At 40.9% G+C, this 72089-nt stretch overlaps 2 protein-coding genes across 2 annotated transcripts in view; one reads left to right on the forward strand and one right to left on the reverse strand.

The window, feature by feature from the left end:
• Positions 1 to 35635: 35635 nt before the first annotated feature.
• On the reverse strand, positions 35636 to 54529 carry LOC145348640 (putative G-protein coupled receptor 139). The gene is made up of 5 exons (XM_080196805.1): positions 54289 to 54529; positions 53701 to 53883; positions 44041 to 44171; positions 41877 to 41949; positions 35636 to 36546 (listed from the first exon to the last, which is right to left on the reverse strand). The coding sequence occupies exons 1-5, from the start codon at positions 54527 to 54529 to the stop codon at positions 35636 to 35638; spliced, it is 1539 nt and encodes a 512-aa protein (XP_080052931.1).
• Positions 54530 to 71310: 16781 nt separating this feature from the next.
• LOC145348641 (putative G-protein coupled receptor 139) overlaps positions 71311 to 72089 on the forward strand; it is a 1759-nt gene continuing 980 nt past the window's right edge. The window contains exon 1 of the mRNA XM_080196807.1: positions 71311 to 71377. Within this exon, the coding sequence (XP_080052933.1) occupies positions 71311 to 71377 (67 nt within the window). The remainder of the gene's footprint in view (positions 71378 to 72089) is intronic.

Genomic DNA, 72089 nt, shown 5'->3' on the forward strand with positions numbered 1-72089 from the left:
ATGGTTTCCTGAAATATTACTCCATCACAGGGTGCTTCATGTAGCAAAACTTAAAGCAGAACTGAATAACAGTTGTTTATTGCTGCATTGTCTGCCTCCAACTGTTTCTAGCACTCAGCTAAAAAAATCTGAGTAACAGAGAAAGTTGTTTGGCTAACGTTACGCGGGCCCTGGAAGCTGGACTTTAAGGGTCTGTGCCACGCTATCCGGTTAACCATTTTCACAGGTTGAAATGCAAAATAAATGGGAGTGTTTTCTAAAACGCACAACCCACCGGCAGTCGCTACAACGACACACGCCGTTTTTCGGTGCAATATTTGATCCTTGTCTTCTGAAAAAAAAATGACCACAAATCTGTCAAAAGTGAAGGCGACTGTCCACCAGGCAGAACAATCAACAACAGTAAAACCCAGTTTGTGTGTCCGGCTGCAAATAGTTGTGTGGTGCAGGAATTAAGTTAACGAGTGCATGTCATTAATTTCAAACAGTAATACTGTGAATATCAGGACCAGTAGGCCCGCTACTGTCATTACCAGCAGTTATCCAGCGATGCATTTGGAAAGGCCGCAGCTTCCACAGGAAATTATCAAAATCGTCAATATGCTGGCTGCAAGAGAAAAAATTGTTTTATAAAAATGTACAGGCCCAACAGTTCTAGAATGATTTCTTTTAGGAAAATTATTGCTGATACTTTCTCAGTTAACTGTGAACATATGCCTTTATTGGTCTCAATATTGTTTAATGGTGCCTACTTTGTCGTTGAAAACAAGGATGACAGTTATCTAATTCGAAAACTAGCATGGATTCTGGAGGATAGATTCATTAATTGGCATCTTGTTGCACACATATCTCAGGGATTGTCCATCAGCTGTACGTTACAATTTGTTACCAACGGAGAATCCCACTTACTTCATTTTTCTCAATGGCACAATTTACCCACTGAATTTATGAGGCAAGCATGCTGAGCGTGACCATAATGTTGTATTCCGACATTATCCATATGGAATTTGCTGTCATGTATTGTTGCGACTGAGCTTAAAATGAAAATGTCGCCAATTGCAAAGAATCATTGAAGATGGGGAAAACAATTGTCTGTTGCTGACATAATGTGCTTGCACATAATCTTATACCATGCGGGTAGTCATTCAGGCAATATTTGCCACGGTGTTCAAGAATGCAGATACCAAATTGCGGTATATCCTGATGGACTTTCCCTGTAATGTATGTGTAATGGATGAATCTACCCTCTAAATCCCATGCTAATTTGCCACTTATATAATTTTCATCCTTTCTTTCAAAGCTGAATACGCACCATTAACTAACAACAACGTTTTCGAAGGCAGCGGTATTTGCGAGAATTGCGAGTTGCGGGACATATGTAACAGGGAGTCAGCAATAAAATAAATCTACCTTCAATAGTGATAGAGCGCGGTACATACACCATGATAACCTATGAAATTACGTTTAAATTGAATGCCACCATGGTCACACAGCACGATTCCACGTTAAGATCTTGCTACATATATGCACAGTGATTCTGGCCTTGATTTCATTTGATTTGATTAGATTGATTTATTATTTTCACATGTATTGGTTTAAAGTGAAAAATATTGCTTTGTGCGTGCTTTACAGACAAAGCATTCCTTTCATAGAGCAGGAAAGGAGAAAGTGCCAAATGTACCGTTGCAATCATAGCTAGGGTGCAAAGAAAAATAAACTTAACGCAAAAAACGGAAGTGCCAAGTGAAGCTAAAAGCCTGACAGTGGAGAAGTCACCTGGACCAGATGCATTACACCAAAGAGCTCAATGGAAATATCCGAAGAGATTGTGGAGGCGTTAGTGGTGATATTTCAGGATCAGCTGGAACGACGGAAGGTCCCAGAGAACTGGAAATCGAAACATTTACTCCCCAATTTAAGAAGGGAGGGAGGCAAACGACGGTAAATTACAGGCCAGTTAGCCTGATCTCTGTCTTACACAGATATTGAAGGCCATTATCAAGGATGAGATTTCATCCCAACTTGGAAGTACCTCGTAAAATGGAACGATCTCAGAATGGTTGTGTCAAAGGGAGGTCATGCCTGGCAAATCTGCTAAAATTATTTAAGAAGGTAATGTGAAGGTTAGACAAAGGAGAAGCAGGGGACATTGTAAACTTTTATTTCCAGACGAAATTTGACAAGTTGCCGGACAGGAGGCTGCTCAGTAACAAAAATGTCCAAATTGTCAGAGCATAGATGACTGGCTGATTGGCAGAAGACTGAGAATGGAATAAAGGGACCCCTTTCAGGATTGCATCAGACGACTCGTCGAGTACTGCAGTCGTAAGGATTGGGACCACAACTTTCAATGAGACAGCAATTATCTAAATAAAGTATCTGAGGGCATTGTAGCTCAGTTTGAAGATGATATAAACGATAGGTAACGGATAGTAGTATTGAGGAAGTGTGCGGCTGCAGAAGGACTCACACAGGTTAGTAGAGTGGGCCAAGAAGTGGCAATTTGAATAAAACGTGAGAAACTGTCAGGTTATGCCGTTTGTTAGGAAGAATAAAGTCTACTCGAGAATAAAGTAGGAGACTATAGGAGTAGACTTCTAAAAATAGTCTACTTTCTAAATGGGGAGGGAATTCAGAAATCGGAAGTGCAAATGCACTTGGAAATTCTAGTTCAGGATTCTCTTAAGGCTAACTCGCAGGTTGAGTTGGTAGTGAGGAAAGCAAATGTAATGTTAACATTAGTTTCGAGATCACTAAAATACAGAAACATCGTATGCAGGGATGTGCTGCTCAGGCTTTAGTAAGGATCTAGACATGCCACTTTTGTAATATTGTGAGCAATTTTGTGCCCCATACCTAAACAAGGATGTGTTGACCTTGGAGATGGTTCAGAGGAGGTTCACGCGAATGATCCTGGGAGTGAAGGGCTTGACATTCTGTGTCTATACCCAACGGAATTACGTAGGGTGAGGGGATGGGGCGGAATCTATTCAAATTTACAAAATACTGCATGGCCTGGATATTCTGGACATCAAGCAGATGTTTCCATTAGTACAAGAGTCTAGGATCGAGAACACAGTTGCAAAATAAAGGGAGAGCCCTACAGAGCCGTCATGACGACGATGTTCTTCAGTCAGAGGGAATTGAATCTAAGGAATTTATTACCACAGAAGACTATGGAGTTCAGTTCTTTGAGGTTATTTAAGGCAAAGATAGAAATGTTCTTGATTGCTGAGGGGATTAAGGGTTTTAGGAAAGAGAACTTGGTGGAGAAATGTAGCCATGGCCAAATTGCGGAGTAAACTTGCTGGGCAGAACGGCTTAATTCTGCTCCTGTATCTTACGGTCTTATGGTCTTATCTATTCATTGGAATGTAAAAGATTAAGAGGGGATCTCATTGAAACTTACATAATTCTAACAGAGTTAGGCATAGTATGTTCAGAAGGAATGTTTTCGTTGGTGGTGGAAGGGTCAGAACAAGGGCTCATAGATTGTGGATAAGGAGTAAATCTTTTAGGACTGACGTGATGAGACAATTTTATCCCAGTCATTGGGGAATCTGTGGAATCCATTGCCATAGGAGACAGTTGAGGACAGAGCAGTGAGGGATTCGAAGAAGAGATTCGATATAGTCCTTGTGGTGAAAAGATCAGGGAGTAAATGGGAAAGCGGGATTAGGGTGTTGAATTTGATGATCAACCATGATCAACATTAATGGTGCAGTGGGATTGAATGGCTTGCTCCTGCTTCCATTTTCTTTCCTAGAAAAGATATCCGATTTGGATTTCAAAAGTAGATTCCATGATGTTTTGTACCTTTTAATCTCTACAAGTGTCTGGAGGGATTGAAAAATACTCTTAACATGAGGCGAAATACACATTTACTTCAGGCTAAAGGAATGGATAAGGGAGGGCAATCTAGTGAATCACTGGTAAACCAACTCCACAACCTATTCTTCCCTTTCTATGCATGGGTTCCAAAACTGTACATAATGTACCAGAGGTGGTCTCAACAAAAGTTGCTCGTTAAATTGTTCCATTCTTCTGCACCAGTTACACTGAGAAAAAGTTTTATATTCCTTTCCAGCCTCTTGTGCTATGTTCCAGCCTGCTTATTGATTACTTGCATATGGATTTCAAATCTTTTGAACATCATATTTACAATTTGCACCGCTGATAAAGCACATTCTTTTTATTCTTATTGCCATAATGAAAAACTTCACACATGGTTACATTATACCATATCTGCCATCATATTTCTCATTGACTGAACATCTCTGCATATCTTGCCTGTGTCCTCTGCAAAGCTTGTCGTTAAACTTCGCTTTGTAACATCTGAGAACTTTTCATATAAGCCATTAATGTAAGTTCTACCTGGCTGTATCCCCAAGATATCTCCTTCTGGCACTTCACTGGCCAGAACCTGTCAACTTGTGAACAGATCAACCAGAACGGACGTTTGCCAGGTTAAAAAAAACACTGCTCAAGAAAGGAGGATGAGCGAAAACAGGTAACTTCTGGTGATTTGGCATTTTATCAGAAGGTAGACTAATACGTGCTGTTATTGTAAGGATGTCTTAAAGTTTCCCTTTATGTGTAAAATTTTCCACTTTCCAACAACAAACGTTCTCCATGCTAATGTATCCCTCAACTTCAGGACACCTGATGTTGTCTATTAACCGATGTGTGTTACGGTAATTCAATGAATTGTGGAAATCGAGTGAAGCTGCATCTGCAAATTAGCAATTAGTTGATCTTGCGGTTAAAAATGCAAAACAATTTTTTTTTTATTTTTTAAAATGGGATTTACATTATGAAATCGATGTTGGTTCTGCTTGTTTCACTATCCGTCTCCAAGAGCATTGTTAAGACAATGTTTTATTGGCTTTTCTAGTCATTTGCACAACGTTCCTCTTTACTTATTGCATTCCTTGCATAATGGCACACAAGTCTTGAAAATCGTATTTTCAAATTGTACAACTTAAGAAAAAGAAATCTTTTAAACTAACAGCCATAATGAATAATTTCATATATCCCCTCATTATACCCCATCTGCCATTGTATTTCTCGAGGACAGAGAATCTCCGCAAATCTTGTCTGTGCCCTTCCCGCTCTTGTTGTTAAATTTAGCTTTGCGACATGTGCAAAATTTTCATGCAGCCATTAAAATATACTGCAAACTGTCTGTGTCCCCAAGGTTGCTCATTCTAGCAATTCACTCGCCACAGCCTGTCAACATGAAAATTCCCCTGTATGTCTAACCCAACCTCTTCCACTCACTAGTCACAAATACCCCCCACCCTAATATATAACTCAACTTCACGAAACCTAAATATTGTCTGTTTACCTAATGTGTATTAATAATTCAATGCCTGCTGGAATTCCAGAGAAGGATTCCAATGGTCCATTACGTATGCCTGACTATTCAGAAGAGCATCTTTCCCGGACACACCACCCCATACACTACACCTGTATCTCCGCGAATTTACCATGGCTAATGCATTTAAACTACAATAATTCAATGACTTTTGGAAAATCCAGGGAAGCTGCATCTGCAAATTTGCAATCACTTATCTTGCCAGTTAAAATTACAATTCTAATGATTTTTTTTAAAATAGTCGCTCCTTCAGGAAATCGGTGTTGGCCCATTCTTACCACACTATGCTTTCCAAGAGTATTGCTAAGCCTTCCTATTAAAAGCAGCATTTTTTCCAATGTTTGATGTTATGCCAATTCCCTTTTTTCACTCATTCTCTTTTGTTGTAAAATTGTTCTCACCTGGCAAACGTCCATTCTGATGGGTCTGTTGAAAAACTTAAGCAATTTTGCAGCAAGATTATATAGCTCGTGGGCTGAGACAACCCAGCTTACGGAGTTTGTGGCGCACAGTCACTGATTTTTTTTTGCCCATTTCATTTTCCCTGATGACAGTAATTGCCTTAATTTCCTCGCTCATTTTTGCTTACTTATTCCAGTCTCTGACAAGCAACTTACTTTTTCCACAATGATGAAAGAAGCCAAATATCTGTTCAATGCCTTTAGTGTTCCTTCAGTCCTCATGAACATTTTGCTTCTGTCAGATGCTAAGCGAACAGTGTGTCCTTTTGCCACTCCGCTTCCATTTTGTACACTGATAATGGTGATGTTGATTTTGTCTGTGTAGTCTTCGTGCGGGTCTTTTGGATTCCTCCCACAATCCAAAGAAGTGCAGCTCAGCCGATTGACCGTGATAAATTGCCGACTGGTATCCAAAGATGTGTAGGTTAAATGCATTGGCCATGGTAAATTTGCGGAAGTAAATGTGTAGGGCGTGGGGTGGTGTGTCTGGGTAAGATAATTTTCTGAAGATTCGGGCCTACTTACCGGGCCAATAGGAATCCATCTGCACCGTAAGGATTCTATGATTCACTGGAAAATCCGTCGATTCCAATCTTAATCTGCCCGAAAGTAAGTCTTTGTGTCATTACTGATAATGATGCTTCCAGAACCATTGAACCTGGTAGCTATTATTAATAGTGCTTTGTAGTTTCCTTCCTTCTAAGGACAGGGCGAGGAGGCACTTTCCAATGCTTACCTGGGCTGAAATTGCGACAGAACCAGTCTTTTCGGCATTAGTCTGACCATCAAATCTGAACGGCTCCTTACAACTGCCGGGCAATCTGCATTTAATATTTGTGGATACCTTACAGACATAATGTACGTTTGCACTTTTGATTATGATTTTCCCTGTCCTCGCCTTTTTGTACAACATTCCCAATGTCAGCTATGCTATTATTCTTAACAAAATGTTCAGCCGGCTCTTGTATTTTAATATCACGCTTGACTTCCTGAATGAATCGCGTATAGGCTTTGTTGTTCAGTTTTGACTTGATTGTGTGTGATGTGGTTGAGCATTTGAATTGTTTTTTTGACTGTTATACACTGTCATGAATGTTTATCTATTTTAAAAGTTTAAACTTTATTCATTTCTGCCACGTAGTCTTAAATTATCACTGCAATGAAGTTCTGGTGACAATCCCCTAGTAACCACACTTCGGATACACTGATGAAGAATTTAGCATGGTCAGTGTAACTAACCAGCACATCTGACCGAGCAGCCGGAGGAACCCAAGCAGACAATTGGAAACGTGAGGAGACCTAAGCAATGATTTGAACCAAGGTCACTGGCGCTTTGCGGAAATACTGCCACGGGGCAGCGCGCACATACTAATGCAATAATTCACAATTCATTATTGGTCTCCATTCAGTTGCTGTCAAGGTGAAATTTCAGTTTGTATTCAATGCGACGAAGTGATGATATTTATTTGAGTGAATGTATTAATACAGACAGGGGACGCTTAATGATGTGCATTAGCTCTTCTCTGAATTTACGCTGGGCAGCCACATAAATAAATGTGTTCACACAGCAACTCAAGGACCGGAGCATATAGCCAGATTTTTCGAGAATTGTAAATGGATCATTGTAATTCGAACCTAATAATCGAGTGTCTGTAAATTGTACATAAACGTAAGAAAGTGCATTTATAAACCATAAGACTACAAAACTGCCGGAAATGGCAAGCAATAGAACCATGGATTTTCTTCGGTTCTCAATCTCTGGATCTTTCTGATTCTGAACATTGTTGTTTCCTCGGAGTGCCTTTCTCATCCTATTGACTTGTACAATGTGCCTAATGGTTAGTAGATTTAACAATGATATCGAAATAAATGGAAGAAATGGTGTTAACAGAGTTTCCAGCCACAAATATGCTTTCCACATGGATGAACGATAGCAACTTTCTTTTACAGTACAGAACCAGGGCAGGTTCTCAATTATTTTACGAGGTCCATATACAAAATATAGTGGTAGACTCTGTAAAATGCACAAAAAACACACCACTGCTATGACCACAGCTGCAGTTCTGGCCGTGCAATATTTTGAACGCAGCTTCTGGCAACATATAGCCACAAATCGATCAAAGGTGAAGGCGACAGTGAACCAGACAGAGCAGTGAACGGAAGCAAAACTGAAGGTAAGAATAAGACGGCAAACTGGAAAAAAGCTGAGGAACGAATATGGAAAATAAGAATCGTTAACCTCATAGATTGTCATATCAATCAGGAAAAACAAATCCGCCGCTGCCATGGCCACCAGGTATCGAGTGATGCATTTGGAGAGTTCGCAACGCCCGTGGGAGAGAATCACAATTGTCACCAGGTTAGCTGCAATGAAGTGAAAAATCAAAATAGACAACGTCCTGTATAATTTGGAGAAAGAATACGGGGCATATACATGACTGAAATGATCGTGCACTGTTCACAGTGCTATCTCGGTGCTTTGAAACGCACGAGGAGCAAAGGTAGCGGGTGGAACGGTTGGCAGTATTATACCATGAATGTTAAAGGCAAGTCGACGAAGCATGGAACTTGTCCATTACAAATCCTTCAAAGAAATTGTTTGATGTCAACACTTTCCTAATGTTTGAGTGAGGCTCATTTACCAAAAGTTATTTATGTTTAAACAATGTAATCATGGAACAGTGTGATTTTTGTTTTGCTTCAATGGGTATGAGGCCAAATCGTTAAATTAGAGAATGATCTGCCTGACATAAATGATGTTTAGAGTATTCGTAAACAATCTCGACTCGAAGTCGGAATATAAAATCAAAGTTAGAAATCAACTCTGAGTAAGGGACATAATTCTTAAAGGAGGACATATCGAATTATAAGAAGGTTTTAATAAACTTGAATGCAGGACCTGCAAATGATAAAAGACTTAACGCAGTCATGTATGACTTACTAAACGTTGGTGACAGGAACAAAATCTCATGCCTCTTGGAGAATAGATATCCGGACAGTATTGGGGTACAGGAGAATCTTGGCATACAGATTTTCAGGGCACTATAGAATTGGTTCAAGTTAATAAAACGATATAACACAAAATCCAATCAAACTTGTGTTTCTACAAGAATCAATTTTATAAGGAAAACAATTTTTTCAATCTTGCTTAGAGATACTACTTGGCCATTCCAAGAACATTGAGATGCAGAGTTATCATTAAATTTTAGAGACACTCTGCTGAATGTGCTAACTATTCATAGATTGATAAAAATAACAATGTGAAGAAATACGGAAATATTGAATTGGTTGAAGTTCACGTAATTTCAGAATGAGACATATTTCTTTCCAGATATAGTTCAGAACATTGCTAAGTTTGATACATTGAGGAAGAATGCACGTGAGATTGAAACTAGTTGGCTGAAATTTAAGACCATGCTTAATAATTCTGTTACGGAATTTAGAAGTATCTTTGTTTGCCTGAATTTGTCAGAATTTGGAAATGATTGTTATGCCATTATCTGAACTTAATTTTAAAGATGAATTCACAGAAAACATGGGCCAGTATAAGAAGAGAAATAAGTACATGAGTTAGATCCATTATATTGCATTGCAAAATGCTTAAAACCAAGAACACATCAGACAGCATCTCTGCAGCATTTCCAGAATGAGTAGAGATATTGCTTCAGAAAAGTAAAATATTCTTCATAAAGGTGGTTGAATTAATTTATTTCAAACGTGGAAATAAATTGTTCTGCTGCATTCAGAATATAACAGAAAGATGAACATTCCTATTTCTTGGTTAATGATGTAACATATTCTTTATAGCAAAGAATATCAGACCAAATCATTTACACATTATGCAGTCCATCAGATAAAAAAGAATAATCGACAAAGAGTAACCAATTGTAAGCCACTTACCTGGAACACCAACAATGGCAAGAATAGAGTAGTAAATATTTTCAATCTGAATGATCACTGGCAACCCCATGGTCAGAGAGAATTGGTGCTCTCTCTTCGCATTCGGTAAGCGTTAACCTTCTGTTTTGAAAATTGTGTCTCATTTATACCTGAGAGGAACTGCAAGGTTAACATGAACATTGCACAACAATCTGCTTTATTTTCCGTGTTTTGAAGAAAAAATTCCCTTGAGCTCTGTTCATTCCACCTCAAATTGAGCAGGATCCTTCTCACCACACAACATATTTAAATTAAAATAATATATCTGCAACATTGTGATCATATTTTCAAATACCACATTTCAGTATCACCACGCCAAAAGCAGTGAGGCAGACACTAGTGACTAATTTAAATAGACTATTGATTATGTGAAAGTTTGCAATTGTGGCCGATTACAAGCATTTACAATTTGTAACAACGTTTCAAGTGTCATTGAAAGCTGTTAAGTATAGATTCAATGAGATGTGTAGTTCAGTTTTTGGTGAAGAGATTTAACAAGCAGGCAAAAAATGATATACAGCGAGTCACGTGCTTCAGCTGAGTGCACTGAAGTATTTCAGTATGAAAATTCTATTATACTATTGCAGTTACTCTCATGTTTTCTTCTACATTTTTTGATAGGAATTTCCCAATAATCCCTCTGTAATGTCCCTCTTAAATGGGTGCATTTTTGGGAAGCTCAAATATGTTTGGTTACCATAAGAAAAGAATGAGTTATAATTAATCTTGCACCCCATTACTTATGACGAGCGAATTCGACTTCGAAATTGGCAGCCCACGCTGCACAAGTAGAGATTTCCATTGATCAATTCCCAGTGATGTGGTTTCCTCTGAAGTTTCTCACTCCGTCCTAGTGGAAAGATAGAAATTGTCCAATACCTTTATGTTGTGTTTGTGTCATTGGCTGGAAATTAATCAAATGACAAATATTTATACTCAATGCAAAGAAACTCTTCCTCATGAGGAGATGGCATATCGTTTGTAAAAGAAACGCATTGAGTAGGATGGTTACTGCCTCGCTTTTGATCACTAGATATTACCGAGAGTGGAAAACGTGGGTGTGTACAGAGAGTAAATCCTCGTTACAGAGCTGTCAAGTCAATCAATGTGCAACTTATATGATATCACATTTAGGACAGTAGACCTGTAAGTTCCAGCTGTAACATTATTCCTCTGTTGTAGCTTGTGTCTTTTGTCTCCTGGAGCTCTGAACACTTTGGATTGCAGGCAATCATAGACGTTCATTGTAAAATGCTTGCAGAAATGTGTAATTAATTTCAAAGTCAATTTAATTACCACTCGAAGAGTTAGATTGATTCGCTTTGAGAATATAATTATGTATATTATTCAGCAACCTCCTTTAATTAATTACTTACATTCAATGTGATCCTTTCCCAACTGGGTGTTAGGCATTTATATCCGGGACCAGACACATGTCAATCACAGTGCACACGGTCAATGGCAATTTACTGTCATCAATCAACTGAACTTGCACCTCTTTGGACTAGGCGAAGAAGCCAGAGCACCTGGCAAAATACTCTCGTATGTGTGGGGATACGTCCAGACTCCACAGAGTCAGAAACCTGACCTAAATTTAAGGGGTCCATGGAGCTATGAGGCAGCAACACTAGCCACCAAACCAACGTTCTAAACAACTTTGATGAATTACTTCAATTGCAAATAATAATGAATTGAATCACTGAATATTCTGAATGTGTATTATATTTCCGATTAATTATAAGTCTATGAAAAAACTCCACAATTTTCTCGTTAGCCAGAGTTTCATCTGGGGATGGACACATGATGTACTGTGGAATTGCTCCAGGACATTCCTACATAAGAGCATACCACGCAATATTCCAACAGAGCTAACCTCCTCTGGACAACTGTGCCAGACTGGGAAAAATTGAAATAAACTATTAAAAGCTCAGAGTTGACCCAGTCCAATGGGCCAAGGAAGAGGATAGTCTTCTTCGATAGGCCAGCCTCATCTCTCCAGCAGCCCTGGTGAGAGCTTCGGTTTCTGAGATGGACACGCTGGACAATACCATGGCTGTTCCCCTGCGGCTCGAAGCTGTCATCCAGCGCCCACAATGGGAGAAATGGGAACCTATTAGATACATCCCTCCGATGTCGAGTGCAGAATTTGAGGAACATGACCCAACAACGAAACGGAGGAGGCGCTCAGAGCATGTGGAATCTTTTGATTTTGTAGGTATGGAGTGTATTGACTTCAATCAGGCCATTGAGTTTGGCATATTGGAGTGTGAACTCCCTGTTTATGGATCGAATTGTTGGGCCAATAAGGGAGCTATTTCCTTGTACTTAACCGGGAATATCAGCTCCCCTGACACCCCGAAGATAGTCTGCTCACGACTAACACTCTGTGTACTGCTGTTGGGGGTTTTTGTGCAGGGGTTTCTGCCTCCGAAGACTTGGTAAAGTGCCTGTCCTCGGACTAGGCGAATGGAACCATTACAAGTACCACAAGGATCTATTTAAGAAAAAAGAACAAATGAACCAAACAACCAAACAAATAATCATGGATTACGGCATTCTAAGTTTGATTCAAGGAGAGTTGAAAACCAAGCTGATCAGACAAACCTTTGCTGCTGTCGGTGTGCTGAACTGTCTGGGTGATTTTTCTGGCCCGAGTCTCAGTTAACTCTGTAGCCTGGTTCTGTTATTTAGAACATAAGAACTGGGAGCAAGGCTGAGTCATCCGGCCCCTCGAGCCTGCTCCGCCATTTAATCAGCGCTCATCTTTTCGTACACTCAGCTGGACTTGCACACCCGTTCGCCATAACCCTTAATTCCACTGACGTTCAAAAAGAAGTCTAGCTTTGTCTTAAAAACAGTCAAATAAGGAGACTCAACTGCTTCATTGGGCAGAGAATTCCACAGATTCACAACCTTTCGGGGGACGTAGTTCTCCCTCAACTCAGTCCTAATTTTTTCCCCCTTGTTTAAGACTGTGTCCCCAATTCTAGTTTCAACAGCCAGTGGAAACAAACTCCCTGCTTCTATTTTAACTGTTCCCTTCATAATAGTGTATGTTTTCATAAAACCTCCCTCATTCTTCTGAATTTCAGTGAGTATCGTCCCGGGCCATTCAATCTCTCCATATAAGCCAAGCCTCTCAGCTCCGAATTCATCATCATAAATTGTTTTTGCATGCCATCCAATGTCAGCATATCCTTTCTCAATTCAGCAGGCGAAAATTGTACACAATACTCCAGGTGTTGGCTTCGCCAGTACCTTACGTAGCTGCAACATAACCTCCCGATTTATAAAATCCGCCCCTCTAGCAATGAAGGACAAAATTCCTATTTGTATTACCTGCTGCACCTGTAAACCAACATTTTGCGATTTATGCACAAGGCCACCGAGTATCCCTCTCCAAAACAGCATTCTACATTTTATTTACAATTGAAACAATAGTACATTGCGGTTTTGTAATTGCCTTCCACTCTCAATGGGAGCATAAGGAGACATTTCCAAGTTGAACTTGACCTGGAACGGGTATTGAATCAAATCTTGTGGCCTTGTTATGAACATTTATGATGCTCCTCGTAAAATTTATTTGAATCTGCTTATGGCTTGTTTACACCCATATCATATGTTCTCACTCTTAATTAATAGTTGTGCTAGAATCTCTGGTTTCCAGAACAGTACTCATGATCAGACTTGTTGCTGCTCTTGGCAATATGAGAAGTTTATTATCGTTACATCCTGAGTGAAATACGCGTTATTATTTATTGCTGGGTTTTATTTCCATAATTTGCAATGTAAGCATTTGAATTGTTTTATTATACCCTTCACCCTGCCCTCTTTACTACCATTAATGCTTGTTTGGTTATCCAAGGACGTTAGTTATTTTCTCCAGCCTACTGATGTCTGCTTTGTTGAAATTCAACACACTTGAATCTGATTGCATGGTATCGCTTTCGAACTTAACATTTAGTTCAATTGTACTGTGATGGCTGATTTCCAGTGATGTGTCACTGTGATGTTGCTAAGTTACGCCAAGTCATTACGCAAATACAGATTTAAGACAGTTCCACAGTCGCTGCTGCAACCGAAGAAAGGGTAACAAAAACATGATCAAATTACTGTCCTGACCTTCTTTCCGAATTAATATATTCAGTCCATGCGAACATTAAAACTTCTGACATTTTCTATGGTGCGAGCTCCGATTTACTTTTGGTAAATGCGCTTGGTAAGTGCTTTTGGTAAATACTTCTGGTAAATCCGATTTACTTTTGGTAAATTCACCCGTTTGGCTCTTATAGACTGTTCCCGCCAAATACACACATTCTCTGCATTATCCCCCCACCCCCATCTTATCGGCCCTCACCCTGGCCCCGCGCCTACCGACCAACTTCTTCCAAAACAATTGTACTTCTTGATGCTCGGAGGAAAGATCCTTTCTAAGCATCGCTTAAATATCTTCCTTTCCATACAGGTAATCGCTCATTCTTTGCAGATGCTCCTTGCATTGATATAAATAAGTTTTACTTTCATTTTTCTAAGCACAACTCTCTACAATAAACTTATTAGGTAATGGAGAAATAATTTTGACACCTCTGTCACAATCTATCCTCTTATATTTTTTATGTAGTCACAAAACTACATTGCTCTATCACAGGAACTTTTTCATTGGATTGGAAATCTCAAATTTTAGCAACCCCTCTTCCCCGCATTCGCCGTCTCCAACATATTATGCCCCCACCGGCTTTCATTATCAATATTATAGTTTTGAATCTGACTCCTCAAAATGTCTTTGGATCATTCTTGTCTGTACGTATATGTGCGTGTTTGTCAGCAGGACAACGACACGTAATATTTTCCGCACTTCTCGCAGTTCTTTGACAGCTACGAAGTGATTCTGTTCACATTGGCACCCGAAAGGTAACACTCCCTTTGAAATTTCCATTCGAAATTGCACAGAACAACATCTATCCCTTTGATCTCATTGTCATCTATCACTAAAACATTTCTCGTCGCTTTCAGACCCAAATTTATCATATCCTGAGCGATGGTTCCATTATTATCAATTGTACAAAGCAATCCAAAGACACAGGGTGATGTTTCTGAGGTCAAATACTAACACGGTAACTCCAGTGAAAATAATCAGGGACTAAAGTCCAACCTTTTACCATCAAAACGTGTTATAAACATCTGTCTTGGATTTACGATATTATTTAGACCATGTATAATTCTTACATCGCAAGGGCAATGAGAGGTGCACGGCCAGAGCCGAACTCCTCAAATATTTTAGAAACGAAATATTACATTCCTAGTTTGGCCGATTTCGTTCAAATCATTTAATCGATTTTATGAAAAAAGTTAACGATCCTGGCGTCTGGAGAAAAGTGAAGCTATTCAATTTGTTTGCAATTGCTACGTGGAAATTGGCAGTCAATTTCACTGCGAAACTGTGAAGCAATTAAATTTTACTAGTTAAATCTGGAGTTGATCAGTCGGTGGCCAAGTGCTGTCAATTGTGTATATTGAAGGTTTTTGTATCAGTATTCAAACGATGACATAGAAATAAGCAGGCACCATGATTAACCATAAGCCTGTGCTTCGTCTCCGAGCAGATGGAAGGGATTTTTTTACGGGTCACATCATTCAAATTTGTTAGCAGTCCTATTGCACTCAACATCATGATTAATGTTTAACTGTTATTTCCGACGGTGGTGTAAAGAAGCACACTTAAATTAACGAGTTATGTGAGACAGGGAACATTTAATCAGATTGTTAACCTCATCTCTGAATTTACCCTGGGAAATTGCATAAATAAACGTGTTCACACAGCAGCTCAAAGTTATGAGCATAGAGCCACGGTGTTCGAGAATAGTAAAGGGATCGTTCAAATTTGTTTGTGAAAACTGAACATCTGTAAATTGCAAATAAACATGGATACGAAATTTACAAACCACAAGAGCATGAAACTACCAGAAATGTCAAGGAATGGAACCACTGATTTTATTCGAATGTTGATCTCCGGGTCTTTGTTACTTTGATCATTACTGTTTCCCCGGAGTCCCCTTCTCATTCTATTAACGTGTACAATGTGCTTGATGGGAAAGATGTTTAACAATGCTATCAAAATAAATTGATCAAATGGTGTTAAAACTGTTTCTTGCCGCAAAAATTGAATCCGTATGGGTAAATTGTAGTAATTCGCTTTTACAATATAGGACCATGTTGTTTTGTCAATTATTTCTCGATGCTCATATATGAAATACAACGGAAAACTCTGTAATGTGCAAAACAGCACACCACTGATACGACCACAGTTGCAGTTTTAGCCGTGCAATAATTTGCACGCAGCTTCTGACAGCAAACACCCACAAATCGATCGAAAATGAAACTGACAGTTACCCATGCAGAGCAATGAAAAGAAACAAAGTTTAGAACGAGAATCAGACTACAATTTGGCGTATAGTTGAGGAACGAATATGAAAAAATAAGAATCATTAATCTCATGGCATATTACAGTAAAAATCAGGAAAGACAAATCTACAACTATCATGGCCACCAGGTATCGAGAGATGCATTTGGACAGCTCACAACGTCAACGGGAGAGAATCAAAATCGTCACCTGGTATCTGCATAGAAACAAAGAATCGTGTTGGCAACTTCCTGTATATTTGGAGAAAGAACTTCCGACATTTGCATTGTTTGAATGAATATATATTGTTTGCACACTTTCTTCCACCTTCATCCGCCAGAAAAAAAAATACAAATGTTTGAGATCTAGTATCACTTGATACAAGAACAACTTCTTCTCTGTTGCTATCAGACTATTCAATGGGCCTATAATTTATTAACTGATCTCCCTTTACACCGTAGCTGTGACACCATTTTCTGCACGTTGTCTTTCCTTCACCGGTACGTATTCTATTAACGGTGTAGCACTTTTCACTGTATCGCAGTATCTATGCAAATAATAAATCAAATCAAGTCGAATCCAACATAGGTTCCCATGTGGTCTGAAAATCATCAGGAGTCATGACACCAGATGGTTTCACTATCTCCAGTATCATACTTTGAAAAGCATCAAAGCATAAAATTAGAGTTTAATTTCACTGTGATGTATCCAAAAGACTTCTGAGATCAACATTTCCGTGCAGCTTAAGAGTGTGAAACAGACGTGCCGAAAGAAATGTGTTTAAAAAGTTTGCTGAAGGGATTGTGGTTTCTGCTTCAATTGGCATTCTAAACAGGTTAAATTGTGGAGAGATCTATATTATAAAATACTGTTTAACACTTGCGTAAACCAACTGGACTCGAGAATCGAAAATGCATTCAAAATTTGAAAATAGCTCTGAATGGACAATATAATTCAACGTTAATTAGAGATTTTAATAAGAGCAGTGATGTCAATAATGTGCAAAGCGAAGAGAGGCACTTCAGGTTGTGTAAAATAGTATTGTTAGAATGATAAAAATGAAACAGAAATTGTTGAAATAAGGAAATATTTTACTGAATTGCCTGGGATTCATTTAACGGACAAAAGACGATGGCCCTGGTTTCTAACATCCTTCAAAAGAACGCTAAGGTAGATATGAAAATTCCGTCCTGTTATGGTTGACAGTATAAGGATACGACAATGGATAATAATTCCAATAGGAGACTTCAGAAAATATTCGTTAGCCATTTTTCAATCACATTATGCAACTGATTTCTACTTGAATTAGCTAAGGCAAATATCAAAACTAAATTCAAGGTAAATTAGGAAAGAAAGAAAAAAAAACTCTGCGAGCCTCTATATTACTTTGTAAAATGCTTGCAAGTTACAGCATGTTAGGCAAAATCTGAGCACAGTGAAACAGAATTAATGTTTCAGGCTAGTCATACTTCAATGATAAATAAAGAGACCCAATGCTAAAAAAATTGATTCTATCTATCAGAAGATACTTCCTGACCATTTAAGTGTTTCCAACATTTTAGTTCTTGATTCCATATTTCACAGTGAACAGACATATTGTTTCTATTAAGTAAATATATTTCCACAAAGGAAGTTAAATTGGGCTATTTTAAAACTCCAAAATAAATTATTCTGCTGCATTAAGAATATATCAGAAACGTAAAAATTATGAAAGTAACCAACTACTGAAAGAATAGGGTATAAATATTTTCGATCTCGATGATCACCGGCAATCCCACGACCGGAGCAAAACAAGTTCCCCCTCCAGATTCCCAGAAAGGTAATTTTTCTGATTTCAAAACAAGTCTCATTTATAGATGCGGAATCCATGAGAGACATAAACATTGCACAACAATCAGCATTAGCTTCATTAGAATCAGGATGATTTCGAACAGTACGCCATGTTAAAAAAGAGAGCCCAGAGTTGTTTATATGAAGATGTAACCGTGCATTTCAAATCATTCTTCCAAACACAGTGACACAGACGCTTGAATGTGGCATACTAAAATAACTGAAAATAGGAAAATTAAGTATATAAATATGCACATTTGCGGCAGAATAGTTGTACTTACAACTTGTTAGAACATGTATCATTTAAAGCAAACGCTACGAAATTTACATTTTAGAGGATGTGTGGTGTGTCTCTGACTGGAGATAAGAACATAAGAACATAAGAAATAGGAGCAGGAGTAGGCCATCTGGCCCTTCGAGCCTGCCCCGCCATTCAATAAGATCATGGCTGATCCGTCGTGGCTCAGTTCCACATTCCCGCCCTCTCCCCATAACCCTTAATCCCCTCTCTTATCAAAAACCCATCAACCCTCTTCGTAAAAATATTTAGCGAGGTAGCCTCCACCACTTCAACGGGCAGAGAATTCCAGAGATTCACCACCCTTTGAGTGAAGAAGTTCCTCCTCAACTCCGTTCTAAACCGCCCCCCTTTTATCTTGAGGCTGTGCCCCCTAGTCCTACTGTCCTTTCTGAGCGGGAAGAGTCTCTCCACCTCTATCCTATCCATCCCATTCATCATCTTATACGTCTCAATGAGATCTCCCCTCATTCTTCTAAACTCTAACGAGTACAAGCCTAGTTTATTCAGCCTCTCCTCATAGCTCAACCCCCTCAACTCCGGCATCAGCCTAGTAAACCTCCTCTGCACTCCCTCCAAGGCCAAAATATCCTTGCGTAAGTGCGGTGCCCAAAACTGCACACAGTACTCCAGCTGCGGCCTCACCAATGCCCTATACAGCCGCAGCAAGACCTCCCTACTTTTATATTCAATCCCCCTCGCTATGAAGGCCAGCATCCCATTCGCCTTCCTGACCACCTGCTGCACCTGCAAGCTGGGTTTTTCGACTCATGCACAAGGACCCCTAGGTCCCTCTGCACCGCCGCCTGCTGCAGTTTTTCTCCACGTAAGTAATAATCCTTCCTACCATTATTCCTACCAAAGTGGACCACCTCGCACTTGCCAACATTAAATTCCATTTGCCATTTCCTGGCCCATTCGCCCAGCCTATCTAGATCCTTCTGCAGACTCTCCACACCCTCTGCACAATTTGCCTTTCCACCAATCTTGGTGTCATCAGCAAATTTCGACACCATACACTTGGTTCCCTCCTCCAGATCATCTATATAAATGGTAAATAGCTGAGGCCCCAGCACCGACCCCTGAGGCACTCCACTAGTCACCAACCGCCAATTCGAATAGCACCCATTGACCCCCACTCTCTGCCTCCTATTTGACAACCGATCCTCTATCCACGCTAACACCCTACCCCCAACTCCATGTCCCCTGACCTTCTGCAATAACCTCTTGTGAGGTACCTTGTCAAACACCTTCTGAAAATCAAGAAAGACCACATCCACCGGTTCTCCTCTATCCACCGCCCTAGACACTTCCTCATAGAACTCAAGTAAATTTGTCAGACACGACTTCCCCTTAACGAAACCGTGCTGCGTCTGCTCTATCAAGCAATTCCCCTCAAGATGCCTCGCTATTTCCTCCTTGATGACGGATTCTAACATTTTACCTACAACAGACGTTAAACTAACCGGCCTATAATTCCCTGCCTTTTGCCTGGCACCCTTCTTAAACAACGGCGTAACATTAGCCGCTTTCCAATCTTCCGGCACTTCCCCGGAATCCAGCAACGTCTGGAAAATAACCACCAAGGCATCCACTATCACCTCCGCCATTTCTTTCAGAACCCTCAGATGCATTCCATCCGGTCCTGGGGACTTGTCCACAATCAGCCCCTCCAGTCTGTCGAGCACCACCTCTCTAGCAAGAGTAATGTCATCGAGACCCTCCAGTCCTACCACCTTTCCATCTCTAACACCCGGCAAATTATTCACGTCCTCCTCCGTGAAGACCGAAACAAAAAAGTTGTTCAAGAGCTCAGCCACTTCCCCATCCTACCACTAAGTCCCCCTTCTCATCCTCTAAGGGTCCAACGTTCACCCTAGCCAGCCTCTTCCTTTTTATATACTTATAAAAACTCTTGCCATCCTTTTTTATATTAAGCGCTAGCCCAGCTTCATAGTTTCTCCTACCCTTCTTTATCAATTTCTTTGTCAATCTTTGTTGACATTTAAACCTCTCCCAATCCTCTTCTCGCCCACTACTCTTAGCTACTCTAAATGCCTCCACTTTTGATTTAACACTTTCCTTCACCTCCTTCGTTATCCATGGCTGATTACCTCTCCTCCTACGGCTCTTTTTGACCATCGGAATAAATTTCTGCTGAGCACCAAGAAAGATCTCCTTAAAAATCCTCCACTGCTCCTCAGCAGACCTACCTTCCAACGTGCTCCCCCAGTCCACATTCGCCAATTCCTCTCTCATCCTACCGTACTCCCCTCTATTCAAACAAAGGACGCGTGTCCGGGAACCCACTTTGTCGTCCTCCATCTGCGCCAGAATCTCCACCATACAATGATCACTCTCCCCAAGAGGATCCTTCACTGCAAGGCCCCTGATTCTACCCGCCTCATTACATAACACCAGATCCAAAACAGCTCGCTCCGTCGTCGGCTCCAACACACACTGTTCAAGGAAACTATCCCGGCAGTATTCCAAGAACTCCTCCTCGAGCCCACTGTGTCCAACATGGGTTGACCAATCAATACGCAGATTGAAATCCCCCATAATTACGGCCATCCCATTCCTGCACGCCCCACTTATTTGCGCGTTAACAGCCCGCCCCACCTCCAGATCATTATTCGGGGGCCTATAGACGACACCCACCAGCGTCTTCCTCCCTTTGCTGTTCCTAATCTCTACCCACAACGATTCCACTTTCTGGCTCCAATATCATCCCTTGCTACCACCCTGATGCTATCCTTAATCAGCAGAGCTACGCACCCCCCCCCCCCCTTTTCCCTCCCGCCTATCCTTCCTAAACACTTGATACCCCTGGACATTCAGCTCCCAGTCCCTGTCACCTTGCAGCCACGTCTCTGTAATGGCCACCAGATCATATCCATTTGTGTCGATCTGCGCCACCAACTCATCCACTTTATTCCGAATGCTTCGTGCATTCAGATAAAGCGCTTTCATCCCAGCCTTCCCCTGGACCCTATTCATACTCACGCCCCCTACTCCCTTTATTATTGGGACATCCTCGGCCTCCACCCTTACCTGTACCCTCTCCTTGACTTTAGGCCTCGTAATGTCACCTACCCTCGCACCCTCCCCCCTCCTAATTAGTTTAAAGCCCTGTCTACAGTCCTCTTTAGACGATTCGCCACTATCACAACTGGACAAAAAATGATGTATATATCGTTACATGCTGCGACAAATAAGCTGAGATGTTGGATTGGGCATCAACCTGTGTTGTCAATACTCCAGATTGGCCGCTCAGAAGATAATTCTGAAAAGTTTCTAAACCGCTGTCTACAGTGTCCATGGCAATTCATGGTCGTAATATGCTAACCCTTTACTTAGTCTGATGCATGCTTGTTTCTTGGAATCATATCCAAAATGGGAAACTCGCGATTTGATTCAATGACAGTGTTGTCATGGGTCTCATTTCCCTTCGACTAAATTGGTGGGAAAAAACGTATTTTTGTCCCTGCGAATAATGTTAGCGAACCCTCAAATGTGTACATGTTTGGAAATTTATATTGGATTTGATCGAAATTGAAAACGCACCCTGGATAATTAGAATTCCGTTGTGGAGTTGAAGGACCATGAGAGGTCCACTGTGATGTGGGTGCCAAAGAATATGAAGCTGCAGATCTTTCCACATCTATCTCATTGATGAAAATGTTTGTGCTGCCTCTAGACTTCCTGAACTCCACAATGAAGACAGCTTAACACGATATTCTCAAGTCAATAAGGGATTGACAACAGATGTTAACATAGGCTGCGATGCCCACAACTCCGAAATGAATAATAAATCAAATGAGTTTTAAATTTCTTTCTGCATTTTTCGTTGGACAAACGTGCTCCTTCAGCAACAAAAGTTCCAAATTGTATATCCAGTTCCTTCACAATTCATGGCATGACTTGGCTCTAAATATTCACCCTTTCTCAGATGCATATTTATGTCATATAGGAAATGTAATACATATCTATCTGTGAAGCCACAATCTTTGAAGCTAGGACTGGCAAGTTTATAAGCACAGCGAGTTTATGTTGGAGATGTACAAAACTTTGCGTCAACCACAGGTGGAATGTTGTGTGCAGTTCTGGTCGCTTCACTAAAGGAAGTATTGGATTTCACCGGAGATGTTGCTGAGTAGATTCACCAGGATGTTGCCTGGGATGCAGCAATAGAGTAACGAAGGGAGGGTTGATAGGCTGGGGTTGATATATTTAAAGCAGAGAAGTCTGAGGGGAGAGGGACTGATTAACGTATATGAAATGATAAGGGGCATGGAGAGGCTAGGTAGCAGGTAACTGTTCACCTAAGTTGAATGGTTAATAACGGAGGGCGAGGGCGGAAATTCAGATGGGACAGGAAGTTTACAGGGGATTTGAGGAAAACGTGTTTCTCCAGAGTGTGATGCGAGTGCATTGTGCATTGTGTGCAAGGGTCGTCGAAGCGGGAAAAAGAGGCGGGAAAACTGAGGATCTCTCAAAAGGACGTGGATGCACACTTGAAATGTTATAAAGTTCAGGGTTATGGGCCAAACGTTGGAAAGTGGGACGAGTGTAATTTTACTGTAGTTTGGTCAGTGCAGACGTCGATGGGCTGAAGGGTTGTACTGCAGGACTCTCTATGAAGAGAGTGGATAAACAATGAGAAGATATACATTCCATTTGGCTTTCCGTAGTTGAATCACTTTGAGTCACATTCAGTTCGTACAGTCTCCCTTGCGATCTATATTTAGTAGCAAAGCAAAAAAAAGGAGGAAGCACCAACTTGCTCCTCTCAATGATCCATCGGAGCCGTACAACAAATCATGGGGAATACATACGCAGTTTATCAAACTTGGAACGCTTCGAAAGACTCCAATTCTGATCGCAGGCTTCTCCCCCATCCAACCTTACAACTACACATAGGAAGCATATTAAATTACCTGTTTGTTTGTTTGTTTGTTGCAGCCCATCAGTCCAACAGTGTTCAGCAATACCAAAACTAAGCAAACCATTGCATTGTTATTCATTCCGCAATCGTTGTCCGTTCAAGGAAGAATCCATTGTCATCTCAGGGAATGAGAATTTAATATATTCCAAAAAAAGGAGCACAAACAGGAAACGGCCAACTTGAGTTGTGTTGATTTCCGGGCAGGAACGAGCTAACACACGTTCCGTAAACGCCACGTATAGTTTGGAATGAAACGAAGTAATATAAAATGGGGGAGAGTAAGGGAAAGGAAGCGAATTGTCTGATGCATTCTTCTCACCCCTACCCCCACACCCGCCTTCCAAAGCTTAGGTCACCCTCATAAATGCGTTGTGGAAAGGGTGGGTCATAACTATGATGGGGCTCGTGCGTGCAGATATACTGAAATAATCACCCGTTGTGCAGCAGGCTCGACTTTCAATTTCTTTTCATTCAAAAACCTAATTAAATTACCCTGGAGGAATGAAGGTTAGACGTTGGGGATTGGAGTCAATTAACCCTTTAAGTTCCTCACCCTCGAGTTCTGAGGTGTGCACAAGTGCATGTATTCTGTTCAATGTAAACATACTTTGACAAAAGCTAAATTCTGACCAAGTATATCAAAACGCAATGAAATTCATGTCATGATCTGAGAGTTATATTGAGAGGGAATCCCCAGCACACCCCTACATCTGAACCTCCAGCCCAACAGCAAATTCGGTCTTCAACCAGCATAGCAAAGGATGGCATTTGAACAGCAATGTTAGGGTTGGAGCAGCCTTCAGAGTGATACGTCCAAATTCATAGGACAGAAGTCCCACATAGACTCCCAGCACTGCCAATATGGTGTGTTGGACATCACCAGAACTACAACCAGTCTGCAAGACGACGACACAATCAGTCTTGATCGGGAGGTGTTCAATATATTTAACGGGCCGGGTTGGGAGAGCACGGCAAATGGGAGTGAAGAGTGTCGCCAATCAGTTTAGAAAAATTAAGGGGAATGATTAAAGGGGTGCCTTTCATGGGAGCGGCGGGCGAGGACCGATGGGAAATTTCAGGATTGCTATGTCTCTCATGCGTCATGGAGTGACGGGAAATAGGGTATCCCTCCTCAGGCACAACAGCAGAGTATTCAGGACTTCAAATGCCCTAAGGCATTACTCGTCCGTTGGCATCTGGATGACAGACATGTGGGTGGGAAGGCATTGTACCTCCTCCAGCTTCACGTTACAAGAACCCTCTCTGCACATAAGCTGGCGTGTCGCTGAAAAATCTAATTCAATGAGCCTACTCCCTGCGGCCATATTTGAGGCATGGTGGTCCATCAATGCAGCTCGTGAAGTCAATGGACCTGATGTCAATACCTGTTGAATCATCTGGCTAGTAAGCTTTGGTAGAATGCCTATACCCATTGACATGGAAGCCGTTCACTTCACATTTTACGAAGAGATATTGGGCTTTGTTGGCGACACCAGCATTTATTGCCCATCCACAATTGCCCTTACTAAGGAGGCAGTGAGCTGTGTTCTTGAACAGCATCACCTATTTGGTGAAATACGTTCACAGTACAGTTAGTGAGGATATCCAACTTTTTTCACGCGGCTATAGTGAAGGAACGGCGTCGCATTTCCAAGTGAGTTTGGTATATATTTTGGAGGCGATACTCCAGAAAGTGGCATTGTCTAGGTATCCTCCCTACTACCTTCAATGTGGAAAACGGCACTGCCATCTTGTACATGGTACGCATTTCTGCAACACTTGATGGATAAGATTAATATTTCTGAATAAGCTGGCAATCGAGTGGGCTGATTTGTCATGGACGATGTCAAAATTCTCGAGAATTTTTGGACTTGAAATTATCTGGCAAGAGTAGAATATTCCACCAAACTCCTGATTTGTTCCAAGTACATGCTGAACAGTCTTTGGGGAATAAAGTAGTATGTCACTTGCCCCAGGAATCATTACCTCTGATTAGCCCTTTTGCACATTGTAATTGGTTTGCTTGTACAGTTAATGTCCGAGTCAGTGGAAATCTTCTCAATGTTGATAATGGTGGGGGCTGTGTTTCCTAAATGACAAAGCCAATGAATGTCAAGGCATTATTCTTGTTGGACTTGGTTATTATGTGACACTTGTGTGACATGAAAGTTACTTACCGCTTGTGAGCCCAAGCCTGAATATTGTCCAGAACGTACTGCGTTTGGACATTGACTGCATCAATATCTGTTGAGTCCCAAATTGTGCTGAACATTGTGCAATTATCCGTGAACACGCCCAGTTCTAACATTGTGGTGGAAGAAATGTCTTGATGAAGCAACTGAAAATGGCAGGACTAGAACCTTACATTTGATGTATTCGCCACACACCCCAAGCCTCGCCATCACAGATTTTCTAAGCTGTCCAATAGCAAAAGAAGGAATGTACCCAAATCAAAACACAACTCGTAGGATTCCGATTGTTGTCTAAATTGTTTTCTTTCCTTTATTTCTGCAATAGTCAGTCTGTAGAAGTCGAGGATGAGTTACTTCCGCAGTCAAACTGACTGCGCCAGGGTGAAATCTGCAGTCTCTGTCACAGATGATACAGAAGGTGGTTGGGGGCGTGGGAGTGGGTGTAGGGGGGGGGGAATAGGTGGAGTTTCCACGTTTCCACGCTGTCTCGCTGTTGACGCTTGGCTTCATCTTGCTCTCTCAGCAACTAAATTCGAACCGTTCAGCCCCGTCCCCTTCAGGCACCAGGGGTTCCTCGGTGTCGGTGGGGAGCTGGGTGGGGATGTGTGGCGGGGTGCATCACAATGTTTTCAAAGAGTGTTCGCAGGGTGAGCGTGAAGTGTTTCGTCCGGCCTCCCGGAGCTCAGTGCTATGTCTGAGCTCCAACTAGATCGCTTCATTCGGAACTCTTCTATCAAGTATGTGGGTGATGTAACCCACCCAACGGTGCTAAAGGGAAGTGATAAATGGTTTGATGTTAGTGATTTTGGCCGGAGAGCCTAACCTGCCAATGGATTTGTAGGATCTCTTGAAAGCAGCGCTGGTGGTATTTCTCCAATGTTTTCAGTTGCCTGCTGAGCATATTGCAGATTTCTGATTTATATAGCAGGCAAGTGCCACTGCTGTTTTGCTAAACATGCATTTGATGCTGGATCTAAATTACTGGACATTAATCGTGCGTTCCTGAGGCTGCAGACGGCTGTTCCATTACACAAAAGCCTTGTCGCTGAGTTTCCCTTTCTTGACAGAGGACTCCTTCGATACAGAGAATGGTCCACATTGTCTACTTTTAATAAGAGGGCAGGGGGTAGCAGGACTTTGGCAGGGTATTGGAGGATGTGACGGACGTTTTGTGTAAGGCCTATGTTGACGATGGCGTTGGAAGCATTTTCAGGTTGATATTTGAGGATTCTGGACGCAACTTCATTTGCTGTCAAAGCCCAAATTCTGCATCAGATGGTGAGATATTATCCATTGTGCCACTTGACCGCTACCAGTACTGAAAATCCCAAGTCAATGTTTCCCGCTGTTCATACGAACGCCAGCGTTATACGATCCATTTCATGCGCATGTCAAACCAAACTGTCCTTTGTGATGAGCCATAAATTGCTTCCTGTTCCCACTTTTCCGGATCGCAAATAAATTCAAAATAAACCATGTTCAAAACGCGATTACACCAATTATGCCTTTGCTCACCTTTTATGACCTTCAAAGGAAGCAATTTTATTTGTTTTACGCTAATCCGAACAATAAAGGACTGGACTGATTAGCTTACTGTCGTTTTAACCTTCAGTGTGCAATAAGCATCTTTGTGTTGAGGAAAACGTTGATCCATTAAACCTTGCCAGATCAAAATTCGTTCATTTCTCTGCATATTCAGTAAGTAGTCTCACAACACTAGGTTAAAAATCAACAGGTTTGTTTGGTAGCACAAGCTCCTGGACCGCTGCCCTTCATCGGCTGACTGCAGGGTTTGTTTCACAAACAGGGCATATAGAGACACAAACTATATAAATAATGGTTGGAATGCGAGTCTGAACAGGTAAGAAAATCTTTACAGGTGGAGACAATGTCAGTGAAGACAGACTTAAGCACACATTAAAGAGATGTGAACTGTCTCCAGCCAGGACAGTTAGTGAGATTTTGCAAGCCCTGGGAAGCCGTGGGGATTTAAAATGGTGTGACATGAACTCATGATCTTGGTTAAGCCGTCCTCATATATGCGGAACGTGGTTATCAGTTTCTGCTCGGCGATTCTGTGTTGTCGTGTCTTGACGGCTGCCCTGGAGAACGTTTACCCGAAGATCAGAAGTTGAATGCCCTTGACTGCTGAAGTGTTCCTCGACAGAAAGAGAACACTCTTCCCTGGTGATTGTCAAGCGGTGTTCATTCATCGTTGTCGTAGTGTCCGCATGGTCTTCCTAATGTACCATGCCTCGGGACAGCCTTTCCTGCAGCATATCAGGTAGCCAACATTGGCCGAGTTGCAAGAATATGTACCGTGAACCTGGTGGATGGTGTTCTCACGTGAGATGATGGCATCCGTGTTGGTGATACGGCACATGTTGCAGAGATTGCTGTGGCAGGGTTGTGTGATGCCGTGGTCACTGTTCTCCTGAAGGCAGGGTAGTTTGCTGCGGACAATGTTCTTTTGAGGTTGTGCGGTTGTTTGAAGGCAAGAAGTGGGAATTGGGGATGGCCTTGTAAAGCCTCTAGACCGTGTACTGTTCATTTTTGTCCAGCTTGTTATGTTTTGGTGAAGGGCATATATGCCGCTAAGTCTTTTTTTCCCCAGGAACTATGCAGCGTTGCGATGGAGGAAATGTCTGACAATGTTGCTGAGGCTGCATGAATAGTGGTATCTTAGAACTATTGGATTGCCGGCTATGATTATGAATCCTTTTTGTTGACATTTTCCCTAAAGGCATTGCAGTCAGCAATTTCTCATTGGTCCTCAGAAAGGCGAATAATCGTTTCAGACATTTTAAGTGGATTGCCGTTTTACAGATATTTAATCAATACTAAACAGTTCAATGTACAATTTTGAACCGCAGGGCCTCCTGTGAGACCACCAATGTTAACAGAATCTATCCTCCTCACCTACTTGCGCCCAAGCTCAAAACTACAGTGATACCACTATTTTGCCCTAAGTGTTAGACATAATCTTTCACTTACTTTTTTGCCTCAACGTGGCTGTTAACGCACAAATATAGAAAGTAGGAAGAGGGAGGCCATTTGGCCCTTCGAGCATGCTTTGCCATTCGTTATGATCACTGCTGATCATCCAACTCAACAGCCAGATTCTGCCCACCCTCTCCCATATCCTTTGATCGTCTTCTCCGCAGGTGCTATACCTAACAGTTCCTTGAAAACATTAAATGTTTTGACCTCAAGTGATCTATGTGTTACCAACTTCCATAGGATGACTACACTCTGGATGATGAAATTTCTCCTAATCGTTGTACTAAATGGCCTACACAGTGTCCTCAGGTTGAGACCCGTGGTCCTAGACAACACCACCTTCGGAAAGATCCTTCTATATAGATCTATCCTGTATATTTCTGTTGGAATGTTATTGTTTCTATGAGAGCACCATCATTATCCGAGATTCTAGTGAAAAAAAATTGAACCGACTCAATCTCTCCTCATTTGTCAGTCACTCTGTCCCCGTAATCACTATAGTAAACTTTTGCACTCCCACTAGGGCACTTCCTTAGATAACGAGGCCAGTTTGCACACAATGCATGAGCTTTACTTTTGTATGTGCTTTACTTTTTCACGCTAATCTCTAATCTGGGACTTCGTTGGAAGCCTACTGAAAGTTCAAGTCAACACATCCACTGCTCCCGCCACCTTCATCAACGCTATTGTTATATTGTCAAATAATTCCAGTAGATTTTTCAAGCATAACTTCCCTTTCATATATCCTTGGTGAGTCTGTCCAACCCTACCACTGTCTTCCAAGTGTTTTGCTACAAAATTAATGATAATGAAGTTTAGAATTTGCCCCAGTACAGATGTCAGGCTTATTGTTCTGCAATTCCCTATGTGCTGTCTCCCTTCATTTCCAGACGGGAAGGGGGCGTGGAGATTTAATTAGCTACCCTCCAATCTGCAGGAACAGTTCCGCAGTCTATAGAATCTTGGAAGTTGAGCACCAATGCATTTATTATTTCTCAAGGCATTTCCATAAGTACCCTGGAATGTAAATTATTAGGCGCTGGAGATTAATTGGCGATCAATCCAGTTGACTTTAATTGGCATTCAATTCAGTTTCCCCAGCACCATTTCTTTGCTAATATTGATTTCCTTCAGCTCCTCATTACAACTTGTGCCTCTCAGAACTTCTGCTACGTTATTCATGTTTTCCTTTGTGAAGATAAAATGAATGTAGTTCCTCAAACATTTCTGTGTACCCCGTTATGAATTCTCCCCTTTCTGACTGTAAGGGGCCTACATTCGTCTGTGTCTTTTATTTTCTCTTCACATGTTTGTGAAAAAAAAACTTCTGCACTCAGCTCTTACGTTCCTCGCTACTTGAATTTCATCTTCTGTTTATGTCTTTTTAATCATTCGTTTGGTCTCCTATGCTGAATTTTAAACTGCTCCCAATCCTCGGCTATACTGTGTTATTTTTCCCAACCTCTACACTTTTTTAAAGCTGAAACTATGTCTAATTTCCATGTATACACGGTTTGCCCACCAAGCTTTGTTTTGCACCAGACAGGAAAGAATAGTAGTTCACTCATGCATTTCATGAGTGATTGCCATTGCCTATTCATCGTAATCACTTTAAGTTACATTTCCCAAATAATCATTACCAGCTGGCAGCTCATATCATCGAAGTCTCCTTTAAGATTCAAGACACTACTCTGTGAATCAACTATGTCACTCTCTTTCTTGATTAAAAAGTCTATCATATCATTGTTGCTGATCCACAAGGAACGTCGCATAGTTAGATTACCAATTACTCCTTTCTGATTTCACAATTCCAAGTCTAGAACGCCCTGCTCTCTATTTTGTCCCTCAAGGTATTGGTCTATAATATCATCCCATAAGCACGCAAGGAATCGCTCCTCTACGCTATTGTGATTCATTTGATCTACCCAATCTATGTACAGATTCATAATTATAAACGATCCTTGATCGAATGTATGTCTAATTTCTTGTTTAATGTTATTCTCAAATTCACAATTGAAGTTTGAGGGATCCATATAATACCCTAACTGATATTTTTTCACCTTTATGTTCCTTAGCTCTACCCATATAGATTCCATATTGCCGGGGGGAGGGGGGTATATTATTCCCCAGTATCGTGTTAATTTCCTCATTAACCAGCAATGCAACTCCATGACATTTAACTTTTGTCTCTCCTTCCTAAATATTAAGTAGCCCTGAATTTCATTTGCAATATCCGCTTACCCTGCAGGCTTTTCTCTGTATTGTCCACTATATCATATTTAATTGCATTTATTGTGCGTTTAATTAATCCATTTTTTGTAAATGCTCCACGTGTTAAGACGCAAGGACTTATCTCTTTAACGCTATTTCTCTTGATCCTACTATTTTCTACTGATGCATTGCTTAAATCTGGCATTTTTTTCTGCTTTATTCCCCTTCACGCCAATAAATTAATGGAACGATGGGAGTCAATGAAGTTTAATAATCATTGTCAGTGGACCCCTCCATAAATAATTAAATAAGAGATAAGGCAGACTACTTAGAAATTCACAATATTGTGCACAAATAGATAATATCCAACCCTAAGTTTGTTAACATTCCTAGGTGACAACGTAGATGTTAAGCGACTTTCAAATATTTCTTTTTCTTTCTGAAAACGAAGAAAGGAAAGTAAATATTAGCTTAAAGTAAAGAAGTCGAAACATTTGAAAAAGAAAATAAATTCTTTGTGGTTGAAGTCCTTATTGTGCAGTGAGTAATTCGTCAAATTATGTTATCGGAATTTATATACGTTCTAACTTCATGTGCAGCATAAACATATCAAAGAAAACTCGAAACAAACATCCAATAGAAAACAAGCAGGGGCGATTGTTTGGTTGAAATTAATGGTTTTAGGGACTGGTTGCTGGTCAGACCAAAAGTTCCGATTAGTTCGATGATTAACTGGGCCATTATATTCAGTTTGCGTAAACCTGAGAAATGAAAACGGTGGGCTTTCTTGCTTATTGTTTAACTGTGGTTGCCTTACACTTATTCGGTTAATGAGGCGAATCATACATTTGTAAGATCTCTCTTGCTGTTGTAACTGAGTGGGAAGTTCTCAAAATGGATCTCTGGTTGAATATATTTTAACTTTTACTTTTGTTAAATTAAACTTGGAGGAGCAGAGTCATAGTTCTGCAAATTATTTTAAACAAACAGAAAATATGTCCCTTAAAACGAAAATCGAATTAAAATACAACACTCATTTACTGCTCCTTTAGTTTTATCAATGCGCAAATGTTTTAAGAGTAACAAGCATGGCAACCTCAACATCAGTAACCATGGTCTTACTTGCAAGCCAAGTTAGTGTTTGTTTGTCTCTCCTCAGAATACGCCCAGATGATTGTTAGATGTGGCTCCGAACTCCACTTTAAGATCGACTCTCGTGGAAATACATTCATTTAGCGAGACGCATTCCAAAATCCAGTTCACGTTTATCAAAATACTCGTTTGAACGGAGCTTCTGCTCCACTTTTAGCAGAGCGTCCATGTCAGGATTTCGGATTAAATCTTCCAAGTTTTCATTGTTACACCAATTCTGAAATCAGGTCAATACATGGAACGTCTTTATATGTGATAGTAAGATATTTGAAAATTTAGTACATGTAGAAATCCTTTCTCTAGTATCCTGATCAATCGATTGCTTCTCAGCGTTGTCTTTCTTTAAGAGAATCGCGTTCAGTTTTCCAGGCTCTTCTTTGTTCCCTTTAATTCCAGAACTTCTGAGTGTTTTTTTTATAAATTCCTCTAGTTTTTTAAAAAAATATTTGCTCGTTGCATATTTGTCAATGCATGGCTGACCCAGCGCTCTATTTTCGTTTTTTTTGTTGCAGCGATGCTAAAACATACATTTCCTCTTCAGCTCCCCAGCACTGTTGAGTGAGAGCTGTTTACTGCTGAATTGTCTGTCTCCAACTGACTTCAGCATTCGGTTAAAAACTACAGAACAAGGAACGTTGCTTGATTTATTTTAAGAGCCCCTAATTGTGAAGAAATTACCTGTATTCTTTATATCATAGCTCTTTCTGTCATAACGGAATCTTAGCTGGAACTGAAAATAACCCCACACATACAGACATCTCTGTCCAGCATGGAATTGAACTACACATTTCTTGAAGAATAGAAATATTAGTTCCCACCCACCTACATTTAACCTCATTTCTACCACTAAACATACAAATAAGATTTCCTTTAAACTCACTTTGGATTCCTAATGCTGCCCCTTTGAAAGAAATAAATCTTCAGAGTCCTGAATATTCATTTAGAATGGAATTACATCAACTATACATCCTTGGCAAGACAATTACGTAACCACATAATTTATTGCATCAGATAGTAGGACTAGGGGGCACAGCCTCAAGGTAAAAGGGGGGCGGTTTAGAACAGAGTTGAGGAGGAACTTCTTCACTCAAAGGGTGGTGAATCTCTGAAATTCTCTGCCCGTTGAAGTGGTGGAGGCTACCTCGCTAAATATTTTTAAGACGCGGGTTGATGGGTTTTTGATAAGAGAGGGGATTAAGGGTTATGGGGAGAGGGCGGGAATGTGGAACTGAGCCACGACAGATCAGCCATGATCTTATTGAATGGCGGGGCAGGCTCGAAGGGCTAGTTGGCCTACTCCTGCTCCTATTTCTTATGTTCTTATGTTCTTATTCAAGGACAGGTTTTCTATTTCACACGTCATTATCTATTTAGAAACATTTCACGGAAGGTAATAACTTTAAAAACAATTTCAAACTCTATACATGGTTGCAGTATCAGACTCAAATCTTCTGTGTTTCCTGATTATGCAATTTCCAGGTTTAATTCCGTAGCAAAATGTTTCATTTAAGTCTACAGTGCAATTGTCCTTCTCGACGTTAGTAGGCACGATTCCATTCTCAAGCACACATTCCAATTTCACATGTGATTAAATTTGCATTTCGATTTAACACAGTTAAAATATGTTAAACAGTCATTTTGGTGCATTAGCATTCTACTTTGTTCTGTTGTCAAAATCTCTTTTAACCGTTTAAAGAATGTTTTTAAGGTGTGTGTTTTTCTGTCCATTCAGAAGAGGACCGTGCTTTTGCTTTTGTTGTGATTTGAACCTATTTGCACACTCCTCTTTGTCTGTGCCAAGACTTTAGATTACTTCAGGTTTCCACTTGTTCCACCAGTTCTGATACCCAGTCAATTACTGCGAATTTATTTGTACATGATTGTAAGTCATTTCCAAATTTCGGTTTATGCTTCGAAAATATTGTTCTACTCTTCTCACCAATAGATTTCTCATCTTTGAATTATCCATTCATCCCGAAATCGGAGGATCGGCATAAATGAGCCCTTCTCTTGCAGGCGAACTGTAATGAGTGGGATGCCGCTGGGTCAGTCCATGCACCGCTAATGTTTGCAATCCATATAAATGGTGTGCAAATAGGGACAGGATAGCAAAATTTGCGGAAGATAATAAAATAGATTGGAAAATAGCAAGTGTAGAGGAGATAAAATAGTTTTAACGGATCTTGACTGGCTAGGAAATGGACACAAATTTGGCAAATGGATTTTAATGTGTATAAGTATGACGTTGTCCATTTTGGCAGAGAAAAAAATAAGGCAAACGATTACAGAAATAGAAAGAGTTTTCAAAATGTGCCTAGCCGAAGGAACTGTGTGCCCGTTGTCTAGGTGTTGTTGAAACCAAGTGCGTCCAGTTATGGGGACACGGGGAACAGGTATGGAGGTTGATTTGAGTTTGGAGAAATTAGCCATGATCTAACTGAATGGCATACTAAGCTCTAAGAGATGAATTTGCCTACTTCTGCTCCTAGTTTCTACGTTCTTATGTTGCTGAACCCAATATTGTTCTATTTCTAAGATTATTCTTTATTCCCTAAACATTCTGGAAACTTTTTTTATTCTCTAGCTTCATAACTAGTTCTTTATAGATGTCTGTCAATGGTTTCCTGAAGTATCACTCCATCGCAGGATATTTCTTGTAGCCAATTTAAAAGGCTGCTTCCCCTTCAGCGTTCCATAGCAGAGCTGAACAACAGTTGTTTACTCCTGCATTGTTTGCCTCCAATTGCCTTTAGCACTCAGCTAACAATCTAAGTAACAGAGAAAGTTGTTTGGCTTACCTTACTGGGCCCCTAGACGCTCGCAATGGCTTCGATTTATCACGCCATACCTCTCTCTTATCACAGTAGCATCTCACCTGGAACTGAAACTATCCCCCACACAAAAACACTTTTGTGCAGCATGAAATCTAACTGTTGGTTTCTTTCGGGCACAAAAACATTTTTAAAAATCTGAAACATAGCCTTATTTCTACAGTTTAGCCATAGACATGTAAATCCCATAAAACTAACTTTGATTTCCAAACTAAATCAATATAAGGTAAATATACAATTGTGAAACAACAATGCGGAGTTGCGAGAACTGTGTTGACAACTCAAATAAGGCAATCATTCTGAACTATTTATGTAGTAATGAATGAAAAACTAAATAAATGCCAATATTCTAACTTGACAGTGGGCCATTTCATCATCATTAAAAGGTGATATTCATCGGGCCGGACAGAAAAGGGATTGATGAGATGATTGGAAATTCTGGAAGAGATAAATCAGATAATTGAACAAGGCAATTGCAAATCAAAATTTTATACATGGCTGCTGGACTTGGAAAATAGACAGATGATTTCTGGTTTACGCCTTCTAATACCGACCAATAGAACTTGCACATCATCATGATGAGTGTATGCATCGCAAATCTTAGTTATGGTTTGATAAATATTGAGTTTAATTAAAACATCATTCAGGACTTCTGACATAAGATATTCACACCTCAGGCAATAAATATTAAATCAAGAACAGAGATGATTAAATGTTTTCAATTGTAACTTGATGAAGTTACATCATTAGAAACAGAGTTAGGACATTTCCAGACATGGAATGCTGTCAAATTTCTTTAGAGTTCATTATGTGTAATATAATGTAGTGTTGACATTCTGTAAAACAACATTGACCTTGACATCTATTGAATACCTGTGACCTTGTTTAGCAAAGGTCAACAATGCAACACAAATAGCATTAAACTTAGCGACATTTACTCCGAGTTGTAATGTTAGATATTTTGTATTCATTTTGCACATAAATTATAAAACTAAGCTAAGACCATAGCGACTTAATGAGATTAATAATTATAGCTATAGGATATTTAATGGCTTGATGCACTTCGGTTCTGAATTTGGTTTGTGCTACAGCATAAATAAAAGTGTTCGTACAGGGACTGAGAAGCTGCAACATATAGCCAGTTTGTTCCATGACGACGAGGGGGTGACTGTAGTCGCTGTGAAAATGTTTAGCATCTGTAACTTTCACATATATGAAATATATAGAGGCGATCATCCAAAGCAGTACAAAGCTGGCCGATATAGAAATTAGTAAAATAATGGATTTCCTTCGGTTCTGTACCTCTAGATCATTTTGATTCTCACGACTACTTCGAAGGCCCTTGCGGATTTTACTGGCCACTAAAATATGTTTTATGGTGAGAGCATTGAACAGAAAAATAAGAACAAATGGAGCATATGGGGTTAAAGTACTGTCAATCCAGGAATACACTAACCATGCTTTTGCAGTATAGAAGCTAGACTTTAAGGAACAGTGCCACGATATCTGGTTAACTCGTTTCACGGGTTGAAATACAAAATAAATGGGAGTGTTTTCGAAGACGCACAACCCACAGACAGTTGCTACAACGACAGACGCGGTTTTTTCAGTGCAGTATTTGATCCGTAATTTCGGACAACAAATGGCCACAAATCTGTCAAAAGTGAAGGTGACTGTTAGCCAGACGGAACAATCAACAACAATAAAACCCAGAATGTGCTTCAGGCTGCAGATAGTTGTGTAGTTCAGGAATGAATTTGGAAAGTACATGTCATTAATTTCAAACAGTATTACTGTGAATATCAGGACCAGTAGATCTGCTACAGCCATTGCCAACAGATATCTAGTGATGCATCTGGAGAGACCGCAGCTTCCACGGGAAAGTATCACAATCGTCAATATGTTGGCTGCAAGAAAGAGAAAAAGATAAATCGTTTTATAAAAATCTATAGGCCCAACAGTTCTAGAATTATTTATTTTAGGAAAGGTATTGCTGACATTTCCTCAGTCAACTGTGACTATATCAATTCATGGCCCTCGAAGGTGCCTACTTTGTCGTCGAAAACAAGGATGACAATTATCTAATTCGAAAACTAGAATGGATTCTAGACCGTAGATTTATTCATTGGCATTTGTTTCACGCACATCACAGGGAATGTCCATCAGCCATAAACTGCGATTTGACGTCAACAGAGAATCTACTTTATTTCCATTTGTGAGGCAAGGACGTTCAGCAGAGAGCAGTAATATTCTATTCCAAAATTACCCATATGCAATTCACTGTCATGAATTGCTGTGACTGAGCTTCAAATGAAAATACTACCAATTGCAAAAAAGTCATTGGAAGTGGGAAAAAACAATTGCAAGTTGCTGGTATAATTCGTTTGTCATAGAATCTTATACCCTGTGCATAGCAATTCAGGCAACCACATGCCACGGTGTTCTTGAATGCAGATACCAAACTGCAGTATATGGCTGATGGACTTCCCCTGTGATGGATGCGCAATGGATGGATTTAACCTCTTAATTCGATGCTAGTTTTCCAATTATATAATTGTCATCCTTGCTTTTAACGCTTGAACGTGCACCATTAACTAATACCAACAATTTCAAAAGCACCAGTAGAAATATTGTTGCAAGAGCGATATATACACCATGACAACCTGTGAAATAACATTTAGATTTGATTCCACCAGGGCCACGCAGCACCTTTCCACTTTAAGACCTTGGTACATATTTGATTTTATTTGATCTATTATTTTCACATGTTTTGGTTGCAGTGAAAAGTATTGCTCCTTGCATGCTATAGAGAAGGAAAGGAGAATGGGCAGAATGTGGGTTTGCAGCCATAGCTAGGGTGCAAAGAAGATCAACTTAATGCAGGTTAGGTTCATTCGAAAATCGGATGGCAGCAGAGACGAAGCTGTGCTTGAGTGGAATGATATGTGTTCTCAGAGTTTTGTGTCAGTTTTCCCGTGGAAGAGAGCGTAATCATTGTGTCTTTGATAATGCTGGATGCTTTATCTGAGACAGCGGGAAGTGCAACAATTCTCAAAGGGTGGGAGGCTGCTTTAAGCGATGGAACTCTTGCCCAAAGAAGTTGGAATTGAGACGAAGGCGACAGAAGAAGAGTTCAACATCACGTTGAGCCTGGAATTCATTGAGGTGGGGACGTAAGGGTACAAAGATGAGTCCTTTGCTGACAACAGCACGCTCAGCCTCAGAGAAGGGAACGTCGGAGGGTATGGTAAATACATCGCAAGGGATAGGGCGAGAAGAGTTGGAGTTCGAGGGATTGTGATTGGTGGAAGGCCTGGAATGGGCAATGGTGTTGATAAGTTGGTGAAGCTTGAGTTGCTTTATATCTGCAAGAAGCAGGCAAAGTTTTTTTGTTGTTCAGGCGTCGAATAATGCGAAGGATGAAATAAAACTGGGGCAAGGACAGCTTTGAGAGAGAGTAAGACGGTGTTGATGGAGAAAGATGTCGTGAGTCTTCATGTGGCGGCGCATGGAACTGACTGTGGCTTCAAGGATGCGCCAAGAACATCACTCGAAGAGTGTTATATGTCGTGGAGGTACCTGTAATCCTGAAGATTACATGCAGGGTGAAATTTGAGTTGAGTTCCACGTGGAGTAAGTCAGAGACGAAGACAGTGACTGAGGAAGGAAATATGGAATAGAAACGAGTCTTAATAAATACCTTGTACAACACTGAGAGTGAAATGAAAAGCAGTGAAGGTGGGATAGAGGGGCAGAGACATGCAGAAACCCTGTCGGACAGAAGAGCAGTACTTCTTCAGGCTAGGCATTCCTGGAAGAGAAGTGGCAGTGAGTTAAACACTGGATAAAAGCAAATTACTACAATGCTGCAATCTGAAATCAAAAGAAGAAACGCTGGAAAAACTTAGCAGGTGTGACAGAATCTGTAAGCAGAGAAAAGAGCTGACGTTTTGTGCCCAGGTGACCCTTTGTCAAAGCTAAAAGGCATATTTTATACTGCAAGGTGAGGGACTTTAAACTGTAATAGATGAGGATGTTGAGGGGGTTCAAATGTGGATATTGCAAATCAAAGGCATCCATCTCAGCCAGATATACGACACTGAGTAAATAATGTAATTAACATCTCCCATGAGGAATTCAAGCTTCACCAACTTATCAATAACATTGCCCATTCCTGGCCCAAAATTCTCTCACACTCTCTGAGGTGTTTCATGAAACAACAGAGCCGGGACGATCCTTCAGGGTGTCCAATAATGTTTGGTTCACGATGGCTTCCCCAAAGAGGATAGATCCACAAACTAGCAGTTAGGTCACTCAGTGGTCAAAAAGAATAGCATTGCCATTCAGGAATGTCACCAGAGTCTCATAGAACCCTACAGTGCAGAAAGAGACCCCTTGGCCCGCCGAGTTTGCACCGAACACAATCCCACCCAGGCCTTATCCCCATATGTTATATCCACTAGTCCCTCTAACCCACACATCCCTGGACACTAAGAGGCAATCCCTTAGCATGGCCAATCAACCTAACCCGCACATCTTTGGACTGTGGAAGGAAACCGGAGACACCAGGAGGAAACCTACCTAGAGACGAGGAGAATGTGCAAACTCAACACAGACAGTGACCTGAGCCGGGAATTGAACCCAGAACCCTAGAGCTGTGAAGCAGCAGTGTTAGCCACTGTGCTACCATGCTGCCCCAGGCTATCATCATGCCTCCAACAAAAAGGAAAACCTCCAAGTCTAACATATATGGGACACAAGTCTAATATATATGGGACAATTCGTTATTGCCTCCGCTTTACTATTGAAAAAGAAAAAAAACACAACTAACCTTCCATGGTCCACATATGCCATAAAACAATGTCACATTTCCCCTTTTTTTAAGTGGCTATTGTTGATTTCAATTAAATAAATGTCAAATACGATTTTTCATGCTGGCCGAAAGTAAATTTCATCAATTGTTTTCAATTAATCTACAATTTACTTTTGGCTTACAGGTTTGCAAGGACATACATTCGCTTCATGGTAGTGATTTATCGTCGGATTGACATTTTAGAGTTTTCCAAGAAACTTACAATGAGGGTGGTGAGAGGGAATCAACGGACGTGTTTATTTGGATTCCAAACTGCGCTCAACAAGGTAGATCAGAAAAGGTTAAGTTAAGAATTAAAATCCTACTGTGTTGTTGATAACACATTGGCATAGAGAATTGAATAATTGTAAGGGCAACAGCGGGTGGATATCAGGCATCCTTCTTCAAGTTGGCGACCTGCGACTAATGGGGTTTCATGGGAATAAGTTCAGGGAAGTTTATGAGGATGAACCCCAGTACAGAGGGATTCTCATACGAGGAAAGATTGAAAAGATTTGGACTTTGCTCATTGGAATTAAAAGAACGAGAGGTGATATCATTGAAATTTATAGGATTCTTAAGGGGCTTAAGAGGTTATTTCCCCGTGGGTACAAAGGGGTATTATCTCAGTTTAAAGGCGTGCCAATTTAAGAATGAGATGAGGAGGAATTTCTTCTTTTAGTGGATTGAGAGTCTTTGGAACAACATGCTATGCATTACTGTGGGAATTCTGTCTTTTTGTATATTTAAGTCTGAGAGAGATCTTTTTTTTCAATAAGGGAATCATGGGTTATGATGAAGAGAGAGAAACGTGGACCTGAGCTGGGGCTGAACGGCCTGTTCCTCATGGTCCTTTGGTCTTACATAGCCCCTTATAAATTGTATATGCTTGAACGACGTCTTCACATAGCATCCCAACTACAGAAATGATGCATTAATTGAGCTTGAGTGAAGTCAGCATAGGAAGATCCCTGTGCTCAACAGATATGCCCTCTTCCCTCTAATAACCTTATTTGTAATCTGTAGAAGAATAGAAAAATTAGTAAATGATTAATTCCTCAGTTAGGAGATCAAAACTGCACACAGTGTTCTAGGTGTTGTCTCATCAGGTCCTTGTATAATTGCAGCAAGACATCCCTATTCCTGCATTCGAATCCTGTCGCTATGAAGGCCAACATGCCTTTTGCCCTTTTTACTGCCTGCTACACCTGCATGCTTACCTTCAATGACTGTGTATGCAGACACCCAGGTCTCATTGCACACTGTCCTCGCTTAATGTATGGCCATTCAGGTAGTAACCAACCTTCCCGTTTTTTCCACCAGAGTAACCTCACATTTATCCAAATGATGCTGTATCTGGATTCAAATTGCCTTCAACACACCCTACTAAAATGCATTCTTGGTGCTAGGCACTCGCTACTTGAAGTAAGTTTTCTCATGACGCCATTCTTCTTGTCTATGTGTCCTTCCTTTTCGATCACCCACAACTGGGAACATTTTCCTCCACCTGCTCATCCAAAACCTTCACCATTTTAATACTGCTCTTAAGTGTCTCTCTTATCTCAGGTAACTATCCCAACCTCCCCAAGCTGGAAACATCATTGAAGTTAATCCTTCATGGAACATGTTGATGAGTCTCTTTGGCAATCTCTCTAATGTTTTGACACCTTCATCAAACATGGCACCAAGAAGTGTAAACCATAACCAAAGCAGTGCTATATATAAATAAAACATACTTGCATTCCTTTCAACTCACTGAATTCTTTAATAAATCCCTGGAATCAGTATGCTTTATGGTCCACTGTCTGAATGTTCTCTGTCACATTGATAATTCATATACATACCCACCAAGGTTCCTCTGATCCTGTGCTTACTTTGTAGTTATATGTTTTATGTTATAATGCTCGATCACATCATCTTGAAATTAGCCTTACTTCACATTTTTCTGCATTTTTTTCTCTTCCAGTCGTCTACTTTTGAACTAACCCATCAAGACCTTTTTGAATTCCTATACTGCCCTGCTCACTGTTCAAAATAATTCCAAAATTATTGTAAAGCTCTCACTCCCCACTTTACTTTAAGACCATTAACTGTAACATCAATGCCTTTGGAAAATTGAGCACAGTTGCCTAAACAAATAAAAAGATAAAATTCAAAATTACTGATTCATGGACCTCAGAAAAAATAGAGTTTTATTCAGATTAGTTCAATGAGGATCTCCTCATTGAAACTGGATACATTTGTAGTTACTGAGTTGATACAATTACTCGTTAATTTATAGCAAATAACAGCAAAAATATGACAATATTGGATTGGGAAAAAAAACCCTTTGCATTGTAGTTACATATTGAGAATGTTAAATGGTAACTGATCAGAGAGACTTACCTGGAACACCAACAACTGCGAGTGTTGGGTAGTAAATTTTTTCTACCTGTATAATTATTGACTGCCCCATTTTCTGCAGCACATAATCTTATCTGTTGATTACAAATATAAACAGGTTGAATGCAACTCTTCACTTATACTGAGCCAACATCTCCAGAGACGAACGTAGTTGCACAATTCTTGCAATCAGCCACAGCCATTTAACAAACAGATACACAGCTGTAACATTATGAATTAGACCAGGGAATAGAATCCATTATCAACATTCCCCCAGCCATTGTTTTGAAAGAAACAGAAGAAAGGTTTGAATCATTTGAGAAATGTTGTTTCGAAATCAGTTACTTTCCAGGTGGTCGAGGACAGGGCATTCACATTTCACTGTTGTGTGACAAATAGCATGTTCCCTGGATTTGAAGAAACACATGCCATTCTGACATTATAATGTAATGCATTAATTTTGTTTGCATACATGATATCATGTTCAGCAAACTATACTCTACTTTGCTGGAAGTGCAGCTATCATGAACTTGGCCAAGTGCAAAAGTGCATTCACGATTCGATCTATGGGGGCATTAAATTTCCTTCTCAATGCAAAAGTTGATTTGCCCTTCCTTTCCCTGGCTGTGTTATATATTTTCACTTGACTTTGTAGAAATTTCACATTCTGCGCTGAATTTACTATTCTGCTTTCACAAAATCTTTCATGTGGATTGTCAAAAAGGCATGGCAGCTGAAATGTTATTTACTGTAGCTAAGAAAATACTAATAATTACTGACAAATACTCAATGAGATACAGTCAGTTAAATATGTGTCCGCAATAAGGTTCTCTCCCAATGAGGGAGCACTGAAAAATATATATTTTTTTAAATTAGTTCCAGGGATGTGCTCTTCCCTGGCCAGGCCAACATTTAATACTTGTCCAGAAAAAAGGTATTAGTGATCCACCCTCCTGAACGAGCAAAAATAATATGGTGTGGCTATAACAAGATTACATAAAGTGAAGAACAACATAATTTGATCCAGGGGCATTGAAGGAACGACAGTTTAATTTCAAGTCAATTTAGTGTGTGATTTGGAGGGAGACTTGCGGGTGGTGATTTTCCCTTTGACCTGCTCCACGTGTGCTTCTCAATAGCAAAGGCCCTGCATTATCGCAAGTGATCTGAAAGAAATACCAAGCTTGATGGGGTAGACAAATCGTCTGCCAACACAGGACGTTCTTCCTTGAGGACATGAATAAAATATGCTTGGCTGGAGCCCGTTCATGCTGCGGGAACAGAATCAGCCTTCGATGCTCCACGTGGTTTTATCTTCTTTTTAAGTCACTAGGTTGATTGAGCAGTAATTAAAGCATCCAATTTGTCCAATTGCCCATGACCAAATGCCCACTTGCCAAATGTATTGGCAACATGCACAGAAGATTTGTTTATGTGTTATCACCGAGTAGAAAATAAATAGCAGCACATATTTTGCAGTTCATTCACAATGTGGATTTACAAAAAAAGCTAGTGATGATTTGCAATGAAGCGTTATTCTTCAAATGCTTAATGGTCAATCTTTTTTTCTGTATTTGTTTTCCTTTCCATTGGCCGTTTTGCAATCGAGTCTGACCCATTGCCTGTTTGGTTGCAAAGCTGATGATTCAACAAGTTGCCTTCCGAATGTTTCCATATACGTTATCTCAGAATATTGTATAATTGTTTGTTCTTCGTGATTGGCTTGGTAGTGAAAAACGTAAAACCAAATTTGCAATGAACTTAGATTAGTGACATCCACGCTAAAATTAAACAGTATATTTGGTCACGATACTGATATCACAATCTCCAACAAAACAACAATTCCAAACCAAATGGAGCCAACCAGTCAGCATTCAATATAAAGTTAGCAAATTACGCATGAACATTCACGTGATGCGTTTTTTTTCTTGCCTCTGTTTTTCACGTGTCCTCCTGGGGCTAGAGTGTTAGACCCTTGGTTACATTTCAGCTCAATAATGCTACTTATGTTTAGAGGGGAAGATACAGTTCCATGGCGCCCTCTATAAAATCTGTGCCCATTGGTTCGGATCACTGTCCATATTGTTTCTGTCTTGGGCAGCAGTTTGGACTCGTTTACTGACTGAATAAGTGGATATCACCAAAAAAACAATTTGTTGAATTTTACCTGTCGCCACAGAATGCAATAGTGATGGATAAGTGTCCATCGCCAATGCAGGGTTCGTAAAAACATACACAAAGCTGAATGGACGACTTCAATCTCAGCATAAAATGTTGCAATGATGTTTCTTTTCTTTTCTGAAGCAGAAGTTGTCATATTAGTCATCAGACGCTGCAACACTTTTGGTCCAGTATTGTCATTATTGACTTGGCCAATGATTCAACTCTGCAAGAGGATGGGCTCCGGGCTCTGCGCAAAATTGTGTGCAACGTGCACACAATTGACGTGCCTTGATACCCTTGATGTCACCACCCTCATGTTCATCACTGTAGGCCGAGGTGACCTTTTTAGCTCTTTTAACGCTTTGTGAAATACATCATTCCTGCCAGATAATTGTGTGGAAAGGACATTATACCACATTGCAACAAAATATTCTGGAGGATCAGTCCAGGCGTTCCTAAAATGTGGCTCAACTTCTGGGCCTGACAGCTCGTGTATTTATTTATGCAGAGCAAGAAGAGAAACAGCCTTCCGATAGGTGGACCAGGAGTGCATGCATTCTATGAGAGCTCGCTATTATTCGGAGAAATATGATCCGTAAACTGAGAGCTTTATCTCTGGTTGCCCACTATTATGATGCTTGCTCATTGGAACAAGGAAACAGGCAATTTTGGACCTGCTAAGTGAGACAGGGTGAATCGGAGTCTAAATGATCCTTTGGTCGGAGTTATCTTAAGAAGACATAATTCTGTTTCCAGTTTTACAGTCTAATGTGCATTCAAAACTAATGCCGAAGTGAAATTGTAAAGGTATAAAGTCAGAATTGACGAAACTAGGTTACATAAGTAGATAAAAATGAAATGCATCCAAGTAGTGGCAAACCTTTAAAAAGACAGCTCAAATTCTCTCAAAAAAATGTTATTCCAATGGGGTAAAAAGAGTGTACCAGTAATTTTGCAAATCTCGTGCAAATAAGGAAATTAAGGGTGACGTGAAATTGCAAAGGTAAGCTGATTGTACTCCGAAGATACATGTCAGGAAAAAATATTCGGGAAGTTTTAGAAAATAATAAAAGTTGAGCAATAATAGTAAAAAGGTAAAAGATAAAGTATGCAAGTATGAGAGTATAAAGTATGAAGTACTGTGTCTGGAGTTTGCACATTCTCCTCGTGTCTGCCTGGGTTTCCTCCAGGTACTCTGGTTTCCTCCCACAGTCCAAAAATGTGCGGGTTAGGTTGATTGGTCATGCTAAGAAATTGCCCCTTAGTGTCCAGGGATGCGTAGGTTAGACAGATTAGTGGGTCTAATATGTAGGGATATGAAGGTAGGGCCTGGGTGGGATTGTGTTAGGTGCAGACTTGATGGGCCAAAGAGCCTCTTTCTGCACTGTAGGGTTCTATGTTCTATAAGATTTTGACCCAGCGACAATGAAGGAACAGGGCATGTTTCTAAGTCAGGAAGGCGAGTGACTTGGAGCAGAATCTCTAAGCAGTGATATTCCCCATTATCTGCCGCTCTTATCCCTCTGTGTGGTAGATGTTGTGGTTTAGGATGTTACTGTAGAAGAAGGTTTGCGATTATTTGCAGTGCATCTTTTAGATAGAAAACAAGGCTCAATTGTTTGTTGGTAGTGGAGGGGTTGAATGATTGTGGAAGGGTTAACAATTAAGCTGGCTGCTTGTCCTGGATGGCGTTGCGCTCTTTGGGTGTTGTTGGAGCTGGATTCATTCAGACAAGTGGAGAGTATTTCATTAGAATCTAAGTTATGCCTTGTACATGGTGGACAGGCTTTGTGGAGACAAGAGGTGAACTCGTCATCTCAGGATTCCTAGCTTTTGACCGGTAGCCACAGTATTTATTTGGTTAGTCCCTTTCAGTTTCTGGTCAATGGAAACCCCCAGGATTTTGACAGTGAGGGATTCAGTAATGGTAATGCCATTGAATGTCATGGCGATGGTCGGATCCAGGGCAATTCGGCAAATTGGACCCAAAATTGGCATAGTGGCAGGACGTGGAGGCTGATGTTCAGAGTCTTTTTGTAGAAGCCTGTGGCAAATGGTGTACTGCAGGGATTAGATGTCGGCCCCTTGTTGTGTATGGTCTACATTAATCATTTAGACTTGAATGTAGGAGATACGATCAGAAAGTTCGCATACGAAGCAAAAATTGGTGGCATACTAAATAGCAAGGAGGAAAGTCTTAGATCACCGGACAGTGTGAATGGTCTGGGCAGATGGAGAGAAGAGTGGCAAAAGTAATCTGCAGCTGAGAGGCATTTTGGGAAGACTAACTAGGCAAGGAATAAAAAGCAGCATGCTAGGGAATACAAAAAACGAGAGGGGCCTTGGAGAGCATATCCAAATATCCCTAAAGTCAGCAGATCAGGAGATAAGGTGGTTAAGATGGCATATGGGTTACTTACTTTTATTAGCTGAGGCATAGAATTTAAGTTCAGGAATGTTGTGATGGAGCTTTATTATATCCTCCTTAGCCCACAGTTATGGTTTTGAGTGCAGTTCTGGTCGTCACACTGCAGGAATTACTCGATTGTGCTCGAAGTGTTGCAGGGGAAGTTCAGCAGGATGTTGCCTTGGATGGGGTGAAAAGAAAATGTTATTCTGGGGTTTTCTTTAGAGTGAAGAAGGCTGAGAGAGCACCTAATTAAAGTGAAGAAAACAGCGAGGGGCACAGGTATGCGACATAAGAAGAAACGTTTCCCCTCAGTAGAGGAGTCAGTAAACAGGCCACAGATTCAAGTTAAGAGGCAAAAGACTTAGAGAGGATCTGAGGAAAACCTTTATCACCTAGAGAGTGCTAGGAATTTGGAATTCATTGCCTGAAAGGTTGGTAGTGGCAGACATCCTCATAACATTAGTAATGTATTTAAGTTAGCACTTGAGAAGTCATAGAACACAAGACTACCGCCCAAGTGCTGGAAAACAGGATTAGAATTGATAGGCCCTTGATGGCCCTTGTAGACCCAAATGAGCCGAATGGCCTCTTTCTGTACTGTAAACCTCTATAACTTTATGACCTTAATGTTAATAAGAGCCTGTTCCATTAGCAATAATAATTTTATTACGTGTTATATTGTTAAATGTTACATCATTAACTATTATGCTATTAAATAGCAGGGTTTTCCAACCTGGAGAATGCATACCTTGCGCCATGTGGGACTCCAGAACATTTCCGATATTCTAGGTAACCATGTGTGCAGGAAGCGTCGTCAGTTGCACAGCAGCGTGAGCTGCGGATTTAGGGACTTGAGTAGCAGTTGGCTTCACTAAGATGCAAACTGAGTTTGGGACCTGTGTGCGTAACACGGTTATAGTTGTGGTCATCCTGCCGCATAACAGTATGCAGGGAGAGAGGAATTGAGTGACCAACAGATGCGTCGAACTGAAACCCGGGAAGAGTGGAAATTTTGGTCGATAAAACCACTAGAACTTCGGGGGAGAGGGCGGTGGGGAGGGGGGGGGGGTGGTTGAAAGAATCGTCAAACGTCATATAAATTGAGCTAAGAAAAACACATCTGACACCCACACTTCCAGTAGTGTGCTACAGAATGCCAAAAAGTAACGGGAACAAAAGAGCAAATGTGGAGTCAAATCTCTGAGAATATCAAAAGCAAGGGGTATGTTATAGCAGAGGATTTTAACTACACCATATATTAACTTGGATAGTTGCAGTCTGAAATTAGTCAAGCAAAAACAATTTGTGAGGGTCATTCGGGAGAATGCTTTGTTTTGGCCAGCGTGTATCAAATGCACCAAGGGAGGGCGCAGTTCTGGCTTCAACTCCACATTTCCGCCTGCTCCAGATAAATTTTGACCTTTTTGTTAGTCAAGAATCGATCTGTCGCCGCATTAAAAAATGTTTAGTGGCACTGGCTTCGCCCCACTCTGGGTAAAAGAACTCCACAGACTAAGAGCCCTCTGAGAGTCAGAAAACATCTCTGCGTCTCAGTCTTTATTGCAGAGACTCGTAATTTTCCAGACCTATTTTTTCCCGAAAGGAGAAACACTCTTTCAGGATCCATCCTGTCAAGTCCCTCATGGTCTTATATGTTTCAATAACATCAGATTTCACTCTTCGGATTTCTAACTGGATATAGCTCGGGTCAGTCCAACCTTTCCCCCAAAGATCACTCCCACAATCAATGTAATTGGTCGAGTGTATCTTTTCTAATTTCTTCTCATGCGATTATTTCCTTTTCAAAAACAAGGGAACAAAACTCTACAGAATCAATTCCCTGCAAAGTGTTGCTGGTAGCAGAGTGGTTAGCACTGCTGTCTCACAGCGTCAGGGACCCGGGTTCAACTTCGGCCTTGATTCACTGTCTGTGTGTAGTTTGAACATTCTCCTCGTGTCTGCGGGTTTCCTCCGGCGCTGCGGTTTCCTCCACAGTCCAAAGATGTGCGGGTTAGGTTGATTAGCCATGCTAAATTGATCCTAGTGTCGGTGGGACTACCAGGGGAATTATGTGAGGTTATGAGAATAGGGTCTGGATGGGATTGCAGTCAGTGCAGACTCGATAGGTCGAATGGCCTCCTTCTGTACTGTAAGGATTCTCTGATAATCAATTCTACTGGCGACAACCGAAAGCATTCAACTTGCCTGGAGGCCCAGCACTGATTCCCATCGTACTCGGCTCACTACATCTTTTTTAAAACAGCTCCTGTTTATGCCTGCGAGCTAACCAGTTCTCTGTCGCTACTGACAGTCCGTAAACTATGAGCCCTCGCTGTGTGCAATGCATGTAGTTATGTAATGTATGCTGTGTAACGGTAGGACAATTGCGCATGGAAAGGAATGGAACCCTCGTGTAAAAGAAGGATTTCAGTAAAGAAAGCCGCATTCTTCCTTTACCGGGCTCATAGGGCTGAAAAATGTACTGCAGCCGGGAACAATGGCGAAGATAATTATATTCTTTTAATTCCCATCTTCCTCTCTCCCATCACCCAACTTTCAGCAATGCACCTGCACACTCACAAAATTAAAATGATTTAATATTTAATTCAAAAATTTTAAAAGATGAAATTGAAAGCATAATTTGCAATAAGCGGTGTGTTTTGAATTTCACTGTTTTCCATCGATCGAAATCGTTTAGAAATTATAAATAGGAAAATGTCAACAGAAAGGTTTTTTGAACATTTAGTACTCACCTATTCAGCATTAGTGGGGAATGGATGATGCAGGTTCGCCAGAAAATGCCAGTTCCCTGTTTTGAAACAATCAAGAAGTTCCTGGTTGTTCCCGCGGTGATGGGGGTGTTTGTGGTGCAGCGAGATTTGCGGGACCGTAGATGGCGAATAGAGTAAGACACACCGCAGATGTGTGGTGCTGCAGAACCAGTGGGAGGCTGAGAGGGGAGTCAGGGTAAACTGGCTGCGGATAACATTCGTTTTCAGAAGTGAGGTAAGCGTGGGAGTGGGTTGGGGTTGGCGGGGGCGGGGGGGGTGGTGCGGGGGTACGGGGGAGGCGGTGGGTTACGGGGATCAGAGACACCAGGTTGGAGGCTGCCCAAGGAAGTCAGTACTCTGCCGCCAGTTCTGAAAGTCAAGTATGGAATATGTTTCAGAATGATCTGGGCATGTTGGGTGAGTGGCAAATCAATGGCAGGTGCAGTATAATTTGGATAAACGTGAGGTTAATCATTTTGGCAGCAAAATCAAGAAGGCAGATTACTTCCTGAAAGGCTGTAAATTGGGAGAGGGGAGTGTGCAGTGGGACCTGGGTGTCCTTGTGCACCGGACAGTGAAGGTTAAACATGCAGGTGCAGCAGCCGGTAAAGAAGGCAAATAGCGTGTTGGCCTCCACTGTGAGAAGTTGCAAGAACAGGAGCAGGGATGTGTTGTAGTAATTATACAGGGCCTTGGTGAGGCCACACCTGGAGCATTATGTGCAGTTTTTGTCTCCTTCTCTGAGGAAGGATTTTCTTGCTCTCAAGGGAATGTAGCGAAGGTTTACAGGCTGATCCCTGGGATGGTGGAATTGATGTATGAGGAGAGATTGACTAGGCCAGGATTGTTTTCGCTGGAGTTCAGATGAATGAGGGGGTTATCAGAGAGGTGCAGAAAGAGGCCCTTTGGCCCATCGAGTCTGCACCGAACACAATCCCAACCCCAATATCCCTACATATTATACCCACCAATTGCTCTAACCTACGCATCCCTGGACACTAAGGGGCAAATTCTTAGCATGGCCAATCAACCTAACCCTCACACCTTTGGACTGTGGGAGGAAACCGGAGCACCAGGAGGAAACCTACGCAGAAATGAGGAGAATGTGCAAACTCCACACAGACAGTGACCCGAGCCAAGAATCGATCCCAGGACCCTGGAGCTGTGAAGCAGCAGTGCTAACCACTGTGTTACCATGCCACCCTAATTCTAACAGGATTAGGCAGAGTAGATGCAGGGAGGATATTCCCGATAGTGGGGGAGTCCAGAACCAGGCGTCATAGTCTGAGGATTCAAGGTGGACCATTTAGGACAAAGGTGAGGAGACATTACTTCACCTCAAGAGTGATGAGCCTGTAGATTTCATTGCCAAAGGAAGAAGTTGATGCTAAAACATTGAATGTATTCAAGAGGCAGCTGTGGCTACAGCACTTGGGGCAAATGAAATCAAAGATCATGGGAAAAAGAAACAGGATCAGGCTATTGAGTTGGATGATCAGCCATGGCCATAATGAATGGCAGAGCAGGCTGGAAAGGCCAAATGACCTTCTCCTGCTCCTATCTTCTATGTTTCTTTGAATAAGCCATTTCTCACTGTATCAGATTAAAATCTGTTCAATTATATTTTTATCAATTTTGCATTGATTAATGCGGGGCGGGGGGGGAGGGCGCGGGAAACGGCCAAGAATGTGGGGTTCAGGTTACAATCAGCTCAGCCATGATCTTATGGAATGGCTGTTCAGGTCGACGAGCTGAGTGGCCTACGCTTGCTTCTAATTTGCATGTTCATATGATTGAAAGTTTGCAATAAAAAGGTGGTGAGTGGTTATCTCTTTTTAATTATTTCATTGGATGTGAGCAGCACTGGCAAGGCCATTCATTGTCCATGGCTAACTGCTCCTGAATTCAATGGCAAGCTACACCATTTCAGTGTGCAGTTATAATTCAACCACATTGCAGTAGATCCGGAGACACATGCAGACCAGACCGAGTAAAGGAGGCAGATTTCCTTGAAGGGACATTAGTGAACCCGATGGGTCCATACAGCAATCGATGATTGTTTGTTGATCACAATTTCTGATTCCTGATTGTTAAATCCAGAAAATATTAATTGAACATAATTACATGAACTGCAATGGTGGGATTTGAACCTCTGTCATAGAATCCCTACAGTTCAGAAGGAGGCCATTTGGCCCATTGAGAATGCATTGACAGCAATCCCACCTACGTCATAACCTGTAACCAACGTATTTAGCCTACTAGCCACCCTGACTCTAAGGGACAATTTTGCATGGTCAACCAACCCAAACCGCAAATCTTTGGTCTGTGGGAGAAGATGTGAGCACCCGGAGGAAACCCTTACAGACAGTCATTTGGAAATGATTCCAGATCCCTGGTCCTGTGAGGCAGCTGTGCTAAGCACTATGCCACCGTGTTGTCCTCCATTATTTAGTTATGCTACTCCATTTATTGAATATTCTCTGCTGTAGCTGTAATTTACAAAAATCGCAGAAAAAGGATTGTTCATTTCCCAAGAATATAAGAGAACTCGCCATCTTTAATGCCCATAGATATATTTCCGCAAATGGCAAATGAAAATTATCGCCAAATAACGAAGTGCAGCCTGATCTTGTTATCCTGGCATTCAGTCTGAAGACGAAGTCTTGCAAAGTTCTGTCTTCCTCTTTTGCGATACGATGAAAGAGAAGGAATTCCAGCATACAATTCTACCAAAACTCTATTCCGAGTGTGGTCGTAGCACAAGGTCCCTTTTCAGTAGCAATTAACCTCAGATAAACCAGGGCATCGCTGAAGAATACAAGCCCTCAGGTTGTGCTCAGCATGTTCCATCCATTCTGCAATATTTCTACTCTGCCAACTCCCTATTGAGGAATTTCAGGAGATTTTGGCCTATGACCAATGTTGCAAAAATCGACCTCAGATTCCCGACTGTAGCTAAGCTCAGAAATTATGTGCAGATGGTGGTGTTGGATTGTGTTAGGCGCAGTAAGAAGTCTCCCTACACCAGGTTTATTTGGAATCACGAGCTTTAATGAAGGAGCAGCACTCTGAAAGTTCGTGATTCCAGATCAACCTGTTGGATTTTAATCTGGTAAGACTTCTTACTATGCTCAGAAATACACTGCATCTGATTGTACTATCGCTGCATCGTAGACACAATTCATCGACATGTTTCCCATTTCATCCTATAATTTTATATGAGGGGCTGCAAATACCATCTGACTGAATCGGTCTATCAGGCGGGACAACGCATAACCAAAGGTAACACCAATCAACGCTGCAAAATGTACTTCACTAGTCTTTAGATATACAGTGATAGTATTTGTGGGATTACAGTGCATGCAACATTTGTACAAAGCATGACTTAGGTCATTCCTACAATAATGCATTCACTCCTGGGCAAGGGAAATGCATGGACTCAAAAGAGTAGTGCAAAGTATACAATCATTCGAGCATTGAATGAAATCTTATGTTATGAAGGAAGATTAGTAAACTGCAGTTGTGTTCTCTTGCATTTCCAATGTTCCTGTGTGATTTGAAGGTAGAGTTAGCATTTTCAAAGGCAATGTAAATGGTTGAAAGAGATAAATTATTATTGTGACTTGGCTGGCTCAAGACGAGGGCATCTTGCTTCAAAATATAGACAGGCCATTCAGAAATGGAGAGAGCAAACCTTTCTACTGAAAACGACTGGAGAATATTGGAAACCTCATGCAAAAAGGGAAAATAATGTTTCCAAAAATATCAGTTTCAGATCTGTTGATGTTGGATTGCTAATGAAGGGCATTAATGGATTATGGTGAAATAATTAGTGCATGGATTCCTCTATCAGGTTAGCCATGACGTCAGCGTGTTTCGGAACTTGGCTTGTTGGTCTCAATGACTACACACCATTTCCTTGATTTCTCTGCTGCAACCTTACACGAACCACTGTATAAAAGCCAAAGTCATAACGAAATTACAGGAAAACAACGCAACTTACATGCAGTCAGGAGATTTGAGAATACCGGATTTCGGTTTGTCGCTAATATTCCGTCTGTAAACCTAAACAGCACGGCTTGCTTTTCTGGTTTGAATGATCCCCACATTTCTACTAATTTATTCAACTGCATTAACTAGGCAGCAAAAGTATATTAACTGGCGCATGGTGAACCAAGACACTCAATATTCAATCAGCGTCCTGTGATTGTCAGCCATTTAACAGGAGATTCCTGTGGTGATGTACTATATTCATTCTAGAGTATGACTTACATTAAGGTATATACTTGGGGACTATTTTTACCTTTGTGCAGCTGTGCACAATAAGGATGCTGAAATAATCACCAAAATGCACCATCTCAGATTTGGCTGTTTCTTCAAATCATTGGTGGTGAAAATTAAGATAAGTTCCTAATGGTGCACAATTTATTGGACAAATTATCACCTTAAGATTACTACCTTTTGGTTAAGTAATGTCACTTACTTAAAGATTGCATTATTAGAGTGAGAGGACGTTTAATCATATTCTGTAACTCTTCTCTGAATTTACGCTGGGAAACTGCATAAATAATTGTGTTTGTGCAGCAGCTCAAAGTACTTAGGATATACCCAGTTTGTTCCAGAATAGTAAATGGGTCGTTGTAACTCGTTTCTAGAAACTGATTATCTGTAAAATTCACAAAGAGGTAGGATACAAATTTTACACTCCATAAAAGTATAAAATTGACAGATATAGCAAGCAATAAAATCATGGATTTTCTTCGGCTTTCCATCTCCGGATCTTTGTGATTCGGATCATCGTTGATTTTCCTGAGTCCCCTTCTCACTCTGTTGGCCTGCAGGATGTGTCTGATGGTCAGAGCATTTAACAGTAAAATCAGGACAAACGGAAGAAGTGGTGTTAAAATAGTTTCCATCCAGAAAAAAGCTACCCATATGGGTAAGGTGTAGAAGCTTGCTATTATATAGCAGGACCAAGGCATATTGTCAATTATTTCACGGGGTTCATATATGAAATAGACGGGAATACTCTCTAAAATGCTCAAACAACACACCACTGCTATAACCACACCTGCCGTTTTCGGGGTGCAAAACCTTCTTCGTAACTTCTGGCAACAAATAGCCACGAATCGATCGAAGGTAAAGGCGACAGTCATCCAGACAGAAAGGTCAATGGAAGCCAAGTACAAGACCAGGTTAAAAGAGCAAATTGGAGTATAATTAAGGAATGAATATGGAAAGTAAGCATCTTTGATTTCGTAGAGGATCACATCAAATACAAGGACGCAGAAATCCGCCGCTGCCATGGCCATCAGGTACCGGGTGATGCATTTGGAGAGCTCGCAACGTCCTCGGGATAGAATCACAATTGTCACCAAATTAGCTGCAAAGAGATCAAGATGGTCACTTTCCTGGTATTAAGTGAATGTCAAGGCGTTAATTAGGATACTTACAAAAGCGTGTATCATTTATATTGGTGTCCAAGTACATGGGAAAGCTGAAAAACTTCGGATGGAACATACTGGTTTTACTCGCTGCCAGCAATGTAATTAGAGTGAGATTTTCCAGTTGTGCAGCGTTCAATGGACCTCGAGATGGTCCGTCAAATTTGCGTCTAGTGCAAAACTTTTAGAGAGCAAAATTGCAAATATGCAAAATGGGAGGTTCATCTAATTGTCCGACTATCTTATAGCCTGTGGCTGGGATAAATTTGCGAGCAACCATAGGTTGTTTATTTTATGCGCCAAAACGATGTTGCGATCCATCAATATGCTAAATAAGGTCTACAGCTTGATCTTTGAATGACACAGCTCTAAGGGAAATACATCAAGTGTTCCACCAGGAGATATCCTGAGAAAAAAATAACTTTAGAAGTTAGATAAACAAACCATAACTCTCGAATCGGAAATAAAACATTAACATTTTGCAATAAACCAAATTGGGCGTTTTTTTTTGAAAATGAATACTCTAACACAGAACAAGAGGATTTCAATAAAGGTCTCTTGCGCTTGGAGTGAGGCGGCAGTGCTAACCATTGTGCCACTGTGCTGCACAACTTCTCGCTAAAGCCGCCAACAGAGTCTTGGAACGGAGGCAGAACATGACCTGCTGGAAATAACGGCCTGCTGTTCTTTGACCTGCTTTGCCCTGTCTTACTTTGTGTTACCCTGAAAAGTGTTTGAAAAATACTGTGGGACATGTAACATCTGCGCAGGCTGAAGCAAAATCATTGAAAAAGGTTCATTTATTAGTCACAGGTGGGCTTATAGTCACACTGCAAAGAAGTAATTTTGAAAATTCCTTAGTCGCCATACTCCGGCGCCCGTTTGGGAACACGGAACGAGAATTTAGCATGGCCCATTCACCAAACCTGCGTATCTTTGGACTGTGGGATGAAACCCACGCAGACACGGGGAAACGTGCAAACTCACACAGATGGTGATCTGAGCTGGAATTGAACCCGGGTCCATGGTAATGCGAGTCAGTCGTAGTAACCACTGCGCCACCTTGCCACCTCATTCCTGCTTCTATTGTCGCCTCTATTGCCGCCCCCATTGTGTCCCAGATGAAATAGTTTCCATTTCTATTCATTAAAAACTAAACTTTGCCCTTACAGTGATTTTCTTCCTCTCTTTCTGCGACCAACCCCCTCTTCCACTTTTCCCGACTGCACCTCACTACTGTCTCTTTCTTTCTCTCTGCCAATGTTCACTCGTCTCCATCCTGTTAGAGTTCTGCAGTTTTATTTCAGGGTCTAAAATCCGTTATATTTCCATCCCTCAAATTAAAAGGCTCCCTTCATAGTAAAGCAAATCCTATTAAATTCTGACATGAACTTCGGAATAAATGGTGCTGCCAGTTAAATTGTTCCAGGAAGAGTATGTCAGGCGCACAGAGTATTATCATTATATGTTGAATGCTGAAAGAAATTTTCTGCACATTAACCACATCAAAACAGTACACACCATAACAACATAATAAAAGAAAAGGGATTTATTCAGTTAGGCTTTTTAATAGTTCTTAGTTACTGATTATAACCGGCTTACCAGGAATACCCACTATTGCAATAATCGGGTAGTATATGTTTTCTATCTGTATGAGTACCGGCTGTCCCATAACTGGAAAGAATTAGAACGTCTTTCTTCGTATTCTGCACCTACAGATCTTCTGTTTAAGGAGCAGGGTCTCATTTATCCCTGAAAGGAACCTCAAGAGGTGAAACCCCCTAAGGCAAAACCCCCAGAAGGCGAAGACCTAGAAGATTACAGGTAATTTATAATGGATTCCATTGTTTTTGCGAAGGCGTTGTTGTTATTGCGTTACTAAGTATTGATATTAGGTTGTTGCTTTATGCAACAGCGCAGTGCACAATAACTAGCATTAGTTTCAGCCTTTTAAACAAAAATATGAACTGAGCCACGTTTGCTCCAACCGCTCAAGATATAGCGTAATTTGCAAGTTTCAAATTAAAGAATTATTGCGGCGATTCTATCTTTTTAAACAAAACATAAGTCTCTGCTCCCAAAGCACCGATTTAACTGTTGAACCTCACATTATTAAACAGCAGAATCGTGGAACCAAATGATTTAATGAATGAACACATTTGAGGTGGATTGGAAGCAGTTCATAGAATCATAGAGTCTTAAATAGCCGAAGGAGGCCATCCAGCCCATTTGCACTGACTCTCTGACAGAGCATCCAACCCAAGCCCTATCCCCATATCCTTAGATATCTCCCCCACTAATCCCCTAGTCCAACACATCTTGGAACACTGAGGAGTAACTTAGCATGGTGAATCCACTGAACTGTCACATCTTTAAACTGTGGCAGAAACCACTGGAGAGATGAGAGAACATGCAAACTCCACACCAAAGTCGGAATGGAACCCGGCTCCCTATCATTGTGAGACAGCAATGCTAACCACTGTACCACCGTGCTGCATGTAATTTGTTACTACTGAAGTTCTTAATTTACTTAAAATAGTATATAATTTCGAATTCAGGAGGCCTGAACTACGAGAACAAAGAATTTCAGAACTAGGGGGTCAATGTTTGAATATTTTAAAGGCAGATTTAGGTGGACTTTTGGTAACCAAGGCGGATGAGTGGTAATCATGGGAAGGGTAGACCTCGGGCTGCTGTCAGATCAGCCATGAATTCATTCAGCAGTCAAGCATGTTCAAGAGGCTGATTGATCTACTCACTACCTGTCCATATGAATGTGATCTATAGCCAGCTACAGGTTGCAATATGGATGAGCTGAGACTTTGGATTTCTGCATCAACAGGCGATGGTGACTTGACAGATATAGAAACTCATCTGATCTGCTCTGGGGTTTGACAAAAATTAAATCACATCAAGATCTAAATATCTGTCAGAACAATCCATGATAGAACGTAGGATGTGAAAAACTAAACATTCTCTAAAGCCTAGACACACCTATTCCTGTAAATTATATCCTAATTTGGAAGTGGGCTGGCTGATTCTGTCAGGGCAATTCGACCCATCTCGCTTGGAATCCATTCAGGAAAATAGCCTCCACTTCTCTCTGGGAGTTAATAAGAGCAAATTCTCAACAAATGTGCAAGATGGAGACTCGACTTGTTTTAGTTTGTCATAATTTTGCATTGAGATTATGATTCATATTTCATATTTATCTCGCAAATGACTTATAAATTTATTGATCATACTGTATAGTTATGAAAATTACATTGCTGTCACGACAGAGATGGCGCTAGCTGTGTTTTTTTTAAATTCATTCATGGGCTGTGGCAATGCCAGCACTTGTTGCACATCCCTGATTTGGGCTGTGGGACAATTAATTGTCAATCACATTGGTGTGATTTGACTTATTGTTACATGCATTGGAGTATAGCAAAAAGTATTGCTTCTTGCCGCTATACACAAAACATGCCTTTTATAGAGTATACAAGGGAGAACGAAAGGAGTGTACTTTAGTTTTACAGTCACAGCTAGTGTGTAGTGAAAGATCAGGTTAATATAAGGCAGTTCCATTCAAAAGTCCGATGGCAGCAGGGAAGAAACCGTTTTTGAGTCAGTTGGTACGTGACCTCAGACTTCTGTATCTTTTTATTCCAACGGAAGAAGGTGGAAGAGAGTATGACCGGGGTGCGAGGGGTCCTTAATTATGCTGGCTGCTTTTCCGAGGCAGCGGAAAATGTAGTCGAAGTCAACGATGGGAGGCTGTTTTGCGTGATGCACTGGGCTATGTTCACAATTCTTTATAGTTGCACGCGACCTTCATCAAAGCAGAAGAGATTCCAACCTGCTGTACACCCTTAAAGGGTGTTTTCTACCGTTTATCTGCAAAAGATGGTAAGAGTCATAGCTCACATATCGAATTCCATTAGCTTCCAGAGAAAGTAGTTGCTGGGCGTTTTTGTAGTGTCTGTGTGAAGGGGCCAGGACAGGTTGTGGGTGATTTGGACACCTGGAAATTTGAAGCTGTCGATCATTTCCTTCATCACCAATGAGGTAGGTACGGTATGTCCTGCACAACGCTTCCTGAAGTTGATTACTATTCCCTGCATTGTACTGACTTTGAGAGAGGGATTATTGTCATCACACCAATTCACCAGATTTTCATTCTCTTTCCTGTATTCCCTCTCATCATTGTTTGAAATCTGACCCACCATTGTCGTGTCATCAGCAAACTTGGAAATGGAGTTGGAATGAATTTGGCCAAACATTGCCCTGGCTCTGAAGCTAGATGTAGAGCAGACCAGGTAAATACAGCAGAGATTCTCCCCAAAAATATATTAGCGAATCCAGATAGATTCTTACAACAACTGGCAATGGTTTCGTGGCCGTCATTTAACTTTAAATTCCAGATTTTTACTGAATTCAAATTCTACCATTCACCATGTTGGGATTTGAACCTGACCCCCACCCCCCCCCCACCCCCGCCACTTCCAATGTGCAGACTAGTAAGTGTTTATGAAGAAACATCGAGTTTATACAGTCCTCCAATGCATCTTTCTTTATATAGTTGGAAATTGACTAAATGGAAATTATGCTGAGTGAAAAATATTATCTTTGATAAAATAAATGAATATCTGGATGGCAAAAGAATGAAGTTGAATAATTTAATATTTCTAGTTGTTGATCAACAAAGACAAATATTAGCGGCAGAAGGCAGTATAAAGAAAAAGTAAAACATGGTTTCAAAGCTATGAATTCAATGGGTGCCTAAACTCATTGACACGCTTGTCACTGCAGTCCTATATATTTCAATTCTAGCCCCCTGCCTCGGCTGTGATGACTGTTTCTCCCTGCCTGATCAGGTCAATAGAAGAGGCCGCATTTAATGTGGTATTAAAAACAAACAGGAGGCCACAAGTGTGAAGGCCAAACTATACCAATTGAGTGCGATACAATATCACTCTTTTAATACATCCAGTTCCTCGATCTGGTAGAGGTGGATGAGGGATCTCAGTGGTGCATTCTGGGAGGCATGGGCCCAGCAACATCTACGAGCAGAAGATCTGGTGTCAAGGAGTGGTAAACCCGAAATAATACGTAAGTGTTTCCCTCCCTCCCTCCTCCTCTAACCAAAACAGAGGCCACTCCGAGAAGGTAAGGTAAGGTAAAGAAAAGTGAAGGTAAGAGTTGCATAAAATTTCTTAAATAATTTAATTGGTGCTAGAAATGTCAGTCAGTGGGGTTAAGTTCTGCACGTGTGAGATGTGAGAGATGCTTCCAACGTCTCCGACAACTATGTCTGCAGGAAGTGCACCCAATTGCAGCTCCTTACAGACTGTATGGTTAGGTTGGAGCCGCAGTTGGATGCGTTTAGGAGCATGAAGGTGGCGGAAAGCATCATAGATAGGAGCTTTAAAGACGTGGTCACACCCAAGGTGCAGGCAGATGGTGATCACTAGAAGGGGTCGGCAGTCAGTGCAGGAATGCCCTGTGGTTGTCCACCTCGCTAACAAGTATACATTTTGGTTACTGTTGGGGGGATGGCCTATCAGGGGATAACAGCAGCAACAGCAGCAGCCAGAGCAATGACACGATGGCTGGCTCTGTTGTTAAGCAGGGAGGGGCAGAGAGGACTAGAGCAATAATTATAGGGGACTGTGTAGTTAGAGGTGCAGATAGGCGCCTCTGCGGATGTGAAAGAGACTCTAGGGTGGTATGTTGCCTCCCTAATACCAGGGTCCAGGATATCTCCGAATGGGCAGAAAGCATTCCGAAAAGTGAGGGTGAGCAGCCAGAGGTCATGGTACACATTGGTACTAACGACATAGGTAGGAAGAGTGATGAGATCCTGCAGCAGCAATTTATTGAGTCAGGTAGAAAGTTAAAAAGCAGGACCTCTAGGGCTGTAATCTCAGGATTACTCCCTATGCCATGCGCCAGTGAGGCTAGGAATAGGAAGATACTGCAGCTCAACATGTGGCTAAACAGCTGGTAAAGAACAGAGAGTTTCAGATATCTGGACCATTCGGGTGGGACCTGTACAAGAAGGATGGGTTGCACCTAAACTGGAAAGGCATAAATATTCTTCCCAGGAGGTGTGCTAGTGTCACATGGGAAGATGTAAACTAGTTTGACAGGGGGATGGGAACAAAAGCAAAAATGAATTAACTGAAGGGGAACCAGAGAGTTGGGTCAGTCAAACTCAGAGAACATAGAACATAACAGCGCAGTACAGGCCCTTCAACCCTTGATGTTGCGCCGACCAGTGGAACAAATCTAATGACCCGCTAACCTAAACTATTCCAATGTTATCCATATGCCAATCTACTGATCATTTGAACGCCCCTAAAGTTGGCGAGAGAAAGTGTAGGCAGGGTTGTCATTGCTAATCAAAGAGGGTCTAGTGGGTGGAAATGCATTTGTTTCAATGCGAGAAGTGTAACAGGTAGGGCAGACGAACTTAGACCTTGGATTAGTACTTGGAACTACGATGTAGTTACTTTTACAGAGACTTGGTTAAGGGAAGGACAGGATTGGCAGCTTAACATTCCAGCATATAAATGTTTCAGGCGGGGTTGAGGGGGATGTAAAAGGGGTGGGGGAGTTGCACCACTGGTTAAGGAGAACATTACACATACTGTGGGAGGACGCCTCAGAGGGCTCATACAGGGAGGCAATATGGGTAGAGCTCAGGAACCGGAAAGGTCTAGTCACAATGTTGGGGGTTTAACTATAGGCTGCCTAATAGCCAGTGGGAGATAGAGAAATAGATTTGTAGGCAGATTTTGACAACGTGTAAGAGTAACAGGGTTGTTGTTGTGGAAGATTTTAACTTCCCCTATATTGACTGGGATTCATTTAGTGTTAGGGATGTGGATGTGAGAGAATTCGTAAGGATCATCCAGCAGGGCTTCTGGAAACAGCATATAGATAGTGCAGCTAGGAAAAGGGCCATACTGGACCTGGTATTAGGGAATAAGCCTGGCCAGTTTGTTGACATTTCAGCAGGGAGCAGTGCCCATAATTCAGTAAGCTTTAAGGTACTGATGGATAAAGAAAAGTATAGTCCTGAAGTTAAAGTGCTAAATTGGGAGAAGGCTAATTAAAACAATATTAGGCAGGAACTGAAGAATGTAGATTGGGGGAAGATGTTTAAGGGCAAATCAACATCTGGCATGTGGGAGGCTTTCAGGACCAGCACATTCCCGTAAGATTGAAAGGTAAGTATGACAAAATTCTTAAATGGGAGGCACTTACTTTTCAAACTGTGTTCCCTTGTTCAGGGCTGGGGGGTTGGGGAGTGGTGGAGGGCGGGAGGACAGATATTGTAAAACTTTCGTAGGATCACCTCTCATTCTTCTAAATCCAAATGGATATAGCACCATGACAATTAGGTCTCTGTGTGCTTAAGACTCCTGCTGACTCTGTCCACCTGATCATTTGTTGCTTTTCTGTTCCTCATTCCAAAACACACAACTTCACATTATTCTCCATCTGTCGCTGTTTTACACACATACCTGGCCTACCTAAATTCCTTGTGTTCTGAAAATGTCATCCTGATGCCTTACTTGCATACCTATCTTTGCGCCATCTGCAAATTTGGCTACCATAAACTTGATCCCTTCATGTAAGTTATTGATATTGCTAGTAAATAATTGAGATGGCAGTCCTGGTCCTATGGATCTCCACTAGTCACAGCTTGCCTACATTAAAATACACAATTCTCCCTTATTCTCTGTTCTCTCTTAACTGATCATTCCTCTCACCATGCTAATGTCTTATCCCATCCCCCTTATCCTCTGTTGTCTCTTAACTGTTCATTCCTCTAGCCATGTTAATGCCTTATCCTCCTAAACTACCAGCTCTGATTGTATTAGTAAACTCTGATGTGGCACCTTATCAAATGCATTTTGGAAATCTAAATAGCCTGCATCAACAGGTCTACCTTTACTCACATTTCTGGTGACTCCCTCATAATCAAACATGATTTCCATTTCTTAAAGCTATGTTGTAATGAGTAAATCAATTATCAGTTTCCAAATGTTCTGCTGTTGCTACTTAATAGTTAATTCTAACATTTTCCCTTCGACTGATGTCAGAGTAATTAGTCTGCTATTTTCTGCCTTTAATCTCCCTGCTTTGTTATTTTGAGTGTCACATTTGTAACATTCCAATCCACTGTAACTTGCCAGAAACATTAGAATTTTGAAAGACCACAAGCAATGCATTTACTATCTGTGCAGCCACATTCCTGAAATACTAGCCATCCCCTTTCTATACTCATCCATTTTCATTGAATTCCCCAATCCAACCTGGGCAACTTGCCGAGGATATGTTTGTACCAGATATGTAGGAATAGTGTATAAGAGACAAATCAGGAAGGCAAAAAGGGGACATGAGATAGTTTTGGCAGATAAGACGGAGAATCCAAAGAGCTTCTAAAAATACATAAAGGACAAAAGAGTAACAAGCGAGAGAGTAGGGCCTCTTAAAGATCGACAAGGTCATCTATGTGCAGATCCCACAAGAGGTGAGTGAGATCCTAAATGAATATTTCGCATCAGTATTTACTGTTGAGAAAAGCATGGATGATAGGGAACTTGGGGAAATAAATAATGATGTTTTGAGGAATGTACATATTACAGAGAAAGAGGTGCTGGAATCTTAAAGCGCATCAAAATAGATAAGCCCCTGGGACCTGGTAAAGTATATCCCAGGGCATTATGGGAATAAAGGGAGGAAATTGCGGGTCCCCTAGCAGAGATATTTGAATCATCAATAGTCACGGGTGAGGTGCCTGAAGATTGGAGGGTGGCAAATGTTGTGCTTTTGTTTAGAAAGAGCTGTAGGGAAAAGCATGGGAACTACAGGCCAGTGAGCCACACATCTGTGGTAGGTAAGTTGTTGGAAGGTATTTTGAGAGACAGGATCTACAGGCATTTAGAGACGCAAGGACTGATTAGGGACAGTCAGCCTGGCTTTGGGAGTGGAAAATCATATCTCACAAATTTGACTGACTTTTTTGAAGGGGTAACCCAAGAAGGTAGATGAGGGCAGTGCAGTTGATGTTGTCTACATGGACTTTAGCAAGGCCTTTGACAAGGTACCGCATGGTAGTTTGTTGCATAAGGTTAAATCTCATGGGATCCAGGGTGAGGTATCTAAATGAATACAAAATTGGCTTCTTGACAGAAGCCAGATAATGGTTGTAGTAGATTGTTTTTTCAAACTGGAGGCCTGTAACCAGCGGTGTGCCTCAGGGATCAGTGCTGGATAAGAATATAGAAGGCATGGTTACTAAGTTTGCAGATGACATCAATATTGGTGGAGTATTGGATAGTGAAGAAAGTTATCTCCGATTGCAACGGGATCTTATTGAATTGTGCCAGTGGGCTGATGAATGGTAGATAGAGTTTAATTTAGATAAATGCAAGGTGATGCATTTTGGTAGATTGAACCAGGGCAAGACTTACATAGTTAATGGTGGGCATTGGGAGAGTTACAGAACAAAGAGATCTAGGGGTACATGTTCAGAGCTCCTTGTAAGTGGAGTCACAGTTGGATAGACTAGTGAAGAAGGCATTCAGCATGCTTGGTTTTATAGGTCAGAACATTGAATACAGGAGTTGGGACGTCTTGTTGAAGTTGTACAAGACATTGGTTAGGCCACACTTGGAGTACTGTGTATAGTTCTGTTCACCTGATGATAAAAAGGATATTATTAAACTAGAAAGAGTGCAAAAAAGATTTACTAGGATGCTACCGGGACTTGATGGCTTGACTTATAAAGAGAGGTTGGATAGACTGGGACTTTTTTCTTTGGAGTGTAGAAGGCTGAGATCTATAAAATAATGAGGGGCATAGATTAGCTAGGTAGTCAATATTTTTTCTCAAAGGTAGTGGAGTCTAAAACTAGAGGGCATAGGTTTAAGGAGAGAGGGGAGAGATACAAAAGTGTCCAAAGGGGCATTTTTTTTACACAGAGGATGGTGAGTGCCTGGAACAGGCTGCCAGAGATAATAGTAGAGGCAAGTACAATTTTATCTTTTAAAAAGAATAGAATATAGAACATAGAAAAACTACAGCACAAACAGGCCCTTTGGCCCACAAGTTGCACCGAACATGTCCCAACCTACTAGTCTTACCTATAACCCTCTATCTTACCAAGTCCCATGTACTTATCCAAAAGTCTCTTAAAAGAGCCTATTGAATCCGCCTCCACCACCACTGCTGGCAGCCGATTCCACACAACCACCACCCTCCGAGTGAAAAACTTACCCCTGACATCTCCTTTGTACCTACTCCCCAGCACGCTAAACCTGTGTCCTCTTGTGGCAGCCATTTCAGCCCTGGGAAAAAGCCTCTGAGAATCCACTCGATCAATGCATCTCAACATCTTATACACCTCTATCACGCCACCTCTCATCCTTCATTTCTCTAAGGAGAAAAGGCCGAGCTCCAGGCAACATCCTTGTAAATCTCCTCTGCACCCTTTCTTTGGCTTCCACATCCTTCCTATAATGAGGTGACCACAACTGAGCACAGTACTCCACGTGGGGTCTGACCAGGGTCTTATTTAGCTGCAGCATTATCTCCCGACTCCTAAACTCAATTCCTCGACTGATGAAGGCCAGTACACCATACTCCTTTTTAACCACATCCTCTACCTGTGAATCTGAATTGAGCGTCCTATGAACCCGAACCCCAAGATCCTTCTGATCGTCCACATTGCCAAGGGTCTTACCCTTAATATTATATTCCGTCATCCTATTTGACTTGCCAAAGTGAATCACTACACACTTATCCAGGTTGAAGTCCATCTGCCGCTTCTCCGCCCTGTCTTGCATCCTACCTATGTCTCGTTACAACTCCTGACATCCCTCCACACTATCCACAACACCTCCAACCTTTGTGTCATCAGTAAACTTACCAACCCATCCCTCTACTTCCTCATCCAGGTCATTTATAAAAAGCATTTAGAGAGTTACATGGGTAAAATGGGTATAGAAGGATATGAACCAAATGCAGGTAATTGGGATTAGTTTAGGGGTTTTAAAAAAAAGGCAGCATGGACAATTTGGGCCGAGGGGCCTGTTTCCATACTGTAAACCTATCTGACTCTATGACTCTATGACCTTTCTTTCTTAGATTTAAAATCCTATCTTCAGATTGAACTGTGTAACTTAAACACTGATTGTAAAATTCTATCATAATCTGGACAGACTTACATACGTACTCATTTACAATGAGATTCTTAATTAATTTTCATTCTTGGGAAGCAGGCCATTGGGCTCAGGGCATCAGTCAACCATTAATTCTAATAGTTGGTCAAATGCATCTTCCATTTTTCTATCTTTATAATAATTGTGATTGTTCTAAATCCCACCTCCCCCCCACCGCCCACCCCCGCTTTTATCTGTTTTTTCACAAAATGTGTCTTCACCATTTCTGTTTTTTTTTGCTTATGATTATTTTTTTGACCAGTCTCATTTTTTTTTCAGAGACCATCATTCATTTTCAGTAATTCCTTCCTGGCTTCTAACTCTGTCCAATATTCTGAGTTACTTCTGGTCCTGGGCAAGAGAGTCATAAAGGCATAAAGTCATAAAGAGCAAAAGGAGACCCTACAGCCCATCATGATTTTGTATCTTTTATTATTATTTTACTTGTCTTCCTATTTTCTGACTAGCTGTAACTTGTTTTCTTGTGTAAAAATTGTACAGTTTTCTGGGAGAATTATTCTCAATGGAATATATGTTAGCTGAGAGTTGTGAATATGCCTGCCTTTACTCATCTGTAAAACATTAATTGGGGAATATTCAATATACATTTTCAATTTACAAATAGACCGGTAAAATCCAACTAGTACTTATGCTGTGGAGAATTAATTGAAAGAAAGTATGCGAGATATGTTTCTAGAACAGTATATTGAGGAACTAGTTTACATGTAGTATTGTGGAATGGCTAAGGGTTACTTAAGAATCTGGGTTTAAATGAGCATATATATAAATCTGTCCATAGTATAATAGAATTTTACAATAAGTGTTATATAGTTCTATAGTTATATAGTTCAATCTGAAGATAGGATCTTAAATCCAAGAAAGGAAGCTATAAACTTATCAGGGGCAAGTTGCCCATGGTGGATTGGGGGAGTACATTAAAATGGATGACAATAGAAAGGGAATGGTTAGTATTTCAGGAATTAATGTGTTGCTTACAACAAATGTGCATTCATTAATGGCACAAAAACCCAAGAGAAGTGATCCAGCATTGCTAACAAGAGGTTATAGATTGCATGTAATCAAAACAAGACCTTATACGCTTGCGAAACAGAAAAAAAATAATAACAGAGTTGTAGCATTTTAGAAACCAACAGAGGACCAATAAAGTGATGAAGAATGATAGAGTGAAATCCTACAGTAAACTCGAGAGAAACTTCAAAATGGACCAGCAAATTTTACATAGATATATAAAATTGGGAAAAAGAAGCCAAATTGCTAAGACAAACATGAGTCCATTGCAGACAGAGAGAGAGAAAAGGTTATAAAGGCAAATAAGGCAATGGCATAGAAATAAAACCAATACTTTGTATCTGTCTTCAGAGAGAAAGCTACTGGAAATCTCCCCAAATATTTGAGAAACAAGGGACAAGGGAGAAAGGGGAACTCAAAAACACTGGTGTTAGTTAAGCAAATATAATGCTGGGGAAATTAATGGGATTGTATGATAATGAATTCCCTGGACTTGATGATTCACATCTCTGCAGTTTTAAAGAGGTGATTATGCAGAATCTATTGCTGGTCAACTTCCAAAATTCCACAAATATGCACAATTGTTTCATCAATAATCCCCCAAGACACTACTATTTAATAAAGTTAGATTCAAACGTTTGTACCAGTACTTGTGGAGTACAAACAGTAAAGCATCTTTTTTTTAATGTGATCACTGCAACATTTCAGAATGATTTGCTATGAATATGACCTATATTGGTAGTCACAGTATTAATATCACAGGTTCAATTCATTTTCTGGCCAATGGCAACTCCCAGGATGTTGATAGCGGAGCGATTCAGCGATTTTAATGCCATTGAATGTCAAGGCACGATGGTTAGATCCACTCTTATTGGATGGAGATGGTCATTAACTGGCACTTGAGTGATGTGAAAGTTACTTACCATTTGAAAGCCCAAGCCTGGATTTTGTCCGATTCTTGCTGCATTTGGATACTGATGGCTTCAGTATCTGAGGAGCCATGAATGAGGCTGAACATTGTGTAATCATCAGCCAACATCCCCATATCTGACCTTATGATGGAACGAAGGTCATTGATGAAGTAACTGAAAATGGCTGGGCCGAGGACATGACCCTGAGAAAATCCTTGTTATATAAAATATCTTTAAGTGTTAACATTGCTTTTAATGATTGTCTCTGCCTTCAACAATGGATTACAATCTGTTTAGTATCAAAGCTCTGCCACCCATGTCTTAACTTGCACTGAATGTTCCCCTACCACCCCTATGATGGCTGATCTGCATTGGCTCCCAGTCAACCAATTGGAATTGTAAAATTGTCATCCAAAATCAAAACATCCCACTGGCAGGAAGGGATGGAAAGCCTTATCTTGAATTACGCCTTGTACACTTTGTCAACATGCAAGAAATGTGAAGATAACCGACCATCCACCTCTCAGGTCTACACCATTCAAAAAGATCATAACCATTCTTCAGTCTCAATTTTATTTTCCTGTTCATCTCTCTTTTATTTAACTCCAACGTCCATCAATTGCAACCTGGCTGATCATAGGCAGACTCTGGGCTGGAGGAGAAATGAAAAGTTTCACAATCCTCTGTTTGAAGGAATTTTCCTTTGTCCTAAATAGCCAATCCCTTAGCCAAAGGGTAGGTTGGTTACATCTAGTCTTTCCAATCAGTCTCTCACCATTTACTTGCCAAGCCGCGTAGGCTTTTTTTAATATTTTAATTGAATTGCATCTCATTATTCTCAACTCTGGAGGGCATTGACTCATCTACTTACTCTGTCCATTAGCCAAAACTCTAATTTCAGGAATTAATTGCTGGACTCCTCCAAGGCAAGTACATCCTTCCTTCAATACAGAATTCACAGCACTGGAGGTCTGGTCTCAACACTGTGCAATCACAGCAAGGCTTCCATCACTCTTGTATTCTTGGTGAGAGACGGGAGGGAGCTCAAATGCATAAACACCAGCATGGATCAATTGGGCTAAGTGGTGTACCTTGAAATCTATTTCCAAAATCCTAAATAATAACTATAAATAATGCATAATTTTGCAGTGCAGGGAGGAATGCTTTATTAATTCAAGATGTAGCATTAGTTTTAGGAACTGAAGGAGCCTAAGCTGCTGTAATCACTTGAGTGCTGTGTTAGACTGAATGGCTGCATAGGATCAATGGGCTCCATAGTATTGAGGTAATGCATTAGATTGTGTTACATTATCACTTTGAGATTGCATATTGCTATAAGGTGTTCTATTAGTTTGTATTATATGCCATATTAATTTTAGAAGCTGTTTGGTTTGAGGTGCAATTTTGGAGTGAGGTATTTGATTCAATTGAGGTGCTCTTACCTTGAGAGTCTAAGCTCATATTAATCATAGGAATTAGCAGCAGGAGTAGGCAATTCAGCCCTTGAGCCTGCTCTGCCATTCAATATAATCATGGCTGATCGCATCTTGGCCTCAACTCCAATTTCCTGTCCGTGCATCATAGCCCTTCAAACCTGCCCTAAATTTAATCACAGAAATTACTTTGAATGGTTTCACTTGTTTGACAGGTTGCAACAGTTTGAGATATGGTATTCATTGGAGCTACATTATTACATATAAATTCCGCAATTAAATTGGATAGTTGAATTGTCACAGTTAAAAAGGGTAGCAATAACACATTGTGCAGCAGAACATTAGGAATGGAATCATAATATTTGCAAAGGAGAGACAAGGAGATCATTAAAACAATATGGGGACTTGAGAATAGGCTAATTGTGTTTGCAGTAACCTCCAATTTGAGAGGTAATGTTTGGTCAGGGATAGTCAGCATGGTTTTGTCAGAGGGAGGTCATGCCCAACAAATTTAATTGAATTTTTCAGGGGTGATTGGGTGTTAGGTGAGAAAACTGACGATGTAGTTTCATGAATTTCAGCAAAGCTTTTCTCAAGGTCCCATTGGGGAGACTGATAAAGAAGTCAAAAGCGCATGGTATCCAGGATAACGTACCAAGACGGATCCAAAACTTGTTTAGTGGTAGGAGACAGAGGATGGTGGTTAAAGTCTCTTTCTTTGACAGGAGGCTGGTGTACAGTGGTGTACCACAGGGATCAGCGCTTGCTCTCTTATTGTTTGTGATATACATCAACAATATGAGACCATGGAGGAGATGATAAGTAAGTTTGTGGATGACATGAAGATTGATGGATGCCATGAAGATTGGCAGTATGGTTAATAGTGAGAAAGAAGTCTTAGTTTCCAGGAATATATTGATGGTTTGGCAAAGTGGGCAGAAAAAAACTTAACACTTAAAAATGTGAAGTGAAGGACTTCAGAAAGAGTAACAAAAAAAGGGAATACTCAATGAATGGCAAGGCACAAGCAAGCTTAGAGGAACAGAAGAATCTGAGAATGCTAGTTTCTGAAGGTGGCAGGACAGGTTGATAAGGCAGTTAAGATGGCATATGGGACAACTTGACTTTATCGGTTGAGGCATAGATTATAAATGCTAGGAGGTTATGTTGGGGCTGTGCAAAACTTTGGTTCGGCCACAGCTGGAGTTCTGTGTGTAGTACTGGTCGCCTCACTATAGGAAGGATGTGATTTCACTGGAGAGGGTGCAAAGGAGATTCACCAAGAGGATGCCTGGAATGAGGAATTTGAGCTATAACAATATAATGGATAGGCTTGGATTGTTTCTTTTGAGAGCAAAGAAGGAGGTGGGGGGTGGGTGCAAAGTGGCAGAAAGACACTTTATTGAAGTATAAGATTATGTGGGGTATGGATAGAGTGAACAGAGAGCAACCCTTCTCTTAGTTGAAGGACCAATAATGAGGGAGCATAATTTTAAGTTGAGGGTCACGAGCTTTAGTGGGTGTCTGAGGAAAAGAGGTTTTACTGATGAAGAGGAAGGTGGGATTCTGGGATGCACTGTCTGAGAGAGTAGTTGAGGCGACAAACTCCACTTTAAAAAGTATATGGATGAGCACTTGAAATATCATAAATTACAAGGCTATGGGCCAAATATTGGAAAGTGGGATTATTGTAGATTTAGTGCAGTTTTGGCGATGCCGACCTGATGGCCAAATGGCCTCCTCTGTACTGTATGACACTATGACTCTGCAAGCCAATTACTGGATTGCAAAGGGCTATTTTTTTGTTAATGCTACCAGAATTGTTCAACGTTTTCCAAGTCACTTTCAGCAGTTGATACGTTCCACTACCATGGGGATCCAATTTGGCTGTCGTAATTGTTTTGTTCATTTTTATTAAAGAAAAATACTAATGATGTAACCTCATTGTCCCCTAGAGATACCACAGAGTATACATATACCCTGGCAAAGTACTGTTTCAGAGTTTAATTCAAGGAGAATGCTTGGAGCACAGAGGGACGGACAACTTCGCACTCAAAATGCATCTTCCAATTGACAGTATCGTGAAAATATATTATGTGTTTCTTGCCATCATTGGCGTTCCAGGTAAGAGATTATAATCATTTCCATGATATAAATTTATTTTTGTTACTCTCTGATTTGGTGCAATCACTGATGTTATATTCTGATATAATTACGCAATCACTCATTCGTAATATAATTTCTATTGTTCGGAACTAATTTTGCCTTATGGAAATATATGTTTCTGTTTATATCTCATGGCAAGTTAAATTACCATATTTACTGGATTTCCTCATTAATTTGTCCCTACATAGGATATTCCTTCTGTGTGATTCTCCCATTCCCACCCAATCTAAGGCTATCCTTATCCCTTTCTCCCTCATGGATCTAGCTTCTGCTGATATGCATCTACCTTATTCTCTTGTAATAATCAATTTTGCAGTAAGTTTCACTTCTAACCTTTCTCGGGTTATTGATTTATCTCCTGATTTCTTATTGAATTTATTATTGACTAACTTACATCCACAAATCAGTGCTGTAAGAGCACTTGTTCTCTCCGAAGCTACCTTCATTTTTTTTATTTGTGGAGTTGGTTCAGGCCACGGAAGTCAAGCCCAGCAATGTTAAATCAGCCTTATTGAAAATTTTTACATCACCAATACATTTCCTGGGAGTGATTGGCTGTCGCAACTTCTATTTCACCCTTGTTCAACCTCAAAGAGGCAATTCAGAGAGTTAGTGTAAATCAGAGTTTATGTTTTATGAAACTTCAACGGAGCACCTACCACCAGATACA

The sequence above is a fragment of the Carcharhinus amblyrhynchos genome, chromosome 9, assembly GCF_965287045.1.
Source record: "Carcharhinus amblyrhynchos chromosome 9, sCarAmb.v2.hapA, whole genome shotgun sequence".
NCBI lineage: Eukaryota > Metazoa > Chordata > Chondrichthyes > Carcharhiniformes > Carcharhinidae > Carcharhinus > Carcharhinus amblyrhynchos.

Coding starts and splice junctions, on each gene's coding strand:
- LOC145348640 (XM_080196805.1), bottom strand. CDS start 54,529: ATGGCCATGGCAGCGGCGGATTTCTGCGTCCTTGTATTTGATGTGATC. Junction 53,884..54,288: donor TTGCACCCCGAAAACGGCAG/GTGTGGTTATAG, acceptor TGAATTTTACAG/ATAATCAGTTTCTAGAAACG. Junction 41,950..44,040: donor ATTGCATTCTGTGGCGACAG/GTAAAATTCAAC, acceptor TATGTGCTGCAG/AAAATGGGGCAGTCAATAAT.